Source organism: Amphiura filiformis, chromosome 18 (assembly GCF_039555335.1).
Source record: "Amphiura filiformis chromosome 18, Afil_fr2py, whole genome shotgun sequence".
Classification (NCBI taxonomy): Eukaryota; Metazoa; Echinodermata; class Ophiuroidea; order Amphilepidida; family Amphiuridae; genus Amphiura; species Amphiura filiformis.
This window is the reverse complement of record NC_092645.1, coordinates 11,371,085-11,443,173: the sequence shown is the minus strand read 5'-3', so window position 1 is coordinate 11,443,173 and position 72,089 is coordinate 11,371,085. Positions and strand designations below refer to the sequence as shown.

Below are 72,089 nucleotides of genomic sequence, written 5' to 3'. Positions count from 1 at the left end.
AGCTATATATCTACTGAATATAGCATTCACCAGCTGTCCACAGAAGGTAGCATTCGTGAAATATCTACTGAAGACACCGTTCATTAGCTATCTACCGAAGATAGCGTTCACCAGCTATCATGATACTGACGATAGCTTTCTCCAGGTATCTAATTTCAGCTACTATCTACTGAAGGTAGCATTACCATTCAAGATCAGACTACAATATACTTTTTTTATTTTACATATCTATACCTGCGCAATAAGTCTTCAGAATTACACAATTATTCAATATATATTGTAATAGGCCTATATGGAAATACGAAAGGTGATATTAAAATGAAAACGCGAAGAGACGAGTAGTTGAGCACTCAGCAGGCAATTACCGACCTTCAAACTGAATTTATTACACTTTAAGCTACTTTTGAGTAGATATGTCTATACATGATATGTCATATACGTTTGATGGTGACTTTTTGAACAACATGATCTTTTAGACGTGTATTTGATGAACTTGGTTCTTTTTTTTCGATCCTGATTTTTTGGCATATTTTTAATGTTTACACATGTTCCAACTTACACCTACTTGGAATCAACCAATTCCATTGTGCTTGTAGGACACCAGAGCAATATTGATTTTATAAATCGCCCATATCAGTTCGGGGGCACTGCTAATTCAAAGACGTCTCTGATATCAAAGACTCTTCAGTGCCGAGTCACCTGACAGTATCATAATTTAAAGACGTCTCATAAATCACATACTCCCTAGTCTCAAAACCCAGCCGCAAACGATATTGTGAACGTGAACTGGCGCAACGGGAATAATTTTGCGAGTAGGCCTAATCAGCATGATCACAGGGTTGTAGCTAGCCCAAGTGCCTGCTAGCTCCTGCTAATTTTACTATTCAATTTATTAATTAAATCGCGGGCTCGGGATACACTCTTTCTAGTGAACGTGAGAAATCGGAGAATGCTAAAAATATGTTGCTCTTTTTCATAATTGAGCTTAAATGCTGCAGAATAACTTTGCTCCCTCGACGACATTTTGCAGACTTTCAATTCTCCGGACACATCAAAACTGTTTATTGGTTATTTTCGGAGCATATATTTTAGGGGAACTGGGGTAATTGTGGCCCCTTTTGCATTTTTACCATGTAATTCTTTAAGTATGAACTGGAGAAGTAAAATTTCTGCATGAGTGGATAGAGGCAATGGGTACCTATAAGATGTGATAAATATAATTGGAAAATATATTGCAATTTGCATAATAATTAACATGTTTTAGGGGACACAATTACCCCAAGCGGGGTAATTGTGGCCCCTGAACAAAATAAAGAATTTAAAGAGTATTGTGAATCCAGTTCTTCCTGATAACTATTAATAACATGTTTTACAGTCACTACGATAATTCTAGGCCATTTGGACTGGTTTATTTACCAGAAAAAGGCATTTTAACACATTTTGTAAAATACTTGTTATTATGCTAATTTTTGCATGCCGAAACTGCGGCCGGATCTGACTGTTCATTATACTTCCTTGTTTTGACTTGAAAACATGCTAAATATGTCTTTTTTGTTTCAATAATGACCCCAAATGGCTCATTTAATTAACATATAACAGATTAATGACCAAAATAGCTTTTTAGGGGGTCAGATGCAAGTAATTTGCTTAAGACATGAACAGGGGCCACATTTATCCCAAGCCGGGTATTCCATAATATGCAAATTTAGCTCATTAAATAAACAATTTTTTTTATAAAATTGTTATATCAATGGGATATATACAAAATAGTCAGTGATACAACCAATAAGTACCACCCCTATGAATAAAAAGTGGACTCGCCACTTTTTAGAGCCATTTGCGATGTCGCTCCGCTAATTAGACCCCCCTCATAAAATTTTTAATGCTATTTGAATATTTTTTCACCAAACAGTAACATAAAGACCACTCTTTCATACAATACAAAGTTAAGTCACCTAGACCAATGCTTAGTATAAAGACACCCTGATAAAGACAAAGGGGCCACAATTACCCCAGTCTCCGCCTATATTTAACACTCGTGCTCAATAATTCCTTCAATTCAGCCTAAGTTTAGGCTTTTCTGTTTTGCTTGAGGGGGATGTGCTATAATAGGCCTATAGTCATTATATCTATGAAAGATAGGCTTATAATTCCTAACAAATTTCCTGCGGACCTGACTTCTGCATGGGTATGAACCTGCTCAATTAGGCCTATATGGATAAATGCAAGTTAGCCTTTTCTTTTTTGACGGAGAAGGGTGCCTGAGGGGGATGTGCTCCCTCAGAAGTTGGAGAATTATTTTCAAAAAATTATGAAAGGCAAAATAAAGTCATTTGGTGTAAAAGTTTACACTTATTATTCGTATTATTTTGGGCATAACAGATTTCAACCCGACTTGTGAGGGGAATATTATCCTCAAACTAAAAGCCAATTGGTGCATCATTTTGCATTAGGCCCCTATTATTAACTTATTTTTCCGACCATCATGATTAAGCATAGCCTATAGGCCATATAACCATGTCATGATAATGCATAATACCGTATGTATTTTAGAATGGATTTCCAGTGGATGCGACTTCCCGTCACAAATTTCAAGCATGAACATAATTATGATGCGCAATGACTCAGAACGTAGGCCTACTCTTCCTCGTTTCTTCTTGTTTTCTTCCTTGTTTTCTTTCCACTTTTCCCCTTTCGTTTGCCTAAAATCCCCGGATATTGAAATGAGCCTGGGTGGCTGTGGCAAAACAAAATTTTCAACCCAGTTTTGCTAATATTTTGTCCTGATTTTTGTAACATTTTCGTTTTTTTTATTGGCAGTTATTTTATATATGTTTTCAGATGTCGGGTTATTTCTTTCAATTTTGGGAAATCAGACCGAAAAAGTAGACCTTTTCTTTTCCCTCCTTTTCCGCCCTTCAATTTTTGTAGGGGCACTATACTGCCCCACTGGCTATGCCCAGGCCCGTACGCAGAGTGGGGCCGTGCGGTGAGGCAAAAGTCCTCAAAAAATCCTAATTTACGACCGTAGTGAGCAAAAAAATATGTTTTTTATGCTTTTTTAGTCAAAAAAGGTCAAAAGTTTGTGAAGAAGGTCCACTTTTTACAAAATCGCCTCCTGGAAAAAAAAGAAACACTTTTTCAAAATCAGCACCCCGCAAAAAAACGGGCCTGGCTATGCCACTGCTCTATCACTCCCCTTCCTCTCCCTCCCTTTCCCTTCTCTCTTTCTCTCTCTGTCTCCCTCATTTTTTTAAGACCCGGGGCTGCAGGCCCCAAAGCCCCACTCCCTGGGCAGTGGGCACGCGCCTGGTTTACCGTAATTTGTTGATCTATTTTGAGCCACCTAATCATAACATAACCCTACCCCTATCAATAAAATACAAGTGTCCATATTTCTCCGAATTCATCCCATGCACGTGTGCAAGAGTCATTTTTAAATATATTTTTGAAAAGTTGCCGCCACAATGCGTGCCAAAAATCGCTCCCCTCCCCCCTCGTTGACTGACAAAAAATTCATTGTTCCCTCCTTTTTTTGCCTTGCCAAAATATTCGCTCCCCCCATGGCTTGGGATTTTTTGTTACTTCAAAAAGTTGGATATGGCTCGATTTTGCCAATCTAAGTGTTTCTGGTACCATTTGTCAGAATTTGCACAGATAGATATGAAGTTTGCACAGGCAGATATTGGCTAAACATAGGAAAGCATATTCCGATACAGTCACCTTCTTTCCGATATGCTGCATCTAGCCCCAAACTGTAAAAAAAGCACGACGTATGTGAAATCACAGACCCCTGTATGTGAAATCACTGACCCGTCTTTGATATCAGAGACGTCTTTGAATTAGCAGTGCCCCTGAACTGATATAGAACACCAAGATAGTAAGAGGGTTTTCTTTTATTTTACCTTATTACTCTTATTTTAGCTTTAATTGGGCACAAAACTTCCCCCAACATGTCGCTATTACTAAATGTACAACTTCTGGCAAAGAATAACAAAATTAAAATCGTATAAAATTATGGCTTTAAGGTTTTCCTTTGAAAATACTCTCTAAATTCCCAAGATTAAAAGGTTAATCTATTTGATTGCGATGAAGGACAACTCCAAGCTTAGATTACAAATTCTTAATCTAATAGATTAAAATTTAACTAATTCGAATTAGATTACCATTTTTTAATCTAATAGATTATAATTTAAATTAATTAGATTTAATTGTTATCTTAATTTGGATTAGTCTTTGATTTATAGTGTCTATTTGAATCCAGGACTAATCCATGCTAAGATTTAAAAGTCAATCTTATGGATTTAAATTTTAATCTATCAGATTAAAAAATAGTTATCTAATTCCGATTAGTTTAATTTTTAATCTATTAGATTAAGAATTTTTAATCTAAGCATAGATTTGTCTCTCATCGCAATCAAATAGGTTAACTTTTTAATCTTAGGAATTTAGAGAGTATCCGTTGTTTGTTGCGCAATAAATTGAAGTCAATAGCTCGGTCAAATGGTATTTTGCAAGTTGCATTTTTGCATCTGAAGGACTTCAACAAAACACAACAAGTTCAGTTATACGCCTTAAAGTTATAATGCACGATCTTATAATATGAAATTGTAATTTTGTAATGTTTTGTAAACTTAGTAATGTTTATACATGTCCCAACTTATACCTAAATGGAATCAGCCATGTTTGCCTTTAAAAATATCCATTGCTTGTTGCGCAATAAATTGAAGTCAATAGCTCGGTCAAAATGTATTTCGCAATTTGCATATTTGCACCTGAATGGCTTCAACAAAGCCAGAAAAGGTCATTTATATGGCTTGGAAAAGCCATATTGTATATAAGCCTATACGACCTTATAATATGATATTGGGTTTTTTTTTTATTCAACCATGATTTTGGCTTATTTGTAGTGTTTGCACATATCCCGATTTACAATCTAATTATACCGTATTATATCAGCATTTTCAGTAAAGAATATAATTTATTTTTGATATTTAGCAATCTAATGATCATTGGCGTAGCCAGGTTTTTGGAGCTGGGAGGGGTGCCTGATGGGCCTCTAGATGTTCATATCAGATGCTTTTAATATTGCTATCTACTGAAGATAGCTCATATCTGATGGTGTTAATGTTGCTATCTACTGAAGATAGCTCATAACTGATGGTGTTAATGTTGTTATCTACTGAAGATAGCTAATATACTGAAGATAGCTCATATCTGATGGTGTTAATGCTGTTATCAACTGAAGATATGTCATATCAGATGGTGTTAATGTTGTTATCTACTGAAGATAGCTCATATCAGATGGTGTTCATGTTGCTATCTACTGAAGATAGCTCATATCAGATGGTGTTAATGTTGCTATCTACTGAAGATAGCTCATATCAGATGGTGTTAATGTTGTTATCTACTGAAGATACCTCATATCAGATGGTGTTCATGTTGTTACCTACTGAAGATAGCTTAAATCAAATGGTGTTCATGATCATCTACCGAAGATAGCTCATATCAGACTGTGATATTGTTGCTATACTATACAGAAGATATAAGCCGCCGGTGTATGCCTGATGCACTTCTAGATTCTCGTATACAGACTGTTATGTGTTCTCCCATCAGACTGTGCTAATGTTTCTATCTAGGATCTACTGAAGATCATATCAGATTGTGCTAATGTTGTCATCTACTGAAGATAGCTCATCATAATGTTGCTATCTATTGAATATATCTAATATCAGATGGCGTTAATGTTGCTATCTACTGACAATAGCTCATATCAGACTACTTCATGATACCCCTCTTCTTGAAACTTATATTTTACCTAGGGTCTGCTGTATATAAAGTTTTGAAATAGTTTGCGAAACACTAGTGTATCAGCTGGACAGTGTTTACAACCAATACAACGTCTGAACACTTTTCATTTGTCAACGTGCGTGTTATAGGGATGCCGGTACGACACTTAATTCGTTATGGCTCAAGTTCAGGGTCAAGTTCAAAATGAGACTGGTGATCTGTACCATTTCTTTACAGGTGTTTTGAATGAAATATGGAATTACGAAAAAGACAATATCATTATCACTGTAAATCCAAGTGTTTAGGGTTTCTATAAACCCTTTAAAAAAATTTACGTCTTTTGGGGAAAAATCTTCAATACGAAAGGTTAAATTTTTCAAATGTTAGTCAGCTTTTCCTCCCAGCTACGAGTAAATACACTTTTTAAAAGTACAATTCATAGTTATTCATAGATACTTCGAGGACTATTGAATATCAAAAAAAAAAAAAAAAAAAAAAAAAAAAAAAAAAAAAAAAATAAAGAAGAAAAAGGGACATTCCTCGTATTCAGAATGTTTTTCGATATGTCTGATGTGCTCTCACGTCCCACACAAATACTGGGCAAACGATGCTATCCGAGCCCTTAACGGAGCATCGGTGTTTTTACATTCCGTTCCGTTTCAAAGCCTAACAGCTACTAGCTACCTTGGATCATGGAAGAAAGAGATAAGAAGGAACCACAACGAACGCATTCACTTTGTCCACTCCCTTTACCGACATTTAGTTGACATTGTTATTCATGAGGATTTACTTTGATCAATACCCCGCGTTAAATAGGTGATTGGTATTGTATTCCATGTATTTGCATGTCTTCTGGAGCGTGTGTGAAGGATGATTTGAACTAATGACCTTCCGTGCAAGCACCCTATAGGATTTTCTCTGGTGACGTGATCATCGGTCATTGATGGCCTACATCTTTTTCTTCCATTTTGCCCAATTTTTCCGAACTTTGATGACTTTGTTCTCAGAGTTGGCAGTCTTTGGCACTGAAACGAGTTAGCTAGTTACGATTATACACATATAAACTATTAAATTAAACAGGTTTTATGTACCGGACTCAACCGGAACATTGTGCATTATTTAAGAACATTTTACATCTATTTTTCATCGAAAAAAGTCACCAAAATCTTACCTTATTTGCTAAAGATGAAACTCAGCAAAAAACGGCCGATTTTGATTACCTTTTCGATGTTTTATAGGACATTTTCTACACAACCCGATCAAGAAAACAGTTTGACTGTAGATCCCAAAACAAAGCTACTATACATGTTCAGAGCATCAGTGAAATTCCATAATCTTACTTCTGGGTAGCGTTTGTTTGTTCGTGGATGGGTTTGTTATAATTTTTTTTCAGTAATGATTTCGCCAAGCATCGATCGCGGTAAATGGATCATACATGAAAGGAAGTACCATTGATAGCTTTTCTTTTCATGCGTCAATAGATAAGCGGATTAAAACTTGGGCGATCGAAGTCGTTGTGGTTCCTTCTCATCTCTTTCTTCCATGCTTGGATGACATGGCAAAAACTATGCAGCGGGTACGGGTCACAGGTGCGTAATAATTATATATAATTTATATATATGAGCTGGTGATAAAAATTAGGCTATAGCTTAGTAATTTTCTTTACTTTTGCTTATCTCATTTAATAACGTTAAATCGGTTTACAGTATATTCTACTGCATGTAACACACACCTGTGTCATTAGCGGATCGGCATAGTCTTTACGGATTACCATTGTTTTTGCATTTCGTATCTATCGTTGGATTTTCAGTGAAAATACAATATTGGTGAGTGAAGCGACTTTACGGATCTGAGTGAACTACGTTTTTTTGCTGGTGCTAACCTGCTGACTAACACAAAGTGATTGCTTGAGCATCGGTTTGTACAACAATATAAGCGGCTATTTTCAGTTATCTACGGAATAATTATTATGATTCAATTATAATTTACACCGACTCTCGCTATACCACCCTGGACTACCATCCAGATCGTTCAATAAATTTTGAAAACATTTTCTGTAGTTTATGATTGATGATTTTGAACAGTTCACGAAACAACATAATATTTCCCCGTCGGATTTTGAAGCATGCAAAGTATAAATAGACAGCAATTAAGTGACTCGCCAGAGAACATTCGGCGGAAGGATCCGGGGGTCTCATGGTGTCTATCGCAGCCATGGGAAGGGGGCTCTTTAAGGAAGGGCATGTGGTGTCTGAATTGGGGTGGTCCTGGAGTGCAGTGGACTCGACAGACTGTGACTGTGATGAGAGAAGCGGCTGCAATGCGTCTGGTAAGTCACTTCGGTATGCTTATATTAGTGCACTCCGTATCAATAGGATGGATAGCAAAGGTATCCGAAACGCAATCATAGCCACACTATTAGAACACTGAGTAAAAATCCGTTGGGTAAATTTTACCCAACATTGGGTACATTTTACCCAACAATGGGTAAAGTTTATAACATTGGATCAATTATTTTACACATTGGGTAAATTTTACACAACATTGGATAAATTTTAAACAACATTGGGTAAATTTTACACAACATTGGGTAAATTTTACACAACATTGGATAAATTTTAAACATTGGGTAAATTTTACCCAACATTGGGTACATTTTACCCAACAATGGGTAAAGTTTATCCAACATTGGATAAATTATTTTACACAACATTGGGTAAATTTTACACAACATTGGGTAAATTTTGCACAACATTGGGTAAATTTTGCACAACATTGGCTAAATTTTAAACAACATTGGGTAAATTTTACACAGCATTGGTACCCAACATTGGATAAATTCACCTTTATTTTCAGTACTTTAGTTAGCCAATGCTAAAACTTTAACCAACAAATCCTTACCCAACATATTATGTGGTACCCAGTAGTTGTGTGAAATTGTCGGGAAAATTGTCTTTTACACAACTTGGGTAAAATTTACCGATGTTGGGCAAAAATTTACCCAAGTTGGGTAAACGTCATTTCAAAACTTTTACCAATTGCACAAATCAGGGTAATTGTCTGATGGGCCTCTAGATGTTTATATCAGACTATTAATGTTGTCACTACTGAAGATAGCTCATATCAGATAATGATAATGTAGCTATCTAGGCCTACTGAAGATAGCTCATATCAGATTATGATAATGTAGCTATCTACTGAAGATAGCTCATATGAGGCTGTGATATGGTATCATAAATAGCATGAATGTTCATCTGTGTTGGTAAACTTCATTATTGTTCAGGTCTTTTGGAGGAAAAAATGTGTATCTTCAATACGAAAGGTCGAAATTGCTATCTACTGAAGATAGCTCATGCCAGAGTGTGTTAATGTTGCTATCTACTGATGATAGCTGATATCAGATGGTGTTAATGTTGCTATCTACTGAAGATAGCTCATATCAATTCAATTCAATTCAAGAAACATTTATTTCACAACTTCAAAAATACATAGTATAAATGCCATAATTTTCAAACCAATTACAGATGGTGTTAATGTTGCTATCTACTGAAGATAGCTCATATCAGACGGTGTTAATGTTGATATCTACTGAAGATACCTCATATCAGATGGTGTTAATGTAGATATCTACAGCAGATAGCTGATATCAGACTAATAATGTTGATATCTACTGAAGATAGCTCATATCAGACTGTGTTAAAGCAATATTATAACATTTTCAAACAAAATAGATTAGCATTTCTTTGCCATAAAATGTTAGCTTTTACTGTCAGATATATCCCTTTATTTTTGAGCCGAACAACTACGGCAAAGCAAAGAAAATTGGAATTTACTACCAGCGCACATGTCGCCAATACGTACCACTCCTTCGGTCATGTTGTGGTACGACCCTTTGTTGTGTATATCACCGTCGCACATGCCGCGTACATACTGTGTGTTATGAACATCGTGTATGCGTTCGACTAACAATTCCATCGTAATAATAAAGGCTGAATCAGCCTTTTATTCAAAATCTCTGATTTTGACAAAACTACAGCACCTAGAGTCTTGATTTTTGCAGGCTATATTGGTTTAATAAAGTACAATTTAATCGTGTAAAAAAATAAATTAAAAAAATTCAGTGAGGGCGTCCTCCTCAGCAAATGTTATAATATGGCTTTAATGTTGCTGTTGCTATGAAGATAGCTCATATCACACCGTGATAATGTTGTCATCTGCTGAAGATAGCTCATATCAGATTGTGTTGTCATCAATTGAATATAGCTCATATTATATACCGTAAAACCTCGTCTACAAGCATTTAGAGTGATTCCGATGAAAGCTATTAAATTAATCCAGGCGCCATTATGGAGTTTCAGCAAATAAATTACAGATCCAAGAATACACAAACAAATACTATTGTAAGACCAATCTATTGTATTGGCATATTCACGCTTGTTTCGTATTAATTTAGTTTTCATCAAACACACTATACCGTATATGCTTGTAGGCGAGGTTTTACGGTAGTGCGTTAATGTTGCTACCTACAGAAGATAGCTCATATCAGACTGTGCCAATTTTGCTATCTACTGACGATAGCTCACATCAGACTGTGTTAATATTGCTATCTACTGAAGATAGCTCATATCAGACTGTGTTAATGTTGTCATCTACTGAAGATACCTCATATCAGATGGTGTTATGTTGTCATTTACTGAAGATACCTCATATCAGATGGTGTTAATGTTGTCATCTACTGAAGATAGCTCATGTCAGACTGTGTTAATGTTGCTATCTACTAAAGATAGCTCATATCAGACTATGATGATGTTGCTATCTATTGAAGATAGCTCACACCAAATGGTGTTAATGTTCTCATCTGCTGAAGATAGTTCATATCTAATGGTGTTGATGTATGACAGCTCATAACAGACTGTGAAAATGTTGCTATCTACTGAAAATAGCTCATATCAGAGTGTTTTAATGTTGTCAACTACTGAAGAAAGGTCATATCAGATGATGTTAATGTTGCTATCTACTGAAGATAGCTCATATCAATTTAATTCAATTCAATTCCCTCAAATGAGGGAAATTTATTCAGTATGTAAAGGCCTCCGGCCCTAAAATACATTGTAAATTAAATAAACAATATTAACGTATACATTTACTGACGAAAGTATCTCTCTTCTTATTCAAAGAACAGACCTTCCAGAATAGGTAGTCGTTACTCTGAGTTTCATGCCTAAAAGGCAATCGTCAGACGATCCTTTTGGGATTGAGCACTTTATTCAAAAGATAGTCTAACTTGAGTAAAATGTTGTTATCTCTCTTCTTACATGCATTAAATAGATATTTACACAACATTTTCAAGATCCTGCTATCAGAAGTCTGCATGAATTGGCAATACTTCAGTTCAGATGGATTTTCACGATAGTATCTAGGAATAAAACTATGCCGCTCATTCCTAAAATAATCACACACTAGAACAAAATGCAGTTCATCTTCAACCAATCCAGACTCACATAATTTACAGAGACGTTCATCGCGCGGTATACCTTCATTTCAGTTGGTGTTGATTTAGGTATCTACTGACGATAGCTCATAAAAGACTGTAAAAATGTGGCTATCTACTGAAAATAGCTCATACATGGGCACCATAAATACCTCATACACACTCTTCTTTTTTCCAAGTAGTGGACTACGGAAAAGTCTAGATTTTGTAAATTTTGAATTCTAATATTTTGGATTAAATGCGTCATATTATTACCACGGCTATGTATTAGTTTGTCATGAGAAAGCTTGGAAAGTGAAAAATGTGCATTATAATTTCCTAGTATTGAACAGCAATAACTGAATTGCGCGCTCAAGAGTCCTTTATTAAGGGTCCTCATTATACCCATTAGCCTTTTATGACAGACACACTATAAAATTAATATGGATGGTGGTGCACGAAATGGGTCAAGTCTTTTGAATTGACCAAGTTTCCTGCCGGGTTTTGCCTATGGTTTTACCTAGATTTAAAGGCCCATTCAGTGATCTCAGCAAAAGTGTAAAGAAATTCAAATTATTGCTTGAAAGTGTAGGACAAGTCAAAATGTCATATAGGCTATAATATGTCTAGCTTCTGAAGATTCACCATTCATTAGCTGTACCTCATATCAGATGGTGTTAATGTTGTCATCTACTGAAGATAGCTCATATCAGATTGTGTTAATATTGCTATCTACTGAAGATAGCTCATATCAGACTGTGTTAATGTTGCTATCTACTGAAGATAGCTCATATCAGATGGTGTAAATGTTGTCATCTACTGAAGATACCTCATATCAGATGGTGTTAATGTTGTCATCTACTGAAGATAGCTCATATCAGATTGTGTTAATATTGCTATCTACTGAAGATAGCTCATATCAGACTGTGTTAATGTTGCTATCTACTGAAGTGAAGATACCTCATATCAGATGGTATTAATGTTGTCATCTACTGAAGATAGCTCATATCAGATTGTGTTAATATTGTTATCTACTGAAGTGAAGATACCTCATATCAGATGGTGTTAATGTTGTCATCTACTGAAGATAGCTCATATCAGACTGTGTTAATGTTGCTATCTACTGAAGTGAAGATACCTCATATCAGATGGTGTTAATGTTGTCATCTACTGAAGATAGCTCATATGTCAGACTGTGTTAATGTTGCTATCTACTAAAGATAGCTCATATCAGACTATGATGATGTTGCTATCTATTGAAGATAGCTCACACCAGATGGTGTTAATGTTCTCATCTGCTGAAGATAGTTCATATCTAATGGTGTTGATGTATGACAGCTCATAACAGACTGTGAAAATGTTGCTATCTACTGAAAATAGCTCATATCAGAGTGTTTTAATGTTGTCAACTACTGAAGAAAGGTCATATCAGATGATGTTAATGTTGCTATCTACTGAAGATAGCTCATATCAATTTAATTCAATTCAATTCCCTCAAATGAGGGAAATTTATTCAGTATGTAAAGGCCTCCGGCCCTAAAATACATTGTAAATTAAATAAACAATATTAACGTATACATTTACTGACGAAAGTATCTCTCTTCTTATTCAAAGAACAGACCTTCCAGAATAGGTAGTCGTTACTCTGAGTTTCATGCCTAAAAGGCAATCGTCAGACGATCCTTTTGGGATTGAGCACTTTATTCAAAAGATAGTCTAACTTGAGTAAAATGTTGTTATCTCTCTTCTTACATGCATTAAATAGATATTTACACAAAATTTTCAAGATCCTGCTATCAGAAGTCTGCATGAATTGGCAATACTTCAGTTCAGATGGATTTTCACGATAGTATCTAGGAATAAAACTATGCCGCTCATTCCTAAAATAATCACACACTAGAACAAAATGCAGTTCATCTTCAACCAATCCAGACTCACATAATTTACAGAGACGTTCATCGCGCGGTATACCTTCATTTCAGTTGGTGTTGATTTAGGTATCTACTGACGATAGCTCATAAAAGACTGTAAAAATGTGGCTATCTACTGAAAATAGCTCATACATGGGCACCATAAATACCTCATACACACTCTTCTTTTTGCCAAGTAGTGGACTACGGAAAAGTCTAGATTTTGTAAATTTTGAATTCTAATATTTTGGATTAAATGCGTCATATTATTACCACGGCTATGTATTAGTTTGTCATGAGAAAGCTTGGAAAGTGAAAATGTGCATTATAATTTCCTAGTATTGAACAGCAATAACTGAATTGCGCGCTCAAGAGTCCTTTATTAAGGGTCCTCATTATACCCATTAGCCTTTTATGACAGACACACTATAAAATTAATATGGATGGTGGTGCACGAAATGGGTCAAGTCTTTTGAATTGACCAAGTTTCCTGCCGGGTTTTGCCTATGGTTTTACCTAGATTTAAAGGCCCATTCAGTGATCTCAGCAAAAGTGTAAAGAAATTCAAATTATTGCTTGAAAGTGTAGGACAAGTCAAAATGTCATATAGGCTATAATATGTCTAGCTTCTGAAGATTCACCATTCATTAGCTGTACCTCATATCAGATGGTGTTAATGTTGTCATCTACTGAAGATAGCTCATATCAGATTGTGTTAATATTGCTATCTACTGAAGATAGCTCATATCAGACTGTGTTAATGTTGCTATCTACTGAAGATAGCTCATATCAGATGGTGTAAATGTTGTCATCTACTGAAGATACCTCATATCAGATGGTGTTAATGTTGTCATCTACTGAAGATAGCTCATATCAGATTGTGTTAATATTGCTATCTACTGAAGATAGCTCATATCAGACTGTGTTAATGTTGCTATCTACTGAAGTGAAGATACCTCATATCAGATGGTATTAATGTTGTCATCTACTGAAGATAGCTCATATCAGATTGTGTTAATATTGTTATCTACTGAAGTGAAGATACCTCATATCAGATGGTGTTAATGTTGTCATCTACTGAAGATAGCTCATATCAGACTGTGTTAATGTTGCTATCTACTGAAGTGAAGATACCTCATATCAGATGGTGTTAATGTTGTCATCTACTGAAGATAGCTCATGTCAGACTGTGTTAATGTTGCTATCTACTAAAGATAGCTCATATCAGACTATGATGATGTTGCTATCTATTGAAGATAGCTCACACCAGATGGTGTTAATGTTCTCATCTGCTGAAGATAGTTCATATCTAATGGTGTTGATGTATGACAGCTCATAACAGACTGTGAAAATGTTGCTATCTACTGAAAATAGCTCATATCAGAGTGTTTTAATGTTGTCAACTACTGAAGAAAGGTCATATCAGATGATGTTAATGTTGCTATCTACTGAAGATAGCTCATATCAATTTAATTCAATTCAATTCCCTCAAATGAGGGAAATTTATTCAGTATGTAAAGGCCTCCGGCCCTAAAATACATTGTAAATTAAATAAACAATATTAACGTATACATTTACTGACGAAAGTATCTCTCTTCTTATTCAAAGAACAGACCTTCCAGAATAGGTAGTCGTTACTCTGAGTTTCATGCCTAAAAGGCAATCGTCAGACGATCCTTTTGGGATTGAGCACTTTATTCAAAAGATAGTCTAACTTGAGTAAAATGTTGTTATCTCTCTTCTTACATGCATTAAATAGATATTTACACAAAATTTTCAAGATCCTGCTATCAGAAGTCTGCATGAATTGGCAATACTTCAGTTCAGATGGATTTTCACGATAGTATCTAGGAATAAAACTATGCCGCTCATTCCTAAAATAATCACACACTAGAACAAAATGCAGTTCATCTTCAACCAATCCAGACTCACATAATTTACAGAGACGTTCATCGCGCGGTATACCTTCATATCAGTTGGTGTTGATTTAGGTATCTACTGACGATAGCTCATAAAAGACTGTAAAAATGTGGCTATCTACTGAAAATAGCTCATACATGGGCACCATAAATACCTCATACACACTCTTCTTTTTGCCAAGTAGTGGACTACGGAAAAGTCTAGATTTTGTAAATTTTGAATTCTAATATTTTGGATTAAATGCGTCATATTATTACCACGGCTATGTATTAGTTTGTCATGAGAAAGCTTGGAAAGTGAAAAATGTGCATTATAATTTCCTAGTATTGAACAGCAATAACTGAATTGCGCGCTCAAGAGTCCTTTATTAAGGGTCCTCATTATACCCATTAGCCTTTTATGACAGACACACTATAAAATTAATATGGATGGTGGTGCACGAAATGGGTCAAGTCTTTTGAATTGACCAGGTTTCCTGCCGGGTTTTGCCTATGGTTTTACCTAGATTTAAAGGCCCATTCAGTGATCTCAGCAAAAGTGTAAAGAAATTCAAATTATTGCTTGAAAGTGTAGGACAAGTCAAAATGTCATATAGGCTATAATATGTCTAGCTTCTGAAGATTCACCATTCATTAGCTGTACCTCATATCAGATGGTGTTAATGTTGTCATCTACTGAAGATAGCTCATATCAGATTGTGTTAATATTGCTATCTACTGAAGATAGCTCATATCAGATCTGTGTTAATGTTGCTATCTACTGAAGATAGCTCATATCAGATGGTGTAAATGTTGTCATCTACTGAAGATACCTCATATCAGATGGTGTTAATGTTGTCATCTACTGAAGATAGCTCATATCAGATTGTGTTAATATTGCTATCTACTGAAGATAGCTCATATCAGACTGTGTTAATGTTGCTATCTACTGAAGTGAAGATACCTCATATCAGATGGTATTAATGTTGTCATCTACTGAAGATAGCTCATATCAGATTGTGTTAATATTGTTATCTACTGAAGTGAAGATACCTCATATCAGATGGTGTTAATGTTGTCATCTACTGAAGATAGCTCATATCAGACTGTGTTAATGTTGCTATCTACTGAAGTGAAGATACCTCATATCAGATGGTGTTAATGTTGTCATCTACTGAAGATACCTCATATCAGATGGTATTAATGTTGTCATCTACTGAAGATAGCTCATATCAGATTGTGTTAATATTGCTATCTACTGAAGATAGCACATATCAGACTGTGTTAATGTTGCTATCTACTGAAGATAGCTCATATCAGATGGTGTTAATGTTGCTATCTACTGAAGATACCTCATATCAGATGGTGTTAATATTGCTATCTACTGAAAATAGCTCATATCAGACTGTGTTAATGTTGTCATCTACTGAAGATACCTCATATCAGATGGTGTTATGTTGTCATTTACTGAAGATAGCTCATATCAGACTGTGTTAATGTTGCTATCTACTGAAGATAGCTCAGGTCAGACTGTGTTAATGTTGCTATCTACTAAAGATAGCTCATATCAGACTATGATGATGTTGCTATCTATTGAAGATAGCTCACACCAGATGGTGTTAATGTTCTCATCTGCTGAAGATAGTTCATATCTAATGGTGTTGATGTATGACAGCTCATAACAGACTGTGAAAATGTTGCTATCTACTGAAAATAGCTCATATCAGAGTGTTTTAATGTTGTCAACTACTGAAGAAAGGTCATATCAGATGATGTTAATGTTGCTATCTACTGAAGATAGCTCATATCAATTTAATTCAATTCAATTCCCTCAAATGAGGGAAATTTATTCAGTATGTAAAGGCCTCCGGCCCTAAAATACATTGTAAATTAAATAAACAATATTAACGTATACATTTACTGACGAAAGTATCTCTCTTCTTATTCAAAGAACAGACCTTCCAGAATAGGTAGTCGTTATTCTGAGTTTCATGCCTAAAAGGCAATCGTCAGACGATCCTTTTGGGATTGAGCACTTTATTCAAAAGATAGTCTAACTTGAGTAAAATGTTGTTATCTCTCTTCTTACATGCATTAAATAGATATTTACACAAAATTTTCAAGATCCTGCTATCAGAAGTCTGCATGAATTGGCAATACTTCAGTTCAGATGGATTTTCACGATAGTATCTAGGAATAAAACTATGCCGCTCATTCCTAAAATAATCACACACTAGAACAAAATGCAGTTCATCTTCAACCAATCCAGACTCACATAATTTACAGAGACGTTCATCGCGCGGTATACCTTCATATCAGTTGGTGTTGATTTAGGTATCTACTGACGATAGCTCATAAAAGACTGTAAAAATGTGGCTATCTACTGAAAATAGCTCATACATGGGCACCATAAATACCTCATACACACTCTTCTTTTTTTTTTTTTGTGGACTACGGAAAAGTCTAGATTTTGTAAATTTTGAATTCTAATATTTTGGATTAAATGCGTCATATTATTACCACGGCTATGTATTAGTTTGTCATGAAAAAGCTAAGAAAGTAAAAAATGTGCATTATAATTTCCTAGTATTGAACAGCAATAACTGAATTGCGCGCTCAAGAGTCCTTTATTAAGGGTCCTCATTATACCCATTAGCCTTTTATGACAGACACACTATAAAATTAATATGGATGGTGGTGCACGAAATGGGTCAAGTCTTTTGAATTGACCAGGTTTCCTGCCGGGTTTTGCCTATGGTTTTACCTAGATTTAAAGGCCCATTCAGTGATCTCAGCAAAAGTGTAAAGAAATTCAAATTATTGCTTGAAAGTGTAGGACAAGTCAAAATGTCATATAGGCTATAATATGTCTAGCTTCTGAAGATTCACCATTCATTAGCTGTACCTCATATCAGATGGTGTTAATGTTGTCATCTACTGAAGATAGCTCATATCAGATTGTGTTAATATTGCTATCTACTGAAGATAACTCATATCAGACTGTGTTAATGTTGCTATCTACTGAAGATAGCTCATATCAGATGGTGTAAATGTTGTCATCTACTGAAGATACCTCATATCAGATGGTGTTAATGTTGTCATCTACTGAAGATAGCTCATATCAGATTGTGTTAATATTGCTATCTACTGAAGATAGCTCATATCAGACTGTGTTAATGTTGCTATCTACTGAAGTGAAGATACCTCATATCAGATGGTATTAATGTTGTCATCTACTGAAGATAGCTCATATCAGATTGTGTTAATATTGTTATCTACTGAAGTGAAGATACCTCATATCAGATGGTGTTAATGTTGTCATCTACTGAAGATAGCTCATATCAGACTGTGTTAATGTTGCTATCTACTGAAGTGAAGATACCTCATATCAGATGGTGTTAATGTTGTCATCTACTGAAGATAGCTCATGTCAGACTGTGTTAATGTTGCTATCTACTAAAGATAGCTCATATCAGACTATGATGATGTTGCTATCTATTGAAGATAGCTCACACCAGATGGTGTTAGTGTTCTCATCTGCTGAAGATAGTTCATATCTAATGGTGTTGATGTATGACAGCTCATAACAGACTGTGAAAATATTGCTATCTACTGAAAATAGCTCATATCAGAGTGTTTTAATGTTGTCAACTACTGAAGAAAGGTCATATCAGATGATGTTAATGTTGCTATCTACTGAAGATAGCTCATATCAATTTAATTCAATTCAATTCCCTCAAATGAGGGAAATTTATTCAGTATGTAAAGGCCTCCGGCCCTAAAATACATTGTAAATTAAATAAACAATATTAACGTATACATTTACTGACGAAAGTATCTCTCTTCTTATTCAAAGAACAGACCTTCCAGAATAGGTAGTCGTTACTCTGAGTTTCATGCCTAAAAGGCAATCGTCAGACGATCCTTTTGGGATTGAGCACTTTATTCAAAAGATAGTCTAACTTGAGTAAAATGTTGTTATCTCTCTTCTTACATGCATTAAATAGATATTTACACAAAATTTTCAAGATCCTGCTATCAGAAGTCTGCATGAATTGGCAATACTTCAGTTCAGATGGATTTTCACGATAGTATCTAGGAATAAAACTATGCCGCTCATTCCTAAAATAATCACACACTAGAACAAAATGCAGTTCATCTTCAACCAATCCAGACTCACATAATTTACAGAGACGTTCATCGCGCGGTATACCTTCATATCAGTTGGTGTTGATTTAGGTATCTACTGACGATAGCTCATAAAAGACTGTAAAAATGTGGCTATCTACTGAAAATAGCTCATACATGGGCACCATAAATACCTCATACACACTCTTCTTTTTGCCAAGTAGTGGACTACGGAAAAGTCTAGATTTTGTAAATTTTGAATTCTAATATTTTGGATTAAATGCGTCATATTATTACCACGGCTATGTATTAGTTTGTCATGAGAAAGCTTGGAAAGTGAAAAATGTGCATTATAATTTCCTAGTATTGAACAGCAATAACTGAATTGCGCGCTCAAGAGTCCTTTATTAAGGGTCCTCATTATACCCATTAGCCTTTTATGACAGACACACTATAAAATTAATATGGATGGTGGTGCACGAAATGGGTCAAGTCTTTTGAATTGACCAGGTTTCCTGCCGGGTTTTGCCTATGGTTTTACCTAGATTTAAAGGCCCATTCAGTGATCTCAGCAAAAGTGTAAAGAAATTCAAATTATTGCTTGAAAGTGTAGGACAAGTCAAAATGTCATATAGGCTATAATATGTCTAGCTTCTGAAGATTCACCATTCATTAGCTGTACCTCATATCAGATCATACTGCAGTTACTGTCCGTTTTCCTATACACAATACACAGTGCTCTCACCATTGACGCGTGACCCTACAAATGATGTATGTTGGGAGAATGGACACTTGCCTAGTTAACATCACTGTGTCAAAAATAACCAGCCAATATTTTATTTATTCTCCAAAACTTCTAGCAAATATATTTCTCTAACATGACCTAAAATTACAGCTAGGTTAGATGTTCAGAAATGGTCGTACTTTTGTAAAATATGAGTGAGGGCAAGGCATAGCTAGCCAACTCCCCGTGTTATTTGAATGGAGATTTGACCGAAAATATTGGTATCGGACCGCTCACTTCTGAAGGATGCCACAAAAAAACCGGTAAAAGCTACATTTAAATTATTCTAAATAGGTTCTAGAAAATAAAGTTTTGTAACATGTCCTAAATTTTTAGCTAATTTAGGTGTTTGGAGAGGGTCGTACTTTTGTGTTTTAGGAAGGACATGTAAACGACAGATAACACCAAAAATATGAAGAAATTATTTCTAAACCGTGTTAAGTCAAAAATCATTATGTTGCTCATTTTCAAGAATGCTGGTTTACAAAAAGCACGACATTGTCTGATTTCGTGAACAAAGCCACACATAACATTGTTTCCTTTCGTTTCCTTTATAATCGGTTACCCAACTGAAGCTATGAATACCAGCTTTATTGCGATATCGCACATGAAAACAGTCACTTGTGCACAACCAGAGAAGATCCGATTTAATCAGTTGAGCTGTTTCAATGAGTGTTATCTTGGTTTAATAGCTTTTAATGGGGTTAAGTCCTGCAAAGGTCGAGATGAATTCTACTGTAGACATGACTGCATCATGTGGTGTTAATGTTGTCATCTACTGAAGATAGCTCATATCAGATTGTGTTAATATTGCTATCTACTGAAGATAGCTCATATCAGACTGTGTTAATGTTGCTATCTACTGAAGATAGCTCATATCAGATGGTGTAAATGTTGTCATCTACTGAAGATACCTCATATCAGATGGTGTTAATGTTGTCATCTACTGAAGATAGCTCATATCAGATTGTGTTAATATTGCTATCTACTGAAGATAGCTCATATCAGACTGTGTTAATGTTGCTATCTACTGAAGTGAAGATACCTCATATCAGATGGTATTAATGTTGTCATCTACTGAAGATAGCTCATATCAGATTGTGTTAATATTGTTATCTACTGAAGTGAAGATACCTCATATCAGATGGTGTTAATGTTGTCATCTACTGAAGATAGCTCATATCAGACTGTGTTAATGTTGCTATCTACTGAAGTGAAGATACCTCATATCAGATGGTGTTAATGTTGTCATCTACTGAAGATACCTCATATCAGATGGTATTAATGTTGTCATCTACTGAAGATAGCTCATATCAGATTGTGTTAATATTGCTATCTACTGAAGATAGCACATATCAGACTGTGTTAATGTTGCTATCTACTGAAGATAGCTCATATCAGATGGTGTTAATGTTGCTATCTACTGAAGATACCTCATATCAGACGGTGTTAATATTGCTATCTACTGAAAATAGCTCATATCAGACTGTGTTAATGTTGTCATCTACTGAAGATACCTCATATCAGATGGTGTTATGTTGTCATTTACTGAAGATAGCTCATATCAGACTGTGTTAATGTTGCTATCTACTGAAGATAGCTCATGTCAGACTGTGTTAATGTTGCTATCTACTAAAGATAGCTCATATCAGACTATGATGATGTTGCTATCTATTGAAGATAGCTCACACCAGATGGTGTTAATGTTCTCATCTGCTGAAGATAGTTCATATCTAATGGTGTTGATGTATGACAGCTCATAACAGACTGTGAAAATGTTGCTATCTACTGAAAATAGCTCATATCAGAGTGTTTTAATGTTGTCAACTACTGAAGAAAGGTCATATCAGATGATGTTAATGTTGCTATCTACTGAAGATAGCTCATATCAATTTAATTCAATTCAATTCCCTCAAATGAGGGAAATTTATTCAGTATGTAAAGGCCTCCGGCCCTAAAATACATTGTAAATTAAATAAACAATATTAACGTATACATTTACTGACGAAAGTATCTCTCTTCTTATTCAAAGAACAGACCTTCCAGAATAGGTAGTCGTTACTCTGAGTTTCATGCCTAAAAGGCAATCGTCAGACGATCCTTTTGGGATTGAGCACTTTATTCAAAAGATAGTCTAACTTGAGTAAAATGTTGTTATCTCTCTTCTTACATGCATTAAATAGATATTTACACAAAATTTTCAAGATCCTGCTATCAGAAGTCTGCAGGAATTGGCAATACTTCAGTTCAGATGGATTTTCACGATAGTATCTAGGAATAAAACTATGCCGCTCATTCCTAAAATAATCACACACTAGAACAAAATGCAGTTCATCTTCAACCAATCCAGACTCACATAATTTACAGAGACGTTCATCGCGCGGTATACCTTCATATCAGTTGGTATTGATTTAGGTATCTACTGACGATAGCTCATAAAAGACTGTAAAAATGTGGCTATCTACTGAAAATAGCTCATACATGGGCACCATAAATACCTCATACACACTCTTCTTTGTGCCAAGTAGTGGACTACGGAAAAGTCTAGATTTTGTAAATTTTGAATTCTAATATTTTGGATTAAATGCGTCATATTATTACCACGGCTATGTATTAGTTTGTCATGAGAAAGCTTGGAAAGTGAAAAATGTGCATTATAATTTCCTAGTATTGAACAGCAATAACTGAATTGCGCGCTCAAGAGTCCTTTATTAAGGGTCCTCATTATACCCATTAGCCTTTTATGACAGACACACTATAAAATTAATATGGATGGTGGTGCACGAAATGGGTCAAGTCTTTTGAATTGACCAGGTTTCCTGCCGGGTTTTGCCTATGGTTTTACCTAGATTTAAAGGCCCATTCAGTGATCTCAGCAAAAGTGTAAAGAAATTCAAATTATTGCTTGAAAGTGTAGGACAAGTCAAAATGTCATATAGGCTATAATATGTCTAGCTTCTGAAGATTCACCATTCATTAGCTGTACCTCATATCAGATGGTGTTAATGTTGTCATCTACTGAAGATAGCTCATATCAGATTGTGTTAATATTGCTATCTACTGAAGATAGCTCATATCAGATGGCGTTAATGTTGCTATCTACTGAAGATAGCTCATATCAGATGGTGTAAATGTTGTCATCTACTGAAGATACCTCATATCAGATGGTGTTAATGTTGTCATCTACTGAAGATAGCTCATATCAGATTGTGTTAATATTGCTATCTACTGAAGATAGCTCATATCAGACTGTGTTAATGTTGCTATCTACTGAAGTGAAGATACCTCATATCAGATGGTATTAATGTTGTCATCTACTGAAGATAGCTCATATCAGATTGTGTTAATATTGTTATCTACTGAAGTGAAGATACCTCATATCAGATGGTGTTAATGTTGTCATCTACTGAAGATAGCTCATATCAGACTGTGTTAATGTTGCTATCTACTGAAGTGAAGATACCTCATATCAGATGGTGTTAATGTTGTCATCTACTGAAGATACCTCATATCAGATGGTATTAATGTTGTCATCTACTGAAGATAGCTCATATCAGATTGTGTTAATATTGCTATCTACTGAAGATAGCACATATCAGACTGTGTTAATGTTGCTATCTACTGAAGATAGCTCATATCAGATGGTGTTAATGTTGCTATCTACTGAAGATACCTCATATCAGATGGTGTTAATATTGCTATCTACTGAAAATAGCTCATATCAGACTGTGTTAATGTTGCTAACTACTGAAGATAGCTCATATCAGATGGTGTTAATGTTGTCATCTACTGAAGATACCTCATATCAGTTGGTGTTAATGTTGTCATCTACTGAAGATAGTTCATATCAGATTGTGTTAATATTGCTATCTACTGAAGATAGCACATATCAGACTGTGTTAATGTTGTTATCTTTTGAGGATAGCTCATATCAGATGGAGTTAATGTTGCTATCTACTGAAGATACCTCATATCAGATGGTGTTAATGTTGCTTTCTACTGAATATCAGACTGTATTAATGTTGCTATAGCTCATATCAGATTGTGACAATTTTGCTACCGGTATCTACTGAAAAAGCTCATATTAGAATGTATTCATGTTGTTATCTACTGAAGATAGCTCATATCAGACTCTAAGATTGTTTGTATCTACAGTAGATAGCTCATAATTGTATTAATGTTACTATCTACTGAAGATGGCTCATATTACACTGTGACAATGTTGTCATCTACCGAAGATAGCTCATATCAGATCTTGTTAATATTGCTATCTATTGAAGATAGCTCATATCAGACTATCTACTGAAGATAGCTCATATCAGACTGTGTTAATGTTACCATCTACTGAAGATACCTCATATCAGATGATGTTAATGTTGTCATCTACTGAAGATAGCTCATATCAGACTGTTAATGCTGTCATCTACTGAAGATAGCTCATATCAGATTGTGTTAATGTTGTCATCTACTGAAGATAGTTCATATCAGATTGTGTTAATATTGCTATCTACTGAAGATAGCACATATCAGATGGTGTTAATGTTGTCATCTACTGAGGATAGCTCATATATCAGATGGTGTTAATGTTGTCATCTACTGAAGATACCTCATATCAGACTGTGTTAATGTTGTTATCTACCGAAGATAGTTCATATCAGATGGTGTTAATGTTGTTATCTACTGAAGATAGCTCATATCAGATGGTGTTAATGTTGTCATCTACTGAAGATAGCTCATATCAGACTGTTAATGTTGTCATCTATTGAAGATAGCTCATATCATATTGTGTTAATGTTGCTATCTACTGAAGATAGCTCATATCAGACTGTGTTAATGTTGCTATCTACTGAAGATAGCTCATATCATATTGTGTTAATGTTGCTATCTACTGATGATAGCTCATATCAGATTGTGATAATGTTGTCATCTGCTGAAGATAGCTCATATCAGATTGTGTTGTCATCAATTGAATATAGCTCATATTATACAGTGCGTTAATGTTGCTATATACAGAAGATAGCTCATATATCAGACTGTGACAATTTTGCTATCTACTGAAAATAGCTCATATCAGAGTGTATTCATGTTGTTATCTACTGAAGATAGCTCATATCAGACTCTGAGATTGTTTCTATCTACAGTAGATAGCTCATAAATTGTATTAAGGTTGCTATCTACTGAAGATGGCTCATATTACACTGTGACAATGTTGTCATCTACCGAAAATAGCTTATATCAGATGGTGTTATTGTTGCTATCTACTGAAGATAGCTCATATCATACTGTGTTAGTATTGTCATCTACTGAAGATACCTCATATCAGACTGTTAATGTTGCTATCTACTGAAGATACCTGGTATCAGATGGTGTCATGATGCAGTCATGTCTACAGTAGAATTCATCTCGACCTTTGCAGGACTTAAACCCCATTAAAAGCTATTAAACCAAGATAACACTCATTGAAACAGCTCAACTGATTAAATCGGATCTTCTCTGGTTGTGCACATGTGTCTGTTTTATATGTGCGATATCGCTATGAGGTGCTATAATACAGCTTCAGTTGGGTAACTGATTATAAAGGAAACGCAAGGAAACAATGGTATGTGGACCTTTGTTCACGAAATGAGACAATGGCCTGCTTTTTGTTAACCAGCATTCTTGAAAATGAGCAACATAATGATTGTTGACTTAACACGGTTTGGAAATAATTTCTCCATATTTGTGTGTTATCTGTCGTTTACATATCCTTCCTAAAACACAAAAGTGCGACACCTAAATTAGCTAAAAATTTAGGACATGTTACAAAACTTTATTTTCTAGAATTTCATAGAATAGTTTAAATGTAGCTTGTACCGTTTTTTTGTGGCATCCTTCAGAACGGAGCGGTCCGTTACCAATATAGCTCAATATTTTCGGTCAAATCTCCATTCAATTAACACGGGGAGTTGGCTAGCTATGAGCTAGCTATGCTTTGCCCTCACTCATATTGTACGAAAGTGCAACTATTTCTGAACATCTAACCTACAATCCCCGAAATATGTCTTGAAACATTAAAGCGTCTTTAGGGGACAATAAGTCCCCCCACTCCCCCGTGCAATTTTGAAACGTGCAAATGTGTTCAGCGTGTCTCCAAAGTGTGTCGCAACATTGAATGATGGGGGTGGGGAAGGGAAAAGTGTTAATTGATGGCCCAGCTTTCTTCTAATTCCAAATATTGAACATTTTTATCCACATTTAAAATACACTTTTGATTTCATTCAAGATGCCTAAAGCGTTTCAAGGACATTTTTCGGGGATTGTAGCTGTAATTTTAAGTCATGTTAGAGAAATATATTTGCTAGAAGTTTGGAGAATAGTTTAAATATTGGCCGGTTATTTTTCACACAGTGATGTTAACTAGGCAAATGCAATATAATTCTAACATACACTATTTGTAAAGGTCGCGCGTCAATGGTGAGAGCACTGTGTATTGTGTATAGGAAAACGGACAGTAACTGCAGTATGTTAATTTTGTCATATACTGAATATAGCTCATATCAGATCTTGTTAATATTGCTATCTACTGAAGATAGCTCATATCAGACTGTTAATGTTGCTATCTACTGAAGATAGCTCATATCAGACTGTGGTAATGTTGTCATCTGCTGAAGATACCTCATATCAGATGGTGCTAATGTTGTCATCTACTGAAGATAGCTCATATCAGATTGTGTTAATATTGCTATCTACTGAAGATAGCTCATATCAGACTGTGTTAATGTTGCTATCTACTGAAGATACCTCATATCAGATGGTGATAATGTTGTCATCTACTGAAGATATCTCATATCAGATTGTGTTAATATTGCTATCTACTGACGATAGCTCATATCAGACTGATAATGTTGCTATCTACCAAAGATTGCTCATATCATATTGTGATGATGTTGCTATCTACTGACGATAGCTCACATCAGACTGTGTTAATGTTGCTATCTACTGAAGATACCTCAAATCATAGCTCATATCAGATTGTGTTAATATTGCTATCTACTGAAGATAGCTCATATCAGACTGTGTTAATGTTGCTATCTACTGAAGATAGCTCATATCAGACTGTGTTAATGTTGTCATCTACTGAAGATACCTCATATCAGATGGTGTTATGTTGTCATTTACTGAAGATAGCTCATATCAGACTGTGTTAATGTTGCTATCTACTGAAGATAGCTCATGTCAGACTGTGTTAATGTTGCTATCTACTAAAGATAGCTCATATCAGACTATGATGATGTTGCTATCTATTGAAGATAGCTCACACCAGATGGTGTTAATGTTCTCATCTGCTGAAGATAGTTCATATCTAATGGTGTTGATGTATGACAGCTCATAACAGACTGTGAAAATGTTGCTATCTACTGAAAATAGCTCATATCAGAGTGTTTTAATGTTGTCAACTACTGAAGAAAGGTCATATCAGATGATGTTAATGTTGCTATCTACTGAAGATAGCTCATATCAATTTAATTCAATTCAATTCCCTCAAATGAGGGAAATTTATTCAGTATGTAAAGGCCTCTATACATTGTAAATTAAATAAACAATATTAACGTATACATTTACTGACGAAAGTATATATCTCTCTTCTTATTCAAAGAACAGACCTTCCAGAATAGGTAGTCGTTACTCTGAGTTTCATGCCTAAAAGGCAATCGTCAGACGATCCTTTTGGGATTGAGCACTTTATTCAAAAGATAGTCTAACTTGAGTAAAATGTTGTTATCTCTCTTCTTACATGCATTAAATAGATATGTACACAAAATTTTCAAGATCCTGCTATCAGAAGTCTGCATGAATTGGCAATACTTCAGTTCAGATGGATTTTCACGATAGTATCTAGGAATAAAACTATGCCGCTCATTCCTAAAATAATCACACACTAGAACAAAATGCAGTTCATCTTCAACCACTCCAGACTCACATAATTTACAGAGACGTTCATCGCGCGGTATACCTTCATATCAGTTGGTGTTGATTTAGGTATCTACTGACGATAGCTCATAAAAGACTGTAAAAATGTGGCTATCTACTGAAAATAGCTCATACATGGGCACCATAAATACCTCATACACACTCTTCTTTTTGCCAAGTAGTGGACTACGGAAAAGTCTAGATTTTGTAAATTTTGAATTCTAATATTTTGGATTAAATGCGTCATATTATTACCACGGCTATGTATTAGTTTGTCATGAGAAAGCTTGGAAAGTGAAAAATGTGCATTATAATTTCCTAGTATTGAACAGCAATAACTGAATTGCGCGCTCAAGAGTCCTTTATTAAGGGTCCTCATTATACCCATTAGCCTTTTATGACAGACACACTATAAAATTAATATGGATGGTGGTGCACGAAATGGGTCAAGTCTTTTGAATTGACCAGGTTTCCTGCCGGGTTTTGCCTATGGTTTTACCTAGATTTAAAGGCCCATTCAGTGATCTCAGCAAAAGTGTAAAGAAATTCATATCAGATGGTATTAATGTTGTCATCTACTGAAGATAGCTCATATCAGATTGTGTTAATATTGTTATCTACTGAAGTGAAGATTTCTCATATCAGATGGTGTTAATGTTGTCATCTACTGAAGATAGCTCATATCAGACTGTGTTAATGTTACTATCTACTGAAGTGAAGATACCTCATATCAGATGGTGTTAATGTTGTCATCTACTGAAGATACCTCATATCAGATGGTATTAATGTTGTCATCTACTGAAGATAGCTCATATCAGATTGTGTTAATATTGCTATCTACTGAAGATAGCACATATCAGACTGTGTTAATGTTGCTATCTACTGAAGATAGCTCATATCAGATGGTGTTAATGTTGCTATCTACTGAAGATACCTCATATCAGATGGTGTTAATAATATCATCTACTGAAGATAGCTCATATCAGATTGTGTTAATATTGCTATCTACTGAAAATAGCTCATATCAGACTGTGTTAATGTTGCTAACTACTGAAGATAGCTCATATCAGATGGTGTTAATGTTGTCATCTACTGAAGATACCTCATATCAGTTGGTGTTAATGTTGTCATCTACTGAAGATAGTTCATATCAGATTGTGTTAATATTGCTATCTACTGAAGATAGCACATATCAGACTGTGTTAATGTTGTTATCTTCTGAGGATAGCTCATATCAGATGGAGTTAATGTTGCTATCTACTGAAGATACCTCATATCAGATGGTGTTAATGTTGCTTTCTACTGAATATCAGACTGTATTAATGTTGCTATAGCTCATATCAGATTGTGACAATTTTGCTACCGGTATCTACTGAAAAAGCTCATATCAGAATGTATTCATGTTGTTATCTACTGAAGATAGCTCATATCAGACTCTAAGATTGTTTGTATCTACAGTAGATAGCTCATAATTGTATTAATGTTACTATCTACTGAAGATGGCTCATATTACACCGTGACAATGTTGTCATCTACCGAAGATAGCTCATATCAGATCTTGTTAATATTGCTATCTATTGAAGATAGCTCATATCAGACTTGTTAATGTTGCTATCTACTGAAGATAGCTCATATCAGACTGTGTTAATGTTACCATCTACTGAAGATACCTCATATCAGATGGTGTTAATGTTGTCATCTACTGAAGATAGCTCATATCAGACTGTTAATGCTGTCATCTACTGAAGATAGCTCATATCAGATTGTGTTAATGTTGCTATCTACTGAAGATACGGTACCTCATATCAGATGGTGTTAATGTTGTCATCTACTGAAGATAGCTCATATCAGATGGTGTTAATGTTGTCATCTACTGAAGATAGCTCATATCAGACTGTTAATGTTGTCATCTACTGAAGATACCTCATATCAGACTGTGTTAATGTTGTCATCTACTGAAGATACCTCATATCAGACTGTGTTAATGTTGTTATCTACCGAAGATAGTTCATATCAGATGGTGTTAATGTTGTCATCTACTGAAGATACCTCATATCAGATGGTGTTAATGTTGTCATCTACTGAATCATATTCAAATTATTGCTTGAAAGTGTAGGACAAGTCAAAATGTCATATAGGCTATAATATGTCTAGCTTCTGAAGATTCACCATTCATTAGCTGTACCTCATATCAGATGGTGTTAATGTTGTCATCTACTGAAGATAGCTCATATCAGATTGTGTTAATATTGCTATCTACTGAAGATAGCTCATATCAGATTGTGTTAATGTTGCTATCTACTGAAGATAGCTCATATCAGATGGTGTAAATGTTGTCATCTACTGAAGATACCTCATATCAGATGGTGTTAATGTTGTCATCTACTGAAGATACCTCATATCAGATGGTGTTAATGTTGTCATCTACTGAAGATAGCTCATATCAGATTGTGTTAATATTGCTATCTACTGAAGATAGCTCATATCAGACTGTGTTAATGTTGCTATCTACTGAAGTGAAGATACCTCATATCAGATGGTATTAATGTTGTCATCTACTGAAGATAGCTCATATCAGATTGTGTTAATATTGTTATCTACTGAAGTGAAGATACCTCATATCAGATGGTGTTAATGTTGTCATCTACTGAAGATAGCTCATATCAGACTGTGTTAATGTTGCTATCTACTGAAGTGAAGATACCTCATATCAGATGGTGTTAATGTTGTCATCTACTGAAGATACCTCATATCAGATGGTATTAATGTTGTCATCTACTGAAGATAGCTCATATCAGATTGTGTTAATATTGCTATCTACTGAAGATAGCACATATCAGACTGTGTTAATGTTGCTATCTACTGAAGATAGCTCATATCAGATGGTGTTAATGTTGCTATCTACTGAAGATACCTCATATCAGATGGTGTTAATAATATCATCTACTGAAGATAGCTCATATCAGATTGTGTTAATATTGCTATCTACTGAAAATAGCTCATATCAGACTGTGTTAATGTTGCTAACTACTGAAGATAGCTCATATCAGATGGTGTTAATGTTGTCATCTACTGAAGATACCTCATATCAGTTGGTGTTAATGTTGTCATCTACTGAAGATAGTTCATATCAGATTGTGTTAATATTGCTATCTACTGAAGATAGCACATATCAGACTGTGTTAATGTTGTTATCTTCTGAGGATAGCTCATATCGGATGGAGTTAATGTTGCTATCTACTGAAGATACCTCATATCAGATGGTGTTAATGTTGCTTTCTACTGAATATCAGACTGTATTAATGTTGCTATAGCTCATATCAGATTGTGACAATTTTGCTACCGGTATCTACTGAAAAAGCTCATATCAGAATGTATTCATGTTGTTATCTACTGAAGATAGCTCATATCAGACTCTAAGATTGTTACTATCTACTGAAGATGGCTCATATTACACTGTGACAATGTTGTCATCTACCGAAGATAGCTCATATCAGATCTTGTTAATATTGCTATCTATTGAAGATAGCTCATATCAGACTGTGTTAATGTTGCTATCTACTGAAGATAGCTCATATCAGACTGTGTTAATGTTACCGTCTACTGAAGATACCTCATATCAGATGGTGTTAATGTTGTCATCTACTGAAGATAGCTCATATCAGACTGTTAATGCTGTCATCTACTGAAGATAGCTCATATCAGATTGTGTTAATGTTGCTATCTACTGAAGATACGGTACCTCATATCAGATGGTGTTAATGTTGTCATCTACTGAAGATAGCTCATATCAGATGGTGTTAATGTTGTCATCTACTGAAGATAGCTCATATCAGACTGTTAATGTTGTCATCTACTGAAGATACCTCATATCAGACTGTGTTAATGTTGTCATCTACTGAAGATACCTCATATCAGACTGTGTTAATGTTGTTATCTACCGAAGATAGTTCATATCAGATGGTGTTAATGTTGTTATCTACTGAAGATAGCTCATATGGTGTTAATGTTGTCATCTACTGAAGATAGCTCATATCAGACTGTTAATGTTGTCATCTATTGAAGATAGCTCATATCAGACTGTGTTAATGTTGCTATCTACTGAAGATAGCTCATATCAGACTGTGTTAATGTTGCCATCTACTGAAGATACCTCATATCAGATGGAGTTAATGTTGTCATCTACTGAAGATAGCTCATATCAGACTGTTAATGTTGTCATCTACTGAAGATACCCATATCAGATGGTGTTAATGTTGTCATCTGCTGAAGATAGCTCATATCATATTGTGTTAATATTGCTATCTACTGAAGATAGCACATATCAGATTGTGTTAATATTGCTATCTCGGAAGATAGCACATATCAGACTGTGTTAATGTTGCTATCTACTGAAGATACCTCATATATCAGATGGTGTTAATGTTGTCATCTACTGAAGATAGCTCATATCAGATTGGGTTATAAGGTTGTATTAAAGATTATACCGTGTTAAATTGAGTTGAAGTAATAAAATCAAGATTCTATCATAATAAGTTTCAGTTGTAGGCCTAATATGGATCATATTGTTTAACTGGGAATTGTAGGGTGTGTGAAAAGGCTAGAGTGTGTGAATGACCTCCTGCACCCCAATCAAACACAGTGCATTAGGGTAATGTGGCATGGCCCCTTGGTTGACAGACATACAGAATCGATACACCGTAAAGCACAGCACATTGGGTATGAATTCCTGCTTTTATCTTTTTGAAGAAGTGTTTTCATCAGTTCACGTTTGAGCACTAGTATACCTAAAAGATTTTGAAATGCAAGTGGTTTACATTGAAAGTTAATGAATTGTCATTTAAAGGAGTATTTCGTGGTCCTAGCATCCTCTATTTATGTCATTTTTCATTAGATATCCACGAAAAAAACCTATTCCCAAAATTTCGCGATATCTTTGCTAAACGAATTAATCTGCAAGAAATATTTTGTACATAAACATTATGTAGCCAGAGGTTTCCAGTGATATAAAAATCTCAACTTTTTGAGAAAAGTGGGGATGAGGCTGTGGATCACGAAATGCCCTTTTAATTTGCATATTAATTTGCATATTTAAAACGTTACATTGAATTTACACAAGGGGCCATATTACCCCAACTTTGAGGTAATATGCGCCCCCCCCCCCCGTGACCAATTGCCGTATTTCTCATTTCCTCATTAATCATGTTAATAGTAAAATGTAATTTAAAATTTTTCATCACGCTTGTGTTAATTGCTAATAAATAGGGCCTAGTTTCTGAAGTATGAGTTGATATCAAGTTCCGTAGATTGGTAGCCGTTTTATGCTTTAAAGGGCATTTCGTGATCCACAGCATCATCCCCCCACTTTTCTCAAAAAAAGTTGAGATTTTTATATCACTGGACACCTCTGGCTACATAATGTTTATGTACAAAAAATTTCTTGCAGATTAATTCGTTTGGCAAAGATATCGTGAAATTTGAATTTCGGTCTTTTCTAACAGTGCTCGAGGAAACGATGAGGCACTTTTTTTTTCAAATGTGAGATTCTGAGAGATACACCCCCCTAGAGTAGGCCTACCACAAAAAAAAAACTTGGAAGTGATCCTTGTTCTCTAATAGCCTAAACATGCTAAACGGTATAAGTTCGGGTTCCCCAAAATCTTAGTGTGTTTGGGTGGATTTTTGGCGGTCGAAGGGGGGGGCAAAGGTTTTTGGCACATCAAAAAGGGGAGGGCAAAGATTTTTTGGCACGGTCAAGGGGGCATGCGATTTTTGGCAGACCACTTTGAGAATTCACACCCCGAATCTTAGTACGAGCTGTATGTAGGCTACCACATAATAACAGCCCGTATGATTGATAGCACTCCCTCCGGAATGCATGCATTTGATGGTCGTTGTTGAATGTGAAACTGGGAGGTGTTGCAGTTGGTTATGCACCGTTTTTCATCAAAGCTGAAGCAAACAAAGCTGATCAGGTTGTTCGAATAGTAACTTAGCAAAGTTGCACTTTCTAAAATTATGTAGAGCGTATTGTTTGTTGGAATTATCAAGGACAAGGCAAGCTTCACATACGTGACTTGACATGGATAAGCTTAACCTTAAGCTTAATTATTTAGAGAATAAAACTACGATAAAAATATTGGACCTGCCTGTCGTCTATCATAGGTAGAGGATAGGCAAAATAAAAATTCCTATCGTTTATTCTCATTCTTAGTCAGTTAAATATTATTTTAATAACTGTAAACAAATTTTTAAGCAAAAACTAAGTTACCGTCCATAAAACTCCCTCAATATAAAATGAACGAAACTTGTTTACAACTTCACGTATTCTGTTGCGCGTATTGCTAGCGCGTTCGCTAGCGTTTCGCACTAGTCTCACGCATCCAGCGCGATACATACTCGCACATCTACACGCGTGTTCCGCATTATCAAGACGCATGATGACGTGGGGTCGTCTACGGCCTGATAGACGGCACCCGAAATCATGCGATTGTCCAATCAGAAATGTGTCTACGAACTAGAGCACTCCCACTGACTAAGAATATCAATTCAATGATTATTGGCGAATTCAAATTTGTCATCACAATGCCATGATTACCAGGTCCCCCACTGTAAAAATTGCACCAGCCAAATTTGCATGCTACAGAGCCTGAAAAAAAAGATCCCGCAAACCACAAATTGACACACATATGATATGGGCACTGCTATGCCTAGATGGGGTGCTAGCGGATGCTAATGGCAACGCGGGGGTCGCTGGGGTGCTAACGAACGCGTCGGCAACACAAGCATCCAACACGATCAATAACGCATACGGTATAGGGTGCATTCAAATGCGCCTACGCGGGCGGTAGTTCCTGGATACGCGATTTACAGGGTCAATGGCCGCTTCCACGCAGTACATTTACTTCTGAACTGTAGTGTCAGGGCCCTGTGATTACTCGAGAACTTGCACACGATAGTTACGCATTCGATGGTAGAGTACTTTACTATGGTTTTTCGGTCGGACAGTGGTGCAGTTTTTTACACCGGAGGTTATTTATTCTGTTCATGTTGAAATTTGGATGAAAGTTATTTCGATGAGTCAACTGTATCTTTTGAGCAAGATTTGTGTATTTTGGACAGTCGCCTGTCGTGATCGGCTGTGTTTTCTTCTGAACTTCCATTGCTTTACACGGTGTCATGCTTCAGCGAATCCGACTAGATTTTGAATGCAATATGTCTCTAGCCTAGAATGTGAAGCTATCGGTGTGAGCAAATTCTTGGCTAGAGTTCTCGAGCAATGCCATGATTGAGTATTTAAAGCAAGCCAAAACTAAAAACCATTTTGTCATAGCGCTTTCCGTCATTAAAGTTACATCTTGTCAAAGATTTACCTGTGTTTCAAAAAATTGAGGAGTCTGATTATAAATAATCAGTGATAAATAGCACTCAGTCCTCAAACTTGTGAGGAGTGCTATTTTGTGAATGAGGAGTGTGATTATGCTTGTTAAATGTGATGTAAGCTTAAAGAGTGTGATAAATTGGCTTCTAAAGGCTTATGATCATTTAAGGAGTGCGGAGGAGTGTGATCGCACTTGCACTCCTTAAAACTCAAAGCCTGATTTACTTTCATCAAAATAAAAACTTTCAGCCAACATTTAATGCATCAAATTTTTATGCAAAAGCAACCCGGTGCAAATCAAAACAGCATAGTCTCATGATACAGGCTCATACAGCAGCCTTTTTTTGTGTGTGAACTGCTAGATTAAAATCTCTAAAATTCCAATATAGAATTTATCTTTGTGATGAGAGTCTCTCATCACAAATTCAAATATTTGAAATATAAATTCAATATTTGGGTCGAGTGAATAGACAACATACAAGTGAAGAGGCCAACGCGTCATACACTGAAGGAAACATTCAAACAATGAAAGTTTTGACAATAATGAAATTTTCCAAAGTACCGGTAATGAATAATGAAATTATTGTGACCTCATATTTCACTGAATAAAATGTGACGGGAAACTTATCATTTCATTTCATATATGAGCACTGAGCAGTCAGGGTAAACAGTAAAAACAACACATTTAATACATACCAGCGCACGAGATCAATCGATGATGCTTACCCAGCCCAACATCATCATACAAACAAGGGAAGAGGCCCACGCATCATACAAGGAAATATTACAAACTAGCGCACAAGATCAAATTAATGATGCTTATTGCTTTATATTGTTATTCTTAAAATATCAGTATACAGGGGAAAGAAGAATTACACATTGCACACTAGCACAATTAAACATAAACGGAAACATGACATGCACAGGCAGATATACCAGAGTAAAAAAACTCCGGACATACCTGTCTGTGCTGGGACTTGAACCCCAGACCTCTCGCTTGTCATACTTATGTACATGTATGTTTCCTTGACCTATCTTTTCTTTAAATTTCTATGCAAAATAAAGTATTGTGTTTGAGCCTGTGTTTGAGCCAATTTGGCTGACCAGCAAATGTGTTTTAACTAAAGTTTGCCTTTCATACCTACTTACACATACCATGACACAAAACATTCAAACCTGACTCATCGCCTATTGTTAATAATTTCAAGTGGGATTATTTTTTCCTTGATGGCAGAACCATGTGTCAATAGATTGTGGCTAATTGACTTGCCTATAGATCAATACCCATATATACCCAGATCAATTTACCCCTCGACGCCGCCTCGGGCGTAAATTTATGAATGAATCTCTAATTTATTTTCTGTGTTCAGTTCAGATATCGGTGTGATCTTCAGTGTAAAAACTTCATAGTGATACATGTCATCATGCATACCCATACGATTTATGCATGCATGTGAAAACTTAAAACCATGTATTAGATTCGCAAGCAGGTTAAGTCCCAGCATAACCTAATCAGGGCTGATCATTCCATGAAGTGCGACAGACGAAACTAGTAGTAGTGCTACGCACATTCTGCATATTTTTATGGTCTTTTGCGTAAATGTGGAGACACGCAATGCTCTATCGCGTACTATTACTCAACGCAGGCGTGATTGTTTAGTTTTTTATTTGTTAGACATGCATGGTTGAACAATCGGCCCTCATTAATATGTGAGAATTCACAGCATACAAAGCACAGGGACTTTTTTGATTGTTTGCAAATACAATGTAATAGTAGTAAGAGCTTACTCGAGAATTTGCACACAATAGTGATGCATTTGAGGCTAGAGTCCTATTGTTTTTTGGTAGATCAGTGTTGACATTTTTTGCAACTTCTCGAGTACCGTAAGTTAAGATGGTTTGTGCTTGGTTCCACACAGCCAATATGCAAATTCGCTTGAGTTTTCCCCTGTAGGTCAAACAACAAAAGGAGTATAAATACCCTACCCTAGCGCAGGCGGCACATCACAGATTCTTCTTGCTGAACTAGCTCATGAATGTTGGGAATATTGTACCAGATCCAGGTCTATAGAAAGTGACAAAAAGCATGCAATTAGGGTTAGGGTTTAATAGCTTAGGGTTAGGTTTAGCATATACATGAAATAATTATATGAAAGATCGACCAAAATCTGAGTCAACTTTTACAGCATGGACCAATCACAACCATGGAAAAGACATGACACGCAGTCAGTGAATTATGAACCAAGTGCTTTTCCTGCTTCATTGATGGAAGGAAAGACTAACCTTTTGCCTGGAGCACTACAGCCTAGGATCCTTAAAAGCAGTGCTAAACTTTTAGAGCAGTCAGTGGTTATAAGATTGGTATGATTAACAGTTAAAGACCCATTCAGTGATCCCAGCGCAAGTGTAAAAAAATTAAAATTGTTTATAAATTGCTTAGTGAAGGATAAGTTATTCAAATTGTCATTTGGTATTTTTGAAATTAAAAATTTGGCAAAAAAGAAAGAAAACGACAGTATTGATGTACTTGAAGCCCCATTCAAATATTTTATATAAATTACAGATGTAAATGCCTTATTTTGTCTTAAATACATGGCTTTCGGCTTAACCACTGGCAGGCTATGTTAGCATATCAATGACAGGGGTACCAAAATCTTTGATGATTTTTACAATTGTCCGGATGAGCAAATCACTGAATGGGCCTTTAAAGGCTATCATTTGGGGTGGTTATTTACTAAAATCAACAAAATAATCAAAAATCAGATTAAGTGCATTTTTGTTAAGAGAACAGGTGAGAGTAAACCGAATAATTCAGTTATGTGGATTTTTCACTTATTCGGCCAATGCCTGGTCCCATCATGGCTGGATAAAAGAAGTTGGACTGTAAAGGTAAAATGCTACATTTTGGTTCGAACGGACACTTGTAGTAGCTGCATGCAATTAAATTGAGCTTCTTAAATATGAAGTATCAACACTCCCCACGACAGCTTTCTTCCTTTATGCCATTTTTTTCATATGATAATTTGATTAACTTATCCTTCACTTTTAAAGTTATTCAGGCTACAAATGTTACGCTTTCACCGGGATTACTGATAGTGCCTTTAAAGAGACAAATGTGCTATTCCAGTTGAAATCCATACACCCCCTATAGAAGATATGATCTTAATATCCCACACAGGGAGTGTGAGTTTCAAATGGGGTTACCTGAATTGGTGGCTACATTTGAAATTCAAACTCCCTGTATGGGAGATTAAGGTTATGTCTTCCATAGATGGCGTGTGGATTTTAACTGGAAAAGCCCAATCAGAGATTTTCTGCACAAAATATTTTGATCCAATAATTTATCATAATCTGCTAATACTTACCATTATTTTCTATATATTTAGAGAATAAAAGTATTGTTTTTGAGACCCAGTTGTGTCTCTATTGCTTGATATAACACAGATGATAGCATTATACACAAGGCGGCACAACACGTTCCATGCAAGAATAATGCTATCTCTCTTGTTATAGTGCTCAGGCAATAGAGATACAGCTAGGTCTCACTATAATACCTGCATGTATTCTCATTTTTTTAAAACAGACCATCCGTAAAATTATGTTTGCATGTAATTTACATCCACTCTTCATGGCCATTTTGATCAAGTTCAATCAGCCGCTCCTGTGTGGCAAATCCATTAAGTCCTTCACACGCAGATGCAAAATATTACACTGAGCTGACACGCGAGATCATTGCACGTTTAATATCATGTTACGCGCAGTGCAAACGATACACACAACTGCAGATCAGTGCGCACACACCCCAACTCTATTGTCTGATATACATGTAACATGGGCAAGAACCAGTGAAAAAATCAAATTTGTTTATTAGAGTACTACATTTGTGATTGTTATAAAAATCTGAATTTTGATGAATTCATGGTACATGTAGTTTCTAGCAAACCATTGTTCCTTTTGATTACTGATATTCACAAGCATGGTCATTATATAAGATACTCTTGGAAAATGATTTAATTTGTGTTCAACCAAGAATGTTTACCTATGCTTGTTACTCTGCGATTATACACTAGCGAACAAGTACAACACTACTCTGTGCATCCATCTTGGCTTTCTATTATAAATTGGTTGGTATGTGACCCAATTTTGTTTTAGCCAATTACATTTGACTATCGTGACATGGAGATCTCTGTGAGGTTATTTATGCACGCGCTCAGTCACACAAAGTGTAACTGCGTGTTTCTACTGGGGAACGGTTGGCGGGCATGGGGTTTAGTTTAGAGTGTTACCGGTTAATGTGCTCAGTGGTAACAGAACGGTTAAGAGTGATGCGGTGTGGACAGTACACCCGGCAACCGTGATCCACCTCATGAGGTAGACCATGTGGTGTGATACCCGGTATTTCTGTCAGTGGAAACACAACAGTTAACGCTTGCTGGGTGTTGAACTTCTTTTATGTACATTTTATGTACATGTATCACATCATGACTTTAAAAGCATGTTGGGGGTCAGGAAAATATTTTCAGTACTTCCGGTATGTACACACCACAACCCTTATTTTAAGCATCAGTAGAAACGTGCTGGTTGTTGCCTGAATCGGATTGTAGGTTACCAGGTAATACCGGGTACAAATACAGAGTACTCAGTGTAAACACGCAGTAAGTTCTTGGTTGAACACAAATTAAATAATAATCATTTTCTTATAGTATTCACACCCCATATCCTGGCCATTGCATAGTATATAAATTCAACCTCTTCCCTTCCATGTTTTTTATGTGCAGGACAGGCTTAGTCTTAAATTCAATTGCTGCATGTAATAGGACTCCTAGAGTTTACTTGTGTGTAAGTATGGATGAATCACAACCGTGGAAAAGACTTGACACACAGGTTGGCAATTATGAACCACATTTATTTCGCCAGTTAGGGACGATAGTGGAAGGGATAACAAGCCTCGCTGCAGGAGCACCACCGCCTAGTATCCTTAAGGACAGTGCTAAACTTTTAGAGCAGTCTGCGGTTAAAAGATTGGTACGCATCAACAGTGAATTCTTATAGGGACTTTCTTAAAGGAGAATGAAAACTCTTCTTGCATGCGAAAGTGATTTATAGGTCACGTACAGTAAGGCTAAGCATTTGAGTGCTCGACGTATTATAGTTTGTTCGGTTTGTAATTGGTGAAAAAATGAGAGTCGTAACATCATGTATTGATATTGAATGGGGTGCACGCAGTTGGTCACAACTGTATGCTAGTTGCGCGTTCTGTATAATGTGTAACTCTAGTCTAGTGTTCACATATGAAATGAATTAACACAAGCGTACATTGGGACTTTATTGATGTGCGCAGTAACAAAAAACTGAACAATTTTCTTCGCCATTTATACAGCAAACAAACTATAGCTTCTTGCTGGATTGCTATATTTTGCTTTGGTCTTTTTTCTGGATTTTCAGGGTGAGGGCCAGTCAGGTGTGGGTATCAAGCAAACATAATGCAATAAGATCCATTGTTGTAGATAAGATTTTGTCAATCATTTTAGCTTCATGTTCAATGAGCCACAGCCCATGCACTGTCTATTCGCTACTTGCATGGTTCCGCCATTATGTACTGGCTCCCCGCACCTAGTGTATAATAGCGGAACCATGCAAGTAGCGAATTGTTATTTTGTCAATCATTTCAGATTTGCATTAAATGAGCTTCAGCCCATTTTGTCAATTATTTCAGCTTTGCATATTGAATGAGCCGCAGCAACACACTATTCACAAACATCCATGCTTTGTATGCTTTGAATTTTTGCATATTCATGAGGGCTGATCGTTTGATCATGTGTGTCTAAAAATCACACCAGCACTGCATGTAACAATCAGCCCTCATTAACATGTGATGCTGGGACTTAACGGTCTTAACCTGTTGCGAATAGTCTTTATTGGCGGCAGACCATACTCTGTCCATGTGTAGCTAGGATTTTCAGCTTTGCTTATTGATAAGCCTCATCACATACACTGAAAAATATACTTCCTTGCTGACATAATTAAAGACATTAAGACATTTGTAGGAATACTAAAAAGTGAAGGATAAGAATTGGAATTTTTTCTTTTCAAATAAAAAATTGGCAAAAAAAGAAGAAAAAATCTGTACAGAAAAAATTTGAATCTCCATTCCCAATGGGCTATTTCAGTTGAAATCCACCCTCTTAAACCCCATATGGAAGAAAAGACTGTAATGAATTTCCCACACACAGAGTGTATGTAGCTTTATAGATTTCAAATGAGTCGCCCATCCAGGTATAGCCCCATTTGAAATGCACACTCTCTGTGGAAGATTAAGGTCATGTCTTCCATAGGGGTGTACTGTGTATGGATTTCAACTGGAATAGGTAATTGCATATTGAAGTGATTGTCCACAGTAGGAACCTCCAACATTGACAAAAAAATGTAAAAGGTCCCATGTTATCATGTACCAGAAGAGCAATATCTGGACATGTAAAAGTTGCAGGCCTTTTCGTAAAGAGCAGGGGATCAGCCCGGGCCTGTTGTCTGTCACACTCAGCATTGACGTCAACTTGCGCAGCCCTTTGGGGCCTGGCAGCATATCGACCCGTGGCGCGCTTTGAGGAATCTGAGTATTCAGAAAGCGTGGATAAATGCCGTTTTATTATTATTATCATCATTAAGTCTCTTTCAGTCCCGGGGACAAACTTAGGTTTGGTTTGGGTAGGCCTGTGCCGCTGAGAATTTGAAAGTGAACACATCAACATACTAATTTTTCACGAAATTCGGACCCATCGATATACCAAAGTTCAAAATTTTGAGCCAACTTCAACACAAATTGTCTTAATTTTTACAACTTTTCCCCAAAATTTTGGGGAGATTTCAAAATGTTTCCAAAAAAAAAAAAAAAAGGACCCATCAGTTATAATTAGTACATCAATATGTACTACATTCCAAAAATGCAAAATCTGATTCTTGATGATTGTTCAAATAATAATATATTTTGGTTATTTAGTAAATCACAGATAGGGCATTTAATTATCATATTGCCGTCTTTTTTGTAGAACACAACGCATCTTAAAACCCCTCATCTGATTACCAACATTAATGCATGATTACACGCATCAAAGATGATTAGCACACAGTACGGACGGAATGTTTTTACTGAAGTTGGGGAATTGACGGAAGGGCTAACAAATCTGACAGTCGGAGCTCCAGCAGTAAAGTTCTTGAAATCTTGTGCCAAATTGTTGCAGGAGGCAGCAGTTAAGAGATTGGTAATGGCTATTCCAGTTGAAATCCATAAACCCCCTATGGAAGACATGACCTTAATCTCCCACACAGGGGGTGGAGAGATTTCAAATGGAGGTGCCCATTCAGGTAACCCCATTTGCAATTCACATTCCCTCCCGGGCATTCCCTGTGTTGGAGATTAAGGTCATGTCTTCCATAGATGTGTATGGATTTCAACTGGAATCTCCCAATTGCATTGAAGTTAGAATTTCATCTTTGTATAGTTAATGAGTAGCAGCTTATACTCAGGCAAATACAGTATTAGATTGACATACTTGATATCACATTACTTTATTTAGAGGTTAGAATAACTGCGCATCGGTTATTTGGAGGGCAAAATGTTTAGATTTTTCACAATGCCCAACATATTACCGATGTAAAGTTATTAACCTCATTCATAACCGTCACTTTAATCTCTTCACCTTACAAAATAACACAAAATTTTGCTCAAAAGTTTATAAAAATAGATGATTTTTACATCTTCCCTTTCCAAAAATCGATCAGGCTAAAACATGACGACCAATAACAAAACTGCGTATCACAATCTGTTCAAATACGGCAGCCAGCGCGCGCGCAGTTTGTTCGACGCACAACAACACGCAAACGCCGGTCAATTGTGTGTGACATGGGAACAATTACGCATTTTGCGGTCAATTGTGAGATATTATTGACCTCGATTTGCGTACGCGTTTTCACAAATAACTAAATATAATTGGATCGCACACATCGCATTTGTTAATGAGGTTATGAAAGGTTTACAATAAACACGTATCACATCTTGGAAGTGAAATTTTACAAATTAATGCACACGTACTGAGATGTTGATGCATCTAATGCACAAGCCCTGAAGGGGGAGTGCACTAGACGCATCAACATATCAGTGCGTGTGCATTAATTTGTACAATTTCTTGAGCAACAGGCGATATGCATTTATTAAAAACTATTTCAGTGATTTTTGCTGTTTTCAAAACAAAATTATCCCTAAAAATGTTGGAAAATGGAACCAAATATATATGCATCAACCTACCCAAAAACAACCCAAGCTTAACTTAGAGGTGTGAGGGGAGCTTACTTATGTTATAAACCTGTAACCCTTTAGAAAGATTATAGACGAACAATTATTGATGCACATGGTGATGTTGGTATGTCAAATGCAGGTTCGGCTCCCGGGTTCGGCTCAAGGATTTGAATGCAATTGTATTGATTTCACACCTCACACATGAAACTCACTCATGCATTGCAACATTTTCTCAAACTTCAGCTAATCGAAACCACAAGCTTTAAATAAACAAAATACATTATCATTATCATGCTATGACACGTACACCCTTCATCTTTTATTACAGATTTGTCCGAATATTTCTTTGGGAATATTTAGTACCAAAATCTTTTCAGCTTTGCTTATTGATAAGCCTCATCACATACGCTAGAACAGGCCTTCTCAACTAGTTTATTTTAAGCGCCAACTGGAAAATTTCTGTGATCATGAAGTGCCAAAATGTTAAGGGCGCCTGAGGACTTTGTGAGTTAGAGCGGGCGCATAGCGGGTACGGTGTAGTGATGAAGCCTTATCGGGGGTCCAGGGGGGCCCCCTGAAGCTCCTGGATTTTAAGGTTTTTTAAGGCCCAGATTGAGTATTTTCACCTCTTTTTTGTTCAAGATTTATGTGAAAAAAATATTAAAATTACCGTTCGCCACTTTGTGCGCCACTTCGACTGACTCCAAGCGCCACAAGTGGCGCGCGTGCCGCCAGTTGAGAAGGCCTGCGCTAGAAAATATTCTTCCTTGCTGACATAATTAAAGACATTATTAGTGAAGATTAGAGGGCGGGTTAGTGTAGTGGTCTTCGCACTCGCTTCTCACCGCTGTAGCCGGGGTTCTTCCCCGCAACGCCACATGTGAGTTTGGTTGCCGATCCATGCTCGTCCTCGCAGGTTTTTCTCCGGGTGCTCCGGTTTTCCTCCTGCATCTAAAATCGGACTTCTTTCCATGTCCCTGTCCCATTATATCCGGATGGCATCCCTTGAATTTAGTAGCCTCTGAGCACTATTGGGATTAACCTGGCTTCGGCTGAATGTTATAAAAAAAAATGACATGAATAAGACCTTTGTAGGAATACCATAAGTCTATATAGAATTCTCAATAGGTACCAAGACTTTTTTTTCAAATAAAAAATTGGCAAAAAAGAAGAAAAAAATCAGTGCTGAAAAATCTGAATCTCCATTCCCAATGGGCTATTTCAGTTGAAATCCACCCTCTTACACCCCTATGGAAGAAAAGACTTTAATTCCCTATTTGAAATACACACTCTGTCACTCTCTGTGTGAATGATTAAGGTTATGTCTTCCATAGGGGTGTACTGCATATATGGATTTCAACTGGAATAGTTGGTAATTTTAAGTCATTTTCAGTCTTGTAACTTGTAGGATATTAGGACGTGTTCTCACTACAAACATGGGGTCTCGTACCTAGGTCCGAGTCCACATACAAGTGGACTCAGTCCACATTAATTTTGCGTTCTCACTAGCACCAAAATGCTGATGTAGGATCGACTCCACTTACCCGGATGTTATAATATCAAGCACTTCAATGCATGACCATCCATGACGCCACAAATTCCGCTCCAATGCATGTTTTGAGCCGAACTCACAGCACAAATCAAACTTTACTAGCTTTTACTATAGACAATCAATTTTGAAAGATCATATTTTATTTCCAGGCCCCCTGATATATTTCTTCAATCTATGGATATGTTATTTTGTGATGTATTTGGAAAGATCTGAAATAAACAGCTCTAAAAACTGTTATTTTATATTAGGCCTGTACGTGTAAAATGAGAGAAATACACCGGGTTGTTATTCTGATTTTGGTCAAGCACGCAGATTCACATACGCAACACAACCTCTAAATCACCATCAAAAATGGTAATTTTAACTCGGTCTAGCAAAATGTACACCTCAAAAACGAATATTAAACCTGAATATCCTTTTGTAGGCCCCTACTATCCTGTTAAAAGCCCATTGTCGTTTTGTTTAATTCTGAAACTGGATAAAATATGTATCTTGCCGCGGTGCCGTTGTTTTCACACTGCACAAGAAGTATGCTGCTCATCAAACTACGGCAAGCATCTCGAACGAATGTCCGTGTATCGGGGCCGTGTATAGCCACTTTCCCCTACACTTTTCCGCATAAAAAATAAATGTTGTAAATTACATGAAGTAAAGCCTGTATAAATTTGTTCTATAATACCAGCTATGAATTTTTAAGTTGAAAATGCATGTTTAAATTTTATCATGGAAAAATATATAATGTAGACATGTATATTGTATAGGCCTATAGTACAACAACGACCATCAAGGTTGTGCATGCAGCATTTCCGGTATAAAGTGGATCGAGTCCACTTGTAAACGCGTTCTCACTATGCTATTTGATACCACGTCCTAGGTACGAGACTACCTCAATGAGGTAGTCTCGATGCTACATCCTGGATGTAGGATCGAGACCACTTATTTCGCGTTCTCACTATGCTTGGAAGTGGGCTCGATGTAGGATCGAGTCCACGTCCTAGTATCAAACAGGCATAGTGAGAACGCGCCCTAATATGTATTACATTCCAAAAATGCAAGATTTGATGCTTGATGATATTTTTATATATTTTGGTTTAGTGAATCATGGATAAAGCCTTTAATTATCACATTGCTAATTAATAACTTCTTTTTTCATGTAGAACACATCTCATCTTAAACCCCCACTGTGTACAGCATTTAATTACCAAAAATGTTGCATCATTACGCTCATCAAAGATGATTAACACACAATACGGACTGAATTCTTTTACTGAAGCTGGGCAATTAACAGAAGGGCTAACTAATTTGAGAGTCGGAGCTCCAGCAATAAGGTTCTTGAAGTCTTGTGCCAAATTGTTGCAGGAGGCGGCAGTCAAGAGATTGGTAATGGCTAGTCCATTTAAAATCCTCACTACCCTGTGGAAGATTTTGGAAATATCTTACACAGGTCGAGTATGAATTTTAAATGGAATTAACACATTAGGCAGCTCCATTTGAATTTCATGCACCCTCTGAGAAAGATTCACGATGAATCTTCCACAGAGGGAGGGTGGGTTTCAAATGGAGCTATCTAATGTGTTCATTATATTTAAAATTCATACTCGACCTGTGGAAGATATTTCCAAAATCTTCCAAAGGGGTAGTGTGGATTTTAAATCTGTACACCCTCTATGGAAGACATAACCTTTATCAACCACACAGGGAGTGTGAATTTCAAATGGACTCACTCGTTCAGGTTACCCCATTTGAGATTCCCACCCCCTGTGTGGGAGATTAAGGACATGTCTTCCATAGGAGGTGTTGGAATATCCCAATAGGCATTGTTGTAGTTAGAATTTTGTCAATCATTTCAGCTTTGCATTGCATGAGCAGCAGCTTATAGGCAGACAAATACAGTATTTTGGTTGACATACTTAAATCACATTACTGATTCATAATCACAACCTTCTTTTTTTATGTAGAACACAAAACATCTTCAAACCCCACTCAAAAAAGTACTTGATTACCAACAATATCCCATCGTCACAGCCAGTGAAGATGGCCAGTACAGTGTATGGGGAGTATGCACACAATTTATTTACTGGAGCTGGGGTTTTGACGGAAGGTGCCATTAATCTGAGAGTGGGAGCACCAACAATAAAGATCTTGAAATCTTGTGCTAAATTGTTGCAGGAGGCTACAGTCAAGAGATTGGTAAATTAATGCATGGTTGTTGTTTGAAGTGAAGATTTGTTGCTTGTTACACTGTTTTGAGCATTTCTTGACCAATTATTGATTGCATTTGAGCAAGCCTCTAATACTTTTTAATTCTAACTTTTGGGGGCTACTTTCTTGAAATCTTATATGCTAAATTGTTGCACAGTAAAGAGATTGGTAACAATGCATGGTTGTTGCTTGGTGTGCTAGAGTTACTGCTTGTTTCGCTGTTTTTGAGCATTTCTTGAACAATTATTGAGTTCATCTGGGCACTTAGATACTTTTTAAATTTAAACTTTTGGGGCTACTTTTGGGATTTTGGGGGCCAAATACCCTAAATCCATGTTTACTTTGTGCCACAAGCCTCATAAAAGTTTCCTTTCGGCTATATTCTATTAAAATTCATCCCATAATTTAATTTTTGAGGGCTATTTTGGTATTTTCGGGTGCAAATCGCCCTTAAGTCGCCGTCTACTTTGAGCACTACATCTGGGAGTGGTAGGAAATACATTTGCAATGACTAAGGCCAATGGAACTCGATTATTAGTTTCCGATTGGATGTTTAAAAAAAATGATGAGGTCGCTATTTCATTATTCATTATTCGGTCTCTTTTCATTATCCATTATGTCAACAAAATCAATGATTTTATGAACAGCTTTCTCCAAATTTAGGTACCCCACCAGTACCAAAGTATATATTGTTGATGAAAGACCATCTCAAAACAGGTATTAATGCTTAGATCATCTTTACAGACATTTTGCAACAGATTGAGAAAAAATTTGAATTTGTTTTCATAAAAATGAAAAGAAATTAGCCATTTTTGTAATCACTAGAAACACGATGAGGTAATCCTTAAATTTCCATTATTTACTACATCATCTACCCCTACAACTAAGAAAAGGTGCTGATTATGATCAGCAGGGGATGTCAGACATTTTGAGAGTTTCAATTTTGATTATTTCCATCTCAATTTTCAGATAATTGACTTTTTTATGAAAATAATGAAAGTTTTGGTCAAATTGAAAAAGTGATGCGGGCGGGCAATCGGAAACTAACAATCGAGTTCCATTAGCCTAATGAGGTCACTGATAGTAGTGATGCATGGTATCTGGTGTGAAATTGTTTGTTTTTGCATTATTAGTTTATAGTATTAGTATTTCTCGATCCACAACCCAAGCTTGACTTGGTCTGAGGGGAACTTAGAACTGTAGGTCTATAGAAAGAGGTAAGAGAAATTGATGCACATGGTGAAATGTTAGTATGTCAAATGCAGAGTTGGATCAAGGATTTGAAAATTGGCCTTGGATGACACCATTATTGTCCATATCTCATCTCAAGTTGAGAGTAATGCCATGTTGGATTCCGCAGTGCAGATTCGAATCGGTGCGTTTACATGGTTGCGTAACCTATACAGGAAAATTTATGTGTATATGCCCCGCGGTATTAGGTTAGTGCATGTGATTTGTATCTGCCATTGCGTAATCCGACATGACCTAGCTTTCAACTTGAGACGAGATAGACTATAATGGTGTCCTCAAAGGCCAATGTTCAAATCCTTGATCCAACTCTGGATTTGACATCATGATACATCCCACAATTGCATCGGTCTGTCTGTTTGTATATGCGCGCACTGCAGGATTAGGTTAGCGTACGTGATTTGAAACTGCCACTGCTACATCAACATGGCGTAGCTTTCAACTTAAGACGAGATACTGATACTCATCAACATATTCATTGCAAGTGCATTGATTTCAACCTCATATATTATAGGTATTACTTATACCTGATTGAAGAGGTTCATCAGGTCTGTTAATTAATCACTATTTTGAGTTCATTTGTCAAGACCAAATGAAAAACTTAGTGGTTTTTTGCTGACAGTTTCGCTAGAAACCTTGTGGTTTTCTCAAAGTGTTGATAATGTTATTCTTCTGCTTGTTTAGTTACTGCTTATGCTGTTTAAACAAACTGTGTACATCCATATCAAAACTATGCACTTGTCGGCTACCAGGAATAAACACCAGACTCATCTCAAGTGGAGGTCACTTCAAATCATCCCCAAGTCACATGGTTTAGTATACAGAGAACATTCTTTAACCATGTTACTTGAGGATGATTTGAAGTGACCTCCACTTGAGATGAGTTTGGTATTTATTCCTAGCTATTATGTGAAATGAGGCACATGTAGCAGCCGACAAGTGCATCATTTTGATATGGATGTACACATATATGCTTTACTGCTTGTGGTATTGCCAAAATAAAGCATACTTAATGTATTGCTTGTGATTTTGCTTCAAAACTGCCTATAGGCTTTACATTGGCTTTTTGTTAAAACATTTAAACATTCCACTCATGCTTTGCAACATTTTTTCCAACTTCAGCCATCTAACTCACAAGCTTTATTAGACCAGGCATTCTCAAATAGCGGTGTGCACACCATTTGTGGCGCACCTTGGGGTCCTGAGTGGCGCTTGACGCCAATTAGGACCCAGTTGTTGTTTGTGTCACTGACAGCTACATGTAGCTATGTGGGTGGGAAGACATACAAATTGAGAGTTTATTTAGTTAATTTATTTATAACATTCGGCCGAAGCCAGGCAAAGCCCAATTAGCCTTTTCAAAGTATGGCATACTGAAAAGGAGGGCAGACTTCAATCTAGTTAAAACCCGGCAAATTAAAAATACTTTACCCACTTCATGCAGCACCATCCTATTATGTCCGCCATATCTCGAAAAAGGCTAATAGTGCTCAGAGGCTACTAAGTTCAAGTGATGCAAAAAGTCCTATCTGCAATAGCTGCCACATAGACATTTTGATCATTTGTGACGTGTCATGTCAAAAGGAGACACTTTTGGGCAGGTTATCAATTTTGAGGTTTTTACATATCTTAAATATAGAGATATTTTGCTCCACAGCGCTGCTTTTCCCCAATGAAATCGGACATTCCTAAGAGAAGATATTGAGTTCGGAAGTTATGGTATTATAAAATTGGAAATTGAGATATCGGCCTTTAAAAATATTATTGACAATGTTGAGAGTAGGAATTAACTTGAAAAATGTCTCAAAAAATACAAGATGCCAGTTATATTCCGGTCTGAAACTATCAGACAATATTTTTAACATTAACAACATCACAAATTCGCAACAAACCCAAATTGTGAAAAAATCACCCACCGGCAGATTTTTGACCATTTCTCCATTTACGATCCTGCCCAAAAGTGTCTCCTTTTGACATGACCGTCATATTTCTGCATTCTATTTTGTACACATCTAAAAATATAACACCTGGCAGGTATTGCAGATAGTAGGGACCTTCTGATCTTGCCCCAAACGCGTGAAATGTGTAATGTAGACCAATTATAGCTATGTTTAAGATCACATTTCATATTTATTTTTATCAGACAGAAGAAGCAGCAGCAGAAGGTGATTTAATGCAATATGGCAACACCAGGGGTGACCCAAAGTTCCGAATTGAACTGGCAACATTCCTCACCAAAATGTATGGAGCACCGGTTGACAGGTACGGTTAGGTCTATGTAGAAGTTGTTTTTTAAAATTTCCCAAACAACAGCAGCAGCACACCATATGCTTGTATACAAAAAAGTCCCCAAAGCACAAAGAATAAAAATGTACACAGCAGAAGCAAAGAATTTATCAACAGCAAAAAAATCTGCAGTACGATAGTAACCATGGGAAAATAAAAGTGATGTTTTAAAATGATTGACAGTCTGAGAGTTCGATCTTCACCTACGGTGAACTAGTTTCAAAGTTCAGCAGCAGCAATGGAAAATAAGCCAAATTTGCTTAATTATAATTTATGTAAATTAGCTCATTAATTATGCAATTATGCAAATTGACTTGACAATATAATACACTAGAACATATCAGAAACACTTTGACAAAGTTTCAAGGCAGAAATACAATTTTTGATACAATATTCAAATATCATATTCTTGACAATAGCCATGCTTTTTTATTCTCAGGGATGACATCTTTTGAACTGCGAATACAGGGCTGTCAGCTGTCATGCATGCGACGCTAGTCTCGCACATAGTCACACATTTGGGCATTTTCTCACATCAAAGTAGTCAAATCTCACACATTGTCAAAATATAGTTTGAGATTTTATGTTCTCTCTTTCCCATTCCCTACTTTTTAGATTCTCAAGCACCCTGGCGAAAAAAATTGTCTCAACAACGAACAGTTTTGGCAATCAAGAATTCTATCCCGGTACGCCCCTGTTCGATTATAACTTGTGTCATGCAGTTATGAAAAGTTGACAGCCCAGACCAGCGTTACACATGGTATACCAATGCTATTCAAATTTAGTCTCTATTGCAGACTTGATTGTAGTTTTCATATGTTATGTTTCTTGGGATGATACGCGCACACTGCTATTCGAAGTAGGATATTTAGTCACTGTCCCAGATTTGATAATAGTTTACATGTTTTTTCCCTTTTTTTCCAGGGATGACATAATGTGTACTGCCGGTGCCACTCATGGTTTGTATACATTATGCACACAGCTATTCAAAGCTGGAGACATAGTCTTTGTTGAAGACCCCACCTATTTTCTTGCTCAAGTTATCTTCAGAAAGGATTGTCAACTTACAATGGTTCCAGGTGAGCTAGGTGTACTTATTGATTGATTACTGGCTCAGATTGATTGACTGGTCAACTAGTTGATTGATTGTGTGCTTGAGTGACAGTGATGAGCTATGAGTGATAGAAATAAGACCTAATAAAGACCTAATTGTTTGAGTGAGAGTGAGTCATTGAATGAGAGGTTATGAGTGAGTTAGCAAGTGACTGGATAAGTGAATGAAGTACACTATAGCGTTGCTACTATCGAGTACCTTCGTCAGCCACCAGACCCTTATGGTACGGGTCACTGGCTACAACTTGAAGTATACGTAATCATGCATAATTTGCAAATGCAAAATCCGTATCAACTGAAATTTTGGGATTAAACTTTTGTCATGGATATCTACTCCACAGTCTATAATATCCAATTGATTAATTCAAATTAAACAAGTCATCAAGTGGACAGGGGCGGCACCATTAGACATAAATACAACCAAGTGATAGGTGATGGACCATGCACATACAAAAGAATGGGCACTTTTTTGAGAATAACTTATCTAGCTTATTTATTATACAGCAGGGGTCATAACATAACATGCTATAATCATAAAATACTCCTTTAACAAACCTCTACATATTTTTTTTACAGTTCCAACTGATGATAAAGGCATGGACATGGAGGCTTTGGATCGACTCATGACAGAATACAAGGACAAAGGAGTGACAAAGGTCTCAGAGAAAAGACCGTATCGATCTCTGATTTATCTTGTGCCTTGTTTTCACAATCCTACAAGCCGCTGTATGGCACCAGGTAAGCACAGGATTTACTTGCTGAAAGGGGATACTTAGAATCAAGGCAGAATATAAGAATAAAGATTATTTTAAGACATGGAACAAGAATTAAGATGTTTATACAAAGGTCTTAGAGAAATGGAGTTATATTTCAGGGACCCATGTCTAGGCCCTCATCATGCACAAGGTCCTTATGTTGGTGTAATAGCAATGCATATGCACCTTGTAAAAATGTGATAGAGGTTTTACTGTCTTTGCTGTACTGGACTTTGTTAAGTTTTTATCATCAAAGTGGGGACTTACTCTATACCAGCAACTGTGGTCATTTATAGCTACCGTATTTCGTCGAATAAACGCCCCCGGGGGCGTTACATTTTCCCAAGGGGGGGCGTTTATTAGAGGTCATTTTTAGCACGAAAATTCCCGTTAAAATCATTAGGTAAGCTTAAAAGTCACGCTAAAATGACGAACTATGACCTTTTGACACTGACTTTTGGTTCACTTCAGGGCTCCGATTCAGATTTTCGCCATTTATTGCTGCTACTTTGCGACCATGTGAGCAACTTGGTAAGCTTACTACACAAGATAGCATGGAAATATCGAATTTGTGAAACATCTTGGTTGAAAAAAGTGGTGGGGGCGTTTATTTGAGGGGGGGCGACTATTTGACGAAATACGGTATATAAACACTGTATGCTTTTGTGAAAATTGTTGCTACTCAGTGTCAACTTCACTAAGCACACCAAAGTCGGTGGGCTGGATATACTTATCTCTCTATGTACACACTCCCACCACCACACCTACCAGCTCCAAACATGGACACTGAACCAGAGACACTGAAATGAATACACGGGATCGATACACGTAAATGTGCTATGCACGGTTGATATTCAGACGATAAATCTTTGGATACTGGGGTGGAAAATGATGAATATCTCCCGTAAATGATTTCGTATAAAGAAACCAGATGTGGTTCCTTGCACTCGAATATATATTTTGAACAGATATGATAGTAGTTAGTTTGCGGCTTGAGAGAGTAGCTTGCGTCTTGAGCTGAAAAAGTGACCAAAATTCAAGATTTTAAATAGTGCAGCGTAGACCCTCGTGGAGGTAGTCTCGGGCCAGAGTGTATGTGTCTATCACGAACAAACAGGATCGACGAGTGTCAGACCGACTGACACAAACTGGCTGTGTAGGAGACTATCGTAGAGGCAGTCTATAAGCAGATGACAATGGCGAATGTATGCTCGCTGACCGTACAGAGGTCAGTCACAGGCTAATGTCATTAGCCTTAGTCGGATGTCCTTCAGCCCACTATGCATTTAAAAACTATTAAACAGGTGGGAATACAATGGCCATGCGTGGCTGTGGATTCAACCTACCATGGCATTTTCTGCCATGAAGATATCGGGGCGATGACACTGTGTGTTGAACATAAACATAATGATTTGTCTGATTTTGACCACATAATCAGGGATGTTTTTAGTTTATACACATTTTACGCAAGATGTACACAATTTTTATGACATTTAACCTATCAACCATGGCCTGATTTCTATATCACAAATTGGCTATTCCAGTTGACATCCATTACATCCCCTATGAAAGACATGGCCTTAATCTACCACACAGGGAGTGTGAATTTCAAATGGAGTTACTTGAATTGGTGACTTTATTTGAAATCTACACCCCCTGTGTGGGAGATTAAGGTCATGTCTTCCATAGAGGTGTATAGATTTCAACTGGAATAATCCCAATAGAAGATGCACTCTCAAATGCATTTTGAGGTTATTGCCAGCAATTGCACATACTAACTAGGGAAGTGGAGATGGTTCCTGGTTCGACGAAACATCCCCAGTTGGAATGTATCATTTTAGCCATTATTCAAATCAACATTTTTTTCCCCAGAGCGATGCGAAAGAGTGGTACAACTAGCCAGAAAACATGAATCGCTAATTGTTTGCGACGATGTCTACAACACATTGTCATGGATACCCAAACCTGATGGTAGCTTTGACGACCCACCACAGAGACTTTTCGCTTATGATAAAAAGACGGACACAGATTACAAAGGAGGCCATGTTGTGTCCAATGGAAGCTTTTCTAAATTCATGGGCCCTGGTTTGAGGCTGGGATGGTACGAGGCACCGGCAAGGTTGCACACTATCTTAATTGAAAGGTATGATTCCTTAGAAGGTTTTGAGTTATCCAGTAGTAAATAGACAATAATAGGAATCAAATTGTGGACTCGCCAACAATTTTCTCAGGAATGTTGCGAACTTGCGTCCCGTTCTGCAGGTATCATCAGACTGTAGACTGTGATAATTTGGGCATTTAATCAGCTAGAAGTTGTTTCATGGTGGGGTGGAGTTACAGAAGCCATACAGGAAAGAGCCGAGCAGCCAGCACTTAATAAGAAAGGAGGTCTCTGGTTTTTTTTGCTATCGCACGCCTGTGGTCCCATTGTGAAACAACACCCTTGCCAATTTCTATCATGTTAGCAATTAAACCATCAGTCCGGTCTCTGCACATGATGAAGACCCGGCGAACAGCTTGATAAAATCGTTGGTGCAGTGTCCATAATTTGATTCATATTATTGTCTGTAAGAGGGTCTAGTTTGCACCCCCTTCGAACCACTTCTTAATTTTGGGAAATCTGTCAGATCTGGTAATAGTACCAGTTACTGAAGGGGCTAAAGAATAAATAAAAAAATTCTGGAAAATTCTGAAGCTTTCCCCCTTATTTGTAAAAACAAATATTACAAATCTTTGAACAATGATAATGAACAAAATTCACAGTTTAAATATATTATAAATATTATAAATCTAGGATGTATGCTCTCTGGGAAAAGGACACCTGGACACCCACACATCTAACAACCTATCCAAGTGTGCTAGGGTACAACGAAGGCATGGTACAAGCAGAACAGATAGCTGCACTTGCCAAAGACGGCTGTGCATGGAGAAACCTTGTGGTCGCCTGCTCGGCATTGGAAGGATGATGACAAAATGATGACGAGAAATAACAATAACAACAATTTATATATTGCATAATAAACATAGATTTGAAGTGATTACAGAGAGAATAGGAAAAACATGGTGAAGAAACATTATTCAATCATATCAGTGCATACTGATTTATTAGGTCTTAAGATTACTTTTAACAGTTCACTTTGGGTTAACAAAGGCAACTTAAGACAAATATTGTTTGTTGTTGTTTCCTCCAGTGGTTACCTTGACAGCGGTGGTGGATTCAACCAATTCACAGGGGGAATTATGGGTACAGCGATGGAAATGGGACTGGTTGAAAAGCACATCAATAACGTCCGCAAGTATTATCAGGTGAGGGCTAGGTAACTATTGCAGGATTGCAATCTTAAAGCCCCCTGGGGCACTCACATGTAACAGTGGTATGGCTATGTGTGGTGGTTATTGGTCGCTTTTTCAGGTGTGTCCCCATACGGTCTTTTGTACTGAGTACCCCCTCCCCGTTCATTGGTCCATTTTTCAAGCTCTCTGGCAGTTCCTTAAGACCCTCATGTGGAGATCATGGCCAGTTCTTTAGCCTCAAACTCTGAAAATTGTAGCTCACTGTTTTTTAGCTCCACATGCAGCCTATAATTTTGGCCTAACTTGAGTTCACTGGATCCCCAAAATGTTGAATTTTCAGTTCAGCAAGTCCCTGTTTTGACCAAAAATCTATTCTTAGTTCCCAAAGTTCCGTGCTGCACACCCAGCGTTCGAAATAGGGCCGGTCAGCCGGCCATTGGCCTGTAACTTTTTGGCCTGGCCGCTAACTTTTCTGACTGGCATCTAGTTGCCGGCCCGACTGGTTGCAAGTTGCAAGTCTCGACATAGCATTGCTCAGTGTGACCACCAGGGTTTCCTTTAAGCATTTTGCTGAAGGGGTATTTTCAAAATTTTTTGACCCTTTCAATTGTGAATTTTTCCTCTGAAGGAGTCAAAAACATTGCCCAAGGGGTATTTTTAAAATATTATTTTTGAAGACATTTTTAACAATATGTTTGTTTTTGGAGCCATAGGCGTAGATCCGGATTGGGGTGGTGGGGTGGGGGGAATCTCCCCCAATATTTTGCCAGAGGGATGGTCCATACAATCATCCCCAATGTTGACGCCTTTATGTGGGTTTCTGACCAAATTAACCTCATATTTGGCCATTTTAGCCCCGAAAGTGAACATTTTTGCTCTCTTTTCGCGAATTTATTCCACTTTTGCACCATATTTCAACAGTTTAGGTTGAAAATGCCCCCCGAGTCAAAAGAAATCTACACCACTGTTTGGAGCAGTGGCGGATCTAGAGCAGTCATAAGGGGGTGGGGACAATTTTAGATGAAAATAATAATATTTAAAGATGCCCCAGAGAAGTAAGAAACTTTTGCAAAATGAAGACCTAATTGAAGCAATTTGGTGGATCATTTTGGCAATATTAATGTGTAAAATTTTAGTTTAAGAAAGCCGAACATTTGTGAAATGAGCAGTCCATGGAGTCTTTCGTGGACGGCAATTTTTCCCTATTATGGTAGGCCTATAAATTGTGTTAAACATAAATTGGCAAATGTCGAAAGCAGAAGTGAAAGTGGCCATTTGTTTATCAACTACGCAGGGTGATGTTCCCCCCTGAAAATTTTGCAAAATGAACCCCTAATTAAAGCGATTTGGTGGACCATTTTGGCACTATTACTGTGTAAAATTTAAATTTGAACAGTTGAAAAGCTGAAAATTGTGAAATGCAATAAAGCCTTTCGTTGTCCTACATATCGGGAGTATAGGTCCTAAATGCCAAAAGCCGAGAATAAATGCACAATATCAGGTGTTTCTCTATTCAATTCTTGCAATATCTGAACGCGTACGTTTTCAAGATTTTGTACGCATTGGACTTTGGGACTAGGGATTTGAAGGAGTCAGAAAAGTGCCTGAACGCGTAAATAGACGATTTTCGTAATTGACCACTTCGTCGCCGTTAATTTGCTGGCCTCGCTTTCAGTTTTCTGCTCCGCTAAATCGGAGTTAGCAGAGCCAAACGCCGCCAACGGCGACGAAGTGGTCAATTACGAAAATCGTCTATACGCGTGTTTTGTGCGTTAAAGAAAACCCTGGTGACCACAGTAAAAATCTGTGCTTATGACAAAGATTAAGCCTATAGACATCACACTTTCCTGTATTCAATTCACAATGTAACCGAAAGGAACATGAAAATTTTTGTAGCTTCCCGATTCCACAGATTAATCATGTAAGGGGTTAAACTGTTGGTGTATCTATGGTAGGCACCCTGGGAATGGAGAGAAGGTTGGCAGGGGCATAGCGAGAGCATCAAGGGCCCATGGACAAGGAGCAGTACGGGCCCTTTTAACCAGGGCGGGATGCCAGGCCAAAATTTGGAGGCTCAGAACTCACATGCCGAGGCTCAGGAAGGCATGTGCACTCAAGTCAGTGGCCAAGTTTTGGTTTACATATAATATAGAGGGACTAACATATTGTTCGATGTTACTAGGATTGCATAAAGGACACGAAAAAATGTCAGACTATTTTAGCCCAGATCAACATGAATGTTGCTACTTGATGGCCAAATAACATGCTGTTATTAGGTTTAAAGAAAGATGCATGGGGCAATTTTGTGGCCCTGGACCCGGGCCCATCCGGCCCAATGGTAAATCCGACCCTGCTCTCCAGTATCAGCCCTTATTTAATTTTCGCTTTTGTGCTCGGGACCCCTGAACCCTCGGGGCCCATGGACTTCGGCCACCTTGTCTCCCCGCTTGCTACGCCCCTGAAGGTTGGTGATGCACAAAGCTCTTCCATTCTCTCCTCGCAAACCTGGCATCAAGCAGTTGCTGAATTCAGGTTTCTCCAAAGTTTGTTTTACATCATGACAACCATCAAGCAGACCGATACGGTGATACTCAAAGTTGAAATGGTTGGCGATGGTGTTTTTTTCACAAAACATGCCATGCTAATAAACAAAATAATAGTATTGGAATTGTTGTGAGGACAAAACCCATGTCTATACATGAAAAATGAGCTGCTAGGTTTTGATGTCAATGCTGATGCTCCTGAATTTGACACTTTCAGAATTCAGTAGTGAAATTGAACGTATGACGTACAATTGAATGGAATCACCCATGGATATTTCTCTTAATAACTTGGATACACCAAATAACTTGTTTCAATGTGCAATAAAAAAGGGGAAAACACACAAAACACACTTTAGGTTTTAAACTTTTGATAAGCTTTGAGACAAAGGTACCGGTGGCCTAATATCATGCCAGTGAAAATGAAAACAATAAATATTTAGAGCTAATAATTTTGATAAGTTGAATTACAATTTGTCCTTTGCAGGATGCAGTTGTAGCTGTTTGTCAAGTGTTGAGAGAAAATATGCCCAAAGGAACAAAATTTCATGAACCTCAGGTAAGAAAAGAATGGGTATCATACATCCACCCACCCCACATCCCACACACACCCACCCCTTGTTTGTTAATACCTGCAAACAAGGACCTCATTCTGCATGTGATTTAATCCTATCTAACCGAGGACACACGCACAGATGCGGCACACTGTGTTGTGTCGTAAAATATAAAATGTTCTTGAAATATTGTTGAATATATGTTTTAGCGATATAAAACAAATATTAAATGTATTAAATTTGTGTAATAGTTAACTTTGAAAGATAATCATTTATCAGTGAAAGATGTCTTGTACCATTATCCATGGCATGATTGGTTAAAAGAATGAATGATTGATTGAGTGATTGATTGATTGAATGGTTGTTTTACAGGGTGGTTATTTCATATGGATAGAGCTACCAGAGGGTGCCGATGTGTCCACACTTCGACAGATATGCATGGATGAACATAAAATATCTTTTCTTCCCGGACACACGTAAGTTTAAAGGAAGTCTACAGCAATCGCAACATTATGCCTTGTATATAAGAAATAATTATCAAACACGAATCACATAGTTTTATTTAAAACAAACTCCTATTGACCTTTTAGCTCTCAATACACAATATTCAAAATTCCCGGGCGCCAAAGTTGTCTGGTGCAATGATGTCCCAGTATGCAATGAAGGCTGACGACAAAGGTAAAGGAGACGATCCTGTGTAACCAGTGATCGGAGTGCCCATCTCTCTTTCATTGGCGATTGGGCCAGACTCCATGTAATGTTGCTATATAGGGGATCGCTACACCTCCTCTACAGCTTAATCTGTTACCTTCCCAGCATTTAAGAATGCCGGTACCCATTTAAACACCTGGGTGGAGAGGAGTAATCGAGATAAAGTGCCTTACTCAAGGGCACAACACGATGGCGCGTCGCCGGGGCTCGAACCCGCAACCTTCCGATTATGAGTCAGTGCCCGTTCCGCTTGGCCACCATGACGACAATTGAGCACAAATAACCATGACATCATTGCCCCAGGCAGTCGGGGCCCAGGAATTTTGAATATATCGCGTGTTGAGAAACGGCTGTGTTTGTTAGCATTTTATGGTCAACATGAGTTAATTTTAAATAAAACCAAATGATTTGTGCTTGATAATTATTTTGCCAACATAATAAGGCATAAAATGTTGTGATTGCAGGAGACTTCCTTTACAAACATGCTTACCTATACAGCTTTCTTGTAATGTCATGGAAAGAGGATTTTATAAATAACTGGAATTATTACAAAAAACAATAACTTCTATTGTGCATGCAACTTTGGACTGAGGAATATCCTGAGGGGCACACAATATTCCAGGTCCAAAGAAAATGTTTAAATACTTCACAATACCTGGAAAATAACTGATTCAAAGTCAATAACTTCATACGCAACCGCCACTTTTTTCATTCCATCTGTATAATATTATCGTGTTTTTTTTGAAAACAAAATTTATTGTAACCTCACAATTTTAATGTTACCTTACACTATCCCCCCAAAAATGGAATAGCTGATCTGCTGACGACCAATTACAAAGCACTTAATCATGCAAGGGAGTATGCATTTCAAATGGAATTAGCACATTAATATAAGCAACTCTATTTGAAACTCACCCTCCCTCTCTGGAAGATTCAAGTTGAAGCTTCTCAGAGTGTATGAAATTCAAATGGATCTGCCTAATGTGCTCATGCCTTTGTGTCCATTTGTCTGCAATGCACTTGCATCACACGGTTCACACCACTCGGTATCAAGTGGCCATTACGTTTCACTACCTGGAGAGAATTGATCAAAAATTGAATTCCCTCCTGAGGTTGGTATGATGAGTTGACCAGATCACAAGGATGTCATTATAGCTAGAGGCAGTATATAACACAAATGGGTCAATGAGTTACATACAAATGACCATGTGAGCTCTTGTGTGGTATTCAGTTCCCAAGAAGTGAGTTTTGCCTGAGGCAATTTGTGGTTAAATGTTGATCCCTCACTACTGTACAATAGTTATTACCGTCGATTTGGTTGAAAAAGGAGGTGAGACATGATCAAATATCTCCAGGTAACAAAACGTAATGGTATGACAGTATGAAACGGTGTAATTCAAGAGAGTCTTGATACTAAATTCAAATTTTCAGGCCTCGAAATAAGGAGGGCCCAAGGGCCCTCAGCCCCCAAAAATCAGTGAGGGCCCGTAAAAGATACATCCGGCGGGCCCAAATGGCCCGCCAAAAAATTACAATTTTCTCACTTTTTTGTGGGGTTCATAGGTTCAAACCAATGGCCCAAATTCGGGCCCTCAAACATTTAAGATCGAGGGCCCAAATGGCCCCCAGAAATTCTGGCTTATTTCGAGGCCTGCAAATTTTACACCTGTTTTTAAACTGGTCCCATTTTTACGTAAAACATTTGTGAAGGTTTGATTTTTCATAGCAGGTTTTTCCTGAAATGTCCCATTCCTTGAGATCCACAGGTCATAATGTGGAGCAGAATATGAAAGTTTAGGAGGGATGTACAAAAACACCCGTACTTTTCTAACTGCTGCTGTAGATGTTCTTTTAAAAAAAACACTAACTGGCCAAAAATGGGCCAATCCTTCATGTAAATATTTTGTGTAAGCTAACCCTAATCCTAACCCTAATTCTAACCCTAACCCAAATTTTGTGTAAAATTACATGAAGAAATAAGGCAAAAATTGATCAGTTTAAAGTGAGGAACCTGTCTGTGTATAGACAATTCTGTCCAAATAGACAATTCTGTCCAAATCGACAAAAGGGGATTTAAGAGTTTTCTTCCTTTTCAACCCACTTTTGCACAAGAATAGTTTTTTGATTTCACTGAAATTAAACTTACGAAAACAAAGGATATCAGCTTAATAAATTATTCACCGCCACATATGGCCCACATTATTATAATAAGGCTTTCTTTTTCCACTTTTCTCAGATGTTCACCAGAAGGAAACTATCAGAACTGTCTTCGTATTTCATTCAGCTACTATCCCAAAGAAGAACTAGTCAGAGCTGTCACCGTACTGTGTGAGGCGGCTACAAAAATGGTTCAACAGTAATTGGCGGAATTAGTTCTTGTCAAAGCTCTGTAATGGTTCGTCTTCCAAAGATATAAATAAGAGAGATTCACAGCTCCTTGACATCTTTGTTCAGGCATGGATGAAAATGTTGGGGTATTAAGAAAAAAATATTGTTTGCTTGCCCTCCAGTGGGATTTTTGGGGTGGGTAGCAGTGGCGTAACTATAGGGGGGAAGAGGGGGGCAACATGCCCTGGGTGCCACCCTTAGGGGGTGCCAAATTGACCAATTTTGACCAACTTCTAGTAACCAAAATTAATTAGTGGTAGGCCTTATTTGTCTAAGATATTCTAGGGGGGTAGGCCGGGCGCCAATTTTGTTTCTTGCCCCGGGCGCTAACAACCCTGGTTATGCCACTGGTGGGTAGGTCGCTCGGAAAAATATATACATTTTTTTTAATGACGCGCTACTGTATAGGCATGTAGGCAATGAACATTGCATGGTCATGTGAAAGGTACATTAATAATTCATTTCAGATCTTCAATACGCAAGATACACCATAGAAATTGATTCAAATAGAACGACTGCATACTTACAGGAAACATTGATGCATGAACGGATAGTTATGAGTTTACAGTAATGAGTTTCATCTTAAGAAAAGTGTTGTTGGCCAAATTTAGCTTTGAAATGAAATTTAGACACAGAAAAAGTAATCAAAAAACATTACTAAAAAACTAAGGGCTGACCCTGATTTTGGCCAATTTTGGGTCGGTTGGTGGAGGGCAAGCAAACAAATTTGTTTGGGCCTTAGTGCTGTGTACATGTATTTCCTGGAAATGCATTCAGATGTAATTGCATCTTGTTTTATCATATGTGATGCAGAGTTGTTTTCTTGTTTCAGCATATAGTAGCATGCGCCAATAAATGTGTCATGAGAGTGGCCTGCTTTCAAAAAACTAGTAAACACAAAATGTTTTTGATATTATTTGCAAAATCTTTTTTAGACAAAGTTGGCAGAGAATATTTGAATATCTGGCAGGGTTTGATTTAGAGGGGGTTTACATGCACAGTGCACAGATGTATGTAAACATTGCTTCTGTGCATGTAAAATTTTGCCTGTGCATGCAAAATATTGTGATATTCAGCCCATATTCAAGGAAAAGCTGCAGTGGTGCATGTAACTTTTATTTTATAAATCGACCCCAGATGTCGGGTTATAAAGGGCATATAAAGGGTATAAAATGTTTTCATAACATTTAAAAACATGTTTTGAAAACTTTTTGCCAAAAATATTTTACAATAGCATTTTGGCAACATTTTAAACTGTTGAGTGTGGTTTCATACAAAACGTTTTAAGACATGTTACTATAATTTTACTATAGGAAAATTATTTAATTTGTGTTCATCGTAGAACTTTCCCACTGCATACATGTGGCTTATATACATTGTAGCGTAGGACGCAGACGTGAATGCGTGTTATTGCACAGTCGCGATCAGGCAGTTCTGAGAATGTTGCAGCTGCACCATACACTCTCCTGTTGCTACCTGTGAAGTCGCTGGTGTACCGAGAGTTCCATGATGAATTCCTATAAAACGTTTTTACCCAAACCCAAGGTATAACCTGATAAAAATTGTTCTGTATTTGCTGGGAACTGTGGTCTGTCCTGTTGGGATATACAGGATTTAGATTTGGTGTGCATTTCTATGTATCAGTCTTCCACAGATATGCCATATTTTAGTGGCAGGATTTTTATAAGTATTGCTTTTAAAACTTGGTAATTACATACTGACGGGAGTATAATCTCATGCTAATTTAAAAAAAATTACATCTACTATATTGACAAATATTGTGGAAATTTGTAAAGATTTCATTAAAATTAAACCTTAAGTTTTGGCACAAACAATTTAAAGAGTTCAGGCACAGAATGGGCTATTCCAGTTGAAATCCATACACCGCTACAAGGATAGACATGATCTTAATCTCCCAAACACGGAGTGTGACTTTCAAATGGGGTTACCTGAATGGGTGACTACACTTGTGCAGGAGATTAAGGTCATGTCTTCCACAGGGGGTGTATAGATTTCAACTGGAATAGCACAATGTGATATATGCCATGTGATGCATTGTCACTGCCCTTGTTGGATTTGGGGGCGATAAAACCTATGGATAGGAAATTCCTCCTATGTGTTTGTGGCCCCTGAACATGTTTAAAACAAAACTGCCAACCGGTTACAAAGGAGGTTTTGCTTTAAACCTGTTCAGGGGCCCAATGGCACATAGGAGGTTTTTCCTTTCCTGCCCAACAACACTTTGGCGCTTCTAATCTAGCTTATATGTAGCGTTTTGACCTGTATTTGGTGATGTTTTTACACTGCGAAACGACACAAGCGATATTTGACGATGGGTTTTTAACTCTATTCACTTCTCATTTTTATGACACTGGAAATGCCAACATAGGTCTTATTATGTAGTAAAGGAATTTTTACTAATCAGGGATGTCTTTCACTAAACCAGTCATAACGTAACTTTAAGATGGAACCATGTAGTAAATCCCTATATACAAAGGATACTGATCATATGTCATTTTAGTGAAATGGTTTTTATGATACGTCACAAATTACGATTGATTTTGAAACTTGTCAAGCTTCGTTTTGGAAAGTTTGGGGAAATCCCCCCGGCTAGTGCCGCAGCTAATTGTAGTCTATTTGAGCAGATTACAATTTGTACAAAATCAGAATAAAGGTCCGTTCATACTACACCGCAGTTGCTTTGTGGTTCGGTGCATTGCCGCACTGCATTGTACTGCAAAGTACAGGGCATTGCGGTATCACAATAAAGTTATACATTTTAACTTGTGTTGCAGCAAAAAGTAATCAATATTTCGGCAACGCAAAGCAAATTGCAGCCTGGGGTGAACAGACCTTAAAGACTCTAGAAATGGGTAAGATAAATAAGGTGCTTGTTGATTTCTACCTCCACTGGCTCCACTTCCACAGACAACTCAATTTGTAATGGAGTCACTTGTGTAATCACGATATGTTTTATGATTAAATTCAGCGTTAATGTAATTATACATAAATTTGTGTATAAACATTTTAATTTTATGTATTAAATCTTTATTTTTGTACCACAGGAGTGGTAGGACTTGAGTGGACAAATATTATACAGAATTGAGAATTGTATTAAGTAACAAAGCGTCGTTGGGCAGGAAAAACCTCCTATATGTCCTTGTCCGCCTGAACATGTTTAAAGCAAAACCTCCTATGTAACCTGTTGGCAGTTTTGTTTTAAATATGTTCAGGGGCCACAAGCACATAGGTTTTTCCTGCTCAACGATGATAAAGTTTCCAACAAGTTTAAGTACCGTATTCATTCTATTAATTAACCACCCATGCCCCTTTAAGCACCCACCCAGCGACATTACTACACATGATCCGCCATCATTACTTGCAGGATCCAAGTACACATGTATCAAACACAGAACCATTTACACATAAAATCCACATTCTGGGCCATTTTTTACATTTGCAGTTATATAAACACTATAAAAAATAAAGCACCCACACAAAGTGACTTTGTTAAGTGCCCTGGGCGGTTAATGGAACAAATACGGTAATTTTATTTGGAGAACTAAGTAAATCAGGGTTTTGCCAAGGTACTTAATTCCTCACAAAAAGTAACTTACAAATAATAAATAAGCCTATAGCTTCAGAACTATTGATTTTATTCATCATATTTGTAATAGATGGTTTATTTACGCACATTTGGATAACCCCATTCACCTACATTGTACAGTATTAACAATACAGCAGTGTTTTTAAAGGAAAATCCTGAATTTAAAAGTTGCATTTATGGTGATCAATTGTTATTTTGCAAGCATTTGGGCAAAAAATAATTCCTGTTTGCCCACAAACATCCCACCCAAAAAACACAAAATCTTGGTATCTTTTTGTAAACTCATAAATTTTTGCACATTTTCTTTTCCAAAAGTGAAGTAATTAGCCTAATTATATTGTATTGGTCTTTTCAAATACCAACTATGGTCAATATTTTGAAAGTTATAGGTGTATGAATAAAGACCGAGTTACTTTTTTGGAGGTTTAATGGAGTATTGCACATAAAACTTGTGTAATTCCTTATTTTAATATGATGTAATCTTTCGGTGTACAACAAAGCCATTTCTTTCATAGTTAAAATTTGGTAGTCTGTTTTCTTGCAGAAAAATGGACAGGGTTGAAGGCGCATATAATATAAAATTATTTATATATGCCTCATCTAAAGATTCCCGTCATCTGATTGGTTAAAAGAGCGGGCATAGTTTTGACTATGCCCGCAAAAGTAACTATTCCCAGGGCATAGTTTTGCGTGTGCGTTGTTCCCAGCGTAATATGATATTAACGCACACGTTAATGTTTTCGCGCGCTATAATTATGCGGAAATTGTCTGTGCCGTTCGCATTGATTCAAACTATTACTTTCTCTTTCAAAAATCAATGCTTTTAACCAAACAGATGACAAGAATCTTAAGATTTGGTATATAAAACAAATATTGACTGCTTCTTATTCGGGTATGGTTAAAATTATAGGCCCGCGGGGATCTCAAAACCATGACTATGCCCCTTGGTTACGCCACGGGACATAGTCATGGTTTTGAGATCACCTTGGGCCTATAATTTTAACCATGCCCTCATAACAGATCAATATTTGTATGCACCCACATGTACAGTACACATTACATGCAGCCCCGTGTTCAAGGAGTATATGTTCTGTCTGTAATTCTATGTGTATGGACTGTTAAAATTAAAAAAATATGAACCAGTTGTATTGAAAGCTATTTTTGCCTTTTGTCTTGTAAATTATTGTGTAAAAGTTTTCTGCACCATTGACCCACTAAACTTGACAACGGTGTATAGACTGTCCATTCATTGAAAATGTTGGGTTAATTTTGCACCTTTTGAACTGGAATTGGAAATAGACTACAAAGAATAAACACCTCACAAAGAGATGCTCCATTTACGTAAGTGGTCATATTAAAAATGATTAAATACGATCAAATTGAATGTGTGGATAGTTTTGCAACTACAGACAGTGGCAGCACCAGGATTTGAGGGGGTGGGTGACCAAGTGAATTTCAGGGGGCAAAATCAACAAATTTTGCTCAAAATTGCCACAAAGAGTGAATTTATAACCGGTGGTTATTTAAAACAATTTTGCTTAAATAATACAGTTTATTTAAAGTGCAATAACTTAAAGCCATATTATAACATTTCTTTAAAATTAGTATTTATTTTTCATAAAATGTTAGCTTTTACTGTCAGATATGTCCCTTTTAATTTTGAGCCGAACAAGTGAGGTAAAGTATAGAAAATTGGAATTTACTACTAGCACCCATGCATGTTACTCCCGCGGTTGTAATACGGTGCGATCCTCGGGGTGTGTGTGTATGTGTATCCCGCACGCCGTGTACGTACTGTGCATACGTGTTCGACTAATATTTCCAGCGTTTTATTCAAAATCTCGGATTTTGACATAACTACAGCACCTAAAGTCTTGATTTTTGCAGAGTATCTTTATTGACTAAAGTACATTACAATCGTGTAAAAACCAGAATTTAAATTTTTTTTGAGGGCATTCTCCTCAGCAAATGTTATAATATGGCTTTAATTAATTAACTTACAGCTTTTACCAACATCGGACAATTACATTCAAACAGTTATGGTAATTTTCGGGAGAAGGTGTTTTGACTTCCCAAATGATAAACCAAGTTTCGAATTTGATAGAAAAGAGCTGAAAAACTACGAATTCAGTCGAATATTGAGCGTGTACAGACAAGCGTGTTCGTTATAAAAGTTCACACATTATGCCTAACTTTACCACAGGACTGCCAACTACACAAAATGACTGCGAAGACAATATTGGTTTGCCTAACTTTCTAAATTCTTCCTATTTTGTCTATTAGTATTATCACTTCCAATTCCCATTGGGGGGTTCTCCTCAAAGTTAAAAAAAGATTGACCTAGCAAAGCAATTATACAATTATGTCAGCCAGAGTCGGACTGATAGTACGGTAACAAAAACAATTCCCTAATTTCGGACTAACTTGGCCTGTGTTGTCAAGAAGTTAGGCATTTTCATGCTCCATCTACAGACGGTCCAGTATGCAGTGACAGTCTAACCTATCAAACTTAATTCTAATAAAAGGGAGGTTATGGAAAGAAATTATGAGAAACCGATTTGAAGATAAAGAACAAGGAAAAGAAGGGATTTAGGCCTACACCTATGCCACTCCCAATGAAAGCCATATTATAACATTTGCTGAGGAGAACGCCCTCAACAAAAATGATAAATTCTGGTTTTTACACGATTGTAATGTACTTTAGTCAATAAAGATATTCTGCAAAAATCAAGACTTTAGGACTAGGTGCTGTAGTTTTGTCAAAATCCGAGATTTTGAATAAAACGCCGGAACCGTCGTTTTATTATTATTACGATGGAAATATTAGTCGAACACGTATGCACAGTACGTACACGGCGCGAGGGATACAACCCAGAGGATCGTACCGTATTTCAACCGCGGGAGTAACATGCATTGGCGCTAGTAGTAAATTCCAATTTTCTATGTTTTGCCTCACTTGTTTGGCTCAAAATTAAAGGGACATATCTGACAGTAAAAGCTAACATTTTATGGAAAATAAATACTAATCTATTTTTACAGAAATGTTATAATATGGCTTGAAGTGAACAATAATACAATGTGACTGTCAAGCCTTTGGGTACCCGTCAAGAGAAAGAAAAGCTTAATTCCAATTCAACTGCCACTGATGCTGTGTTAAAACGTGTTTTAGAGTTAAAACTCTTTATACTAGATTTATTAATATGTTGTCATGGTTGTATAGGCCTAAAAGTAAGAAAGGCAGAGAGGGCGCGAGAGAAACGGGAAGGAAAAGAGAAAGCAACATACCAAAACCGTTCCATCTTAAAGCCTTAATGTACGATTTCCGTCAAATTTTAATTTTGTTATTCTTTATTCAAAATGTTGAAATAATATTTAATAACTGACGGGAAGGGTTGATGTCCATTTTAAGTTGAAATAACAAGGTAAAGTGAAAGAAACCCCACTGGTTATTTTGGCATTTAACATGCAGTTCTATGGTAGGACATATTATCGTAATTTTTTTAATTATGATAATATGTCGAACTTTGCTCTGTTGACCTATAAAGACAACAAATTTGGCCGATTCCATTTAGGTGCAAGTTGGGACATGTGTAAACATTACAAATATGCAAAAACAATTAGGTTCGAAAAAATTCATATTATAAGATCGTACATTATGGCTTTAAGAACAAAATTAATTCCACTTGATGCATCAACGAAATGTAATAATGCAAAATTGCAGGCACTGAAAATTACCAGTTCTTCAAAATGATAATCACAACATTACAAAAGTTACACAAGCACTTATGTATCAAACATGCATAAAATTAATATGAAGTTAATTTTAACATCATCAAACGCTGTTTACAACATTAAACTTTTAACTCGCGATATTTTAACTATGTTTTGACAGAGTCTGCAAGAATGATTTCCCCAAACCACGAACGTGTTAACAAAACATGTAAAATTTACCTCAAAATCTGGCCCTTTTTGTTAAAAATAAATAGACTCGCTCACTCGTATAATATTATTGTGAGTTAATGAAATGTGGTGAGTTAACAGTCATTATACTGTATTGTTTACGTGTTATATCAACAATGGTGTTTACTTATAAATGCCCAGTGTAATTCCCGGCTATTCCAGTTGAAATCCATACACCCCTATATAAGACATGACCTCAATATCTCACAGGGGTTGTAAATTTCAAATGGAGTCACACAATCAGGTAACTCTCTGTGTGGAAGATTAAGGTAATGTCTTCCATAGGGGGTGTATGGATTTTAACTGGAATAGCCCATTATATCAGAATTGACCGCTAGAGTTTGGTGGTTAACACATAAAATAATATTATTTTGTAGCGGGATAACAGATTGAAAAGTTGAATGAAATAAATGGTCATTATAAAGCAAGAAGGCGGTGATAGGCATAAACGACAGTCCGCCATGTCCACGCGTACCTTTTCGGAGGACAATAGACTCACTCAATGACTATAAAACGCACTCGATTCATTTTCTTGCAGTGTCTAAAGGTGTTCCCCCCTAAATCCCAAAATGCCCAAAAAGTCCCCCTTTTTGACCTAAAAAGTCACATTTGCGAGCATAGCGAGCGAAGAAAATTGTTTTTTACGCCTTTTTGTTCAAAAAAGGTCCAAATCTGATTTTCTTGTAAGCATTATACTTTATATCTGTCAAAAATGTATCTAAAGGTGTTCCCCCCTAAATCCCAAAATGCCTAAAAAGTCCCCCTTTTTGACCTAAAAAGTCACATTTGCGAGCATAGCGAGCGAAGAAAATTGTTTTTTACGCCTTTTTGTTCAAAAAAGGTCCAAATTTTGGAGAAAAAAAAGTCCACCTTTTCCAAATCCACCCCTTATAGTCCAAAAGGTCCAAATTTTGAAAAACAAAAGCCCACATTTTCAAAACCAGACCCCCCCAATAAATCCTGGTTACGGGTCTGCTTGCATCCATAAGTTTTCCTCAAACTACTATACATGCAAAATCAGGCTATTTTTAAACCCATTTTCAGCCCATTTTAGCTTCTCTGTCTACTATGCCGGGCCATGCACTGTAAAAACAGTGTTTAGCGATTAAACATGCTTCTAAACACAATTTTGTCACCACTTTTTTGGGGGAGGGGGCTAAAAAATCCTGCGTTATGCGTATTCCAAGTGTAGCTGCTACTTCACTTTCAACTAATCTTCGACCTCCAGTCGCTCCTTAAGGGGTACTACACCCATGTGGTAAATTTGTGACTATTTTGCGTTTTTCTCAAAAATAATTACACACAGGTAACAAAGTTACGTATATTATTGGGGCAAGGAATCCAATTACTACACCGAAATTTCAGTGACTCAAGACAAGCGGTTCAGTATATATGATAGGAAACGAGGTACATCCTAGAGGTACCTTATTTCTGGTCATAAATAACAAACCGCTTGTCTTGGGTCACTGAAATTCCAGTGTAGTAATTGGATTCCTTGCCCCTATAATATAAATAACTTATGTTACCAATGTGTTATTAGTTTTTGAGAAAAATGCAAAAATATACACAAATTTATCGAGGGGTGTAGTACCCCCTTAAATGAAAATAAAATACAATCCCCTGCTTGAGTGAGCAAATGAGATTCTAAGCATGTTAAGTGAAAAATAAAGAAACTGCATGTTTTCATTTTGTAGCTGCAATTAATACCGCATGCTTCAATCTGTACACCAATATCTGCAGAGCGCGTCAGCTAATTCGCAATATATGGTATATCTTCTACCTCAACGGTGCAGAAAACTAGACTTTTTACGGTGTTCTACACAAAACGTGGTTTTGTGAGCATTATAAGACTTGATGTCCACGTGTTCTAAGAATTAACACAGAATTTTATTGACAATTTTTAGGAAAATATTCTAAAAGTTTGTTAAGGTAATACTGGCTGCCACTTATCTGTTTTCTCCAAAGACAGGTGAACCAATTGACATCCTCATCCCCCACGTTTTGCGTGATGGCTTCCATGTAGGCCTACAATGTATCAGAAGAAGATATGTAATAAAATCGCACCACATAAACACTGCTTTTCAGGACGTGAAATTTAAGGGTATATTGAGCGATCAGTCACTGGGTGCAAGACAATCCTGCTGAGAGCATATATTTACCTTTGCACATAGCAAGTTTGAATACTAATAATCACTTCGCGGTATTGCTATCTACGGTAGATAACAAACGCACTCAAATTGTCGCAGTGTCGCTATCTTCGGTAGATAGCAGGGAC

At 36.8% G+C, this 72,089-nt stretch overlaps 1 protein-coding gene across 7 annotated transcripts; it reads left to right on the top strand.

Annotated features, from left to right (window-relative positions):
* The first annotated feature begins 33,796 nt into the window (after nt 1–33,796).
* On the top strand, nt 33,797–62,771 carry LOC140139841 (uncharacterized). 7 transcript variants are annotated; one of them, XM_072161589.1, is made up of 10 exons: nt 33,797–33,905; nt 47,115–47,346; nt 50,750–50,868; nt 51,817–51,971; nt 52,582–52,743; nt 54,633–54,903; nt 55,952–56,066; nt 59,082–59,153; nt 59,521–59,624; nt 62,096–62,771. In XM_072161589.1, the coding sequence occupies exons 1-10, from the start codon at nt 33,862–33,864 to the stop codon at nt 62,217–62,219; spliced, it is 1,398 nt and encodes a 465-aa protein (XP_072017690.1). In that variant the 5' UTR covers nt 33,797–33,861; the 3' UTR covers nt 62,220–62,771. The 7 variants fall into 7 exon arrangements, with proteins under 7 accessions (XP_072017690.1, XP_072017691.1, XP_072017689.1 ...); XM_072161590.1 differs by lacking the exon at nt 47,115–47,346 and adding an exon at nt 46,314–46,536; XM_072161588.1 differs by lacking the exon at nt 47,115–47,346 and adding an exon at nt 40,090–40,336.
* Nucleotides 62,772–72,089: the final 9,318 nt, after the last annotated feature.

What these genes read in the sequence shown, in the direction of transcription:
- LOC140139841 (XM_072161588.1), top strand. Translation starts at nt 33,862, where the DNA reads ATGCACCGTTTTTCATCAAAGCTGAAGCAAACAAAGCTGATCAG. An exon ending in TATGGAGCACCGGTTGACAG is followed by an intron (nt 50,869 to 51,816) that starts GTACGGTTAGGT and finishes CTTTTTTTCCAG; the next exon opens with GGATGACATAATGTGTACTG. An exon ending in AAGCCGCTGTATGGCACCAG is followed by an intron (nt 52,744 to 54,632) that starts GTAAGCACAGGA and finishes TTTTTTCCCCAG; the next exon opens with AGCGATGCGAAAGAGTGGTA.